Source organism: Andrographis paniculata, unplaced genomic scaffold (assembly GCF_009805555.1).
Source record: "Andrographis paniculata isolate CXL003 unplaced genomic scaffold, ASM980555v1 Contig69END, whole genome shotgun sequence".
In the NCBI taxonomy this organism is placed as follows: domain Eukaryota; kingdom Viridiplantae; phylum Streptophyta; class Magnoliopsida; order Lamiales; family Acanthaceae; genus Andrographis; species Andrographis paniculata.
The window spans coordinates 7,274,101-7,338,373 of record NW_026137605.1 but is presented as its reverse complement, the minus strand read 5'-3'; the positions used below and the strand labels follow the sequence as shown (position 1 = coordinate 7,338,373).

At 29.8% G+C, this 64,273-nt stretch overlaps 8 protein-coding genes across 11 annotated transcripts; 5 read left to right on the top strand and 3 right to left on the bottom strand.

Moving 5' to 3' along the window:
* The first annotated feature begins 4,178 nt into the window (after positions 1 to 4,178).
* On the top strand, positions 4,179 to 7,161 carry LOC127263821 (ankyrin repeat-containing protein ITN1-like). Its single transcript, XM_051293056.1, has 2 exons — positions 4,179 to 4,680; positions 6,257 to 7,161. The coding sequence occupies exons 1-2, from the start codon at positions 4,219 to 4,221 to the stop codon at positions 6,980 to 6,982; spliced, it is 1,188 nt and encodes a 395-aa protein (XP_051149013.1). The 5' UTR covers positions 4,179 to 4,218; the 3' UTR covers positions 6,983 to 7,161.
* Positions 7,162 to 13,302: 6,141 nt separating this feature from the next.
* On the bottom strand, positions 13,303 to 17,522 carry LOC127264168 (protein RETARDED ROOT GROWTH, mitochondrial). Of its 2 annotated transcripts, none has more exons than XM_051293593.1 (7): positions 16,978 to 17,521; positions 16,010 to 16,118; positions 15,714 to 15,873; positions 15,332 to 15,480; positions 14,204 to 14,355; positions 13,972 to 14,086; positions 13,303 to 13,863 (listed from the first exon to the last, which is right to left on the bottom strand). In XM_051293593.1, the coding sequence occupies exons 1-7, from the start codon at positions 17,280 to 17,282 to the stop codon at positions 13,723 to 13,725; spliced, it is 1,131 nt and encodes a 376-aa protein (XP_051149550.1). In that variant the 5' UTR covers positions 17,283 to 17,521; the 3' UTR covers positions 13,303 to 13,722. The 2 variants fall into 2 exon arrangements, 1 of the variants encoding a protein (XP_051149550.1); XR_007841635.1 differs by having other exon boundaries at positions 13,717 to 13,863; positions 13,972 to 14,099; positions 16,978 to 17,522.
* A 293-nt stretch (positions 17,523 to 17,815) lies between these two features.
* On the top strand, positions 17,816 to 20,075 carry LOC127263427 (cell division topological specificity factor homolog, chloroplastic-like). The gene is made up of 2 exons (XM_051292439.1): positions 17,816 to 18,111; positions 19,305 to 20,075. The coding sequence occupies exons 1-2, from the start codon at positions 18,019 to 18,021 to the stop codon at positions 19,860 to 19,862; spliced, it is 651 nt and encodes a 216-aa protein (XP_051148396.1). The 5' UTR covers positions 17,816 to 18,018; the 3' UTR covers positions 19,863 to 20,075.
* A 1,901-nt stretch (positions 20,076 to 21,976) lies between these two features.
* On the top strand, positions 21,977 to 25,170 carry LOC127264029 (probable protein S-acyltransferase 22). Of its 2 annotated transcripts, XM_051293364.1 has the most exons (8): positions 21,977 to 22,558; positions 22,630 to 22,743; positions 22,887 to 23,255; positions 23,343 to 23,414; positions 23,529 to 23,657; positions 23,727 to 23,807; positions 23,902 to 24,084; positions 24,182 to 25,170. In XM_051293364.1, the coding sequence occupies exons 1-8, from the start codon at positions 22,517 to 22,519 to the stop codon at positions 24,848 to 24,850; spliced, it is 1,659 nt and encodes a 552-aa protein (XP_051149321.1). In that variant the 5' UTR covers positions 21,977 to 22,516; the 3' UTR covers positions 24,851 to 25,170. The 2 variants fall into 2 exon arrangements, with proteins under 2 accessions (XP_051149321.1, XP_051149320.1); XM_051293363.1 differs by having other exon boundaries at positions 21,978 to 22,743; positions 24,182 to 25,169.
* A 160-nt stretch (positions 25,171 to 25,330) lies between these two features.
* Positions 25,331 to 28,017, bottom strand: LOC127264030 (uncharacterized). 2 transcript variants are annotated; one of them, XM_051293366.1, is made up of 7 exons: positions 27,845 to 28,017; positions 27,335 to 27,436; positions 27,200 to 27,229; positions 26,888 to 26,989; positions 26,356 to 26,463; positions 25,750 to 25,804; positions 25,331 to 25,548 (listed from the first exon to the last, which is right to left on the bottom strand). In XM_051293366.1, the coding sequence occupies exons 2-7, from the start codon at positions 27,424 to 27,426 to the stop codon at positions 25,498 to 25,500; spliced, it is 438 nt and encodes a 145-aa protein (XP_051149323.1). In that variant the 5' UTR covers positions 27,427 to 27,436; positions 27,845 to 28,017; the 3' UTR covers positions 25,331 to 25,497. The 2 variants fall into 2 exon arrangements, with proteins under 2 accessions (XP_051149323.1, XP_051149324.1); XM_051293367.1 differs by lacking the exon at positions 27,200 to 27,229.
* A 3,762-nt stretch (positions 28,018 to 31,779) lies between these two features.
* On the top strand, positions 31,780 to 34,088 carry LOC127263666 (uncharacterized). Its single transcript, XM_051292804.1, has 5 exons — positions 31,780 to 32,281; positions 33,008 to 33,107; positions 33,196 to 33,319; positions 33,396 to 33,491; positions 33,791 to 34,088. Exons 1-5 carry the CDS (start codon positions 31,924 to 31,926, stop codon positions 33,926 to 33,928), a joined length of 816 nt encoding a protein of 271 aa, XP_051148761.1. The 5' UTR covers positions 31,780 to 31,923; the 3' UTR covers positions 33,929 to 34,088.
* Positions 34,089 to 36,027: 1,939 nt separating this feature from the next.
* LOC127263664 (integrin-linked protein kinase 1-like) lies at positions 36,028 to 40,523 on the top strand. The gene is made up of 11 exons (XM_051292802.1): positions 36,028 to 36,414; positions 37,286 to 37,360; positions 37,921 to 38,037; positions 38,136 to 38,230; positions 38,346 to 38,466; positions 38,560 to 38,639; positions 38,728 to 38,787; positions 38,926 to 39,047; positions 39,133 to 39,218; positions 39,299 to 39,414; positions 40,000 to 40,523. Exons 1-11 carry the CDS (start codon positions 36,112 to 36,114, stop codon positions 40,106 to 40,108), a joined length of 1,284 nt encoding a protein of 427 aa, XP_051148759.1. The 5' UTR covers positions 36,028 to 36,111; the 3' UTR covers positions 40,109 to 40,523.
* A 7,189-nt stretch (positions 40,524 to 47,712) lies between these two features.
* LOC127263665 (transcription factor MYB106-like) lies at positions 47,713 to 49,060 on the bottom strand. Its single transcript, XM_051292803.1, has 3 exons — positions 48,910 to 49,060; positions 48,690 to 48,819; positions 47,713 to 48,618 (listed from the first exon to the last, which is right to left on the bottom strand). The coding sequence occupies exons 1-3, from the start codon at positions 49,043 to 49,045 to the stop codon at positions 47,880 to 47,882; spliced, it is 1,005 nt and encodes a 334-aa protein (XP_051148760.1). The 5' UTR covers positions 49,046 to 49,060; the 3' UTR covers positions 47,713 to 47,879.
* Positions 49,061 to 64,273: the final 15,213 nt, after the last annotated feature.

The window sequence follows — 64,273 nt, the reverse complement described above, 5'->3', positions numbered from 1 at the left end:
TCCAATGAGATTCTCTTGGAATTTTGTCTGATTGAAGATGTTTTTCCTCTATCGCTGAGGCTACTTAAATATGTATCAAACCAAACCTTCCATAACCACTTCTATGGCGGTTACTCTTGAACCGCCCAAAAAACTGATTTCACGTCGGTAATCGTAAAAAACTGCTTCTACGTCAATTAAAAATCGTCCAAAACCGGTTCCTCATCGGTTACCGATTTGAACCGTCCGAAACCACTTCTAGCCGGTAACATTTGTGACTAACCAACAAGCTGTCCATAGGGGCAACCGTCCGACCGACCTGGCCCAACAATCATCCGACTGAATGGCTCTGGCCCTCCATGGATCGCCACTGGTCCATCCATTCATCCTTCCTGCTCAAACCCTAACTTTATTTTTTTGTGCTTAACAATTATATTAAACAATTATTCAAATTCAAAATTTTACTAATAAAAAATGTCACTCAAAATCCAAGAATTCCAAAACAAACACACCCTTCTTAAACTTCATCCAAACACATCCCTAGTTAATTATTTTATTAATGATACATTACTTACACACAACTAGAAAATAACAACAACCAATAAAATAAGGGTTAATTCTTCTAAAATCCTCGATTCCTAAATCATTTTCCTTATTAGTCCATATTCATATAATTTTTTTATTTAGCTTTCTATTTATTTCGCATCACTCCCTTTTTGTAATTATTTCACATTTTTACCCATTTTACCCTCTAAATAACTTTTTATTCATATTTTTATCCACCAAATATAATCCAAAACCCTTAACTAAATAATATTTAATTATATTATTTGTTTATCTATGGAACAAATCTATCTATTTTATATAAATAAATTTTTGTATATAGAATCTATTTACTTATGGCTCAATAATTTTTGCAGAATTTGTTACAATACTTTAGTTTTTATAATAGAAAAATATTTTTTCAAATAAAAATTTATTATTTTCAGCTTGTTTATTATATTACTCATACTTATATTTAATTGAAATCAATATTTTTCTTATAAATATTTTATATAATTATAATGTAAGAGTTATGAGTACTTTTGTATTATATATTATTATTTCTTGTCAATTATTATTTTTGTTGTTGTAATCTTTTATTTTATATTTAAATTAATAAAAAATATAAATAAATTATAAAAATTACAGTGTAGTTGAAAAAAGAAGAAAAATGATAAAGAAATTAAATGAGGGTATTATAGAATTTTTACATGAATAGGAAGTAAAAAAGAATAAATTTGTAAAAATAAAAAATAAAGAAAATAAAATTAATGTATAAAAAGTAAATAAGAATATGAATATAAAATTAAAAAAATATGTGAAAGTTGCCCATAAAATAATTAAATTTATTATTTGAACTACAACTTGCAGATATATATATATATATATATTAACAACAAACATAATCCTCTAATTAACGAAATGGCCCTCCACTAAACATTATTTACTATATGTCTTATGGTCTTATCTACTATAATAATTTGTATAGTGTAATTTTTATTGTTGGATGTGCACAGATGTTTGTTGGACATTTTGAAAAAAAAATAAATATTTTTTTATAATAATTTAAGATAAATATATATATATATATATATTTTTAGTTTATCTGTTTGATCGGAGAATTCAAATTTAAAAAAGGAATGATTTTTTATTTTTATTTTTATTTTTACATGCACAAATAAATAAAGAGAAATGAAATTGATAAATGTGTAGAGTTAATTGTTTAATTTTTGTACTATTTATTTTTTACAATTTTCTTTAAAAATATATTATTCTGATTTTATGAAATATTGCATCCAAATTGACGGTGAAAAAATCATTGACTAAATACAATCGATATATTTTTATTTTTATTTTTTTATGAATTTTCACTTTATTGAAATTCTCTTTCATTTTATTCATCATTTCTTTTTTCACTTGTCATATATCATTTTTTTACAATTTTTAACTAAATTGTTTATTTTTATCAAATAGAATAAATCAATTCTCATTTTTAACAAAGCTTTTTCTTTTTTACAATTCTACTCTTTATTGCCTGCAATTTTATTCTCGATACAAATGTACTCTTGACTTAATATTGTAGGAGATGCAATAAATGTAGTATGATCTACTTGCTGAAATTGTACTCCCTCCGTTCCAAATGCAATGTAATATTTGTGTTTGGCACGGGAATTTAGGTGGAGAGTATTAATTATATTAATTTGCGATAATTTGGATATTAAGTAATGTGATTGGAGAGAGAAATGATTATTTGTTTTTTTTTATTTGAGTGATGTGATGGGATAAAATGAAATGTATATTAATATATGTATAAAAATATTATTAATTATTGTTAAATTTGGAAGTATTGCAGTGAATTTGGGAAAAAAAAAATGTTACAAGGTATTTAGGACGGAGGGAGTATTACTTTTCAATTGTTACATGGAAACAAGGGTGCATTTTTTATTAAAAGTTTGAAAAGAATTGATTGATTTTAATATTAAAATAATATTTGATGAAATATTTTATTAAAATAAATAAATATATTTTTAAAAAATATAAAATTTAAAAGATTTTTCAAATATATATATATATATATACTGTCCCAAAAGTCAAAATAAACATAAGTAGAATTATTATTGTTGTTATTGTTATTAAGAAATAGGCACTCGAAAGTCATCCACCAATCAGGTGTCGAATCGAACGTTCCAAAAGTCTAGTTCCAAGTCAACGACTTATACTTCACCTTATAATGATAACACAGTCAAAACAAGGGTTTGTTATTTTGGTCTGAATTTAAATTTTACTATAAATACTAAATATTTAAATGTAATAACTTATAAAATAATATTTAATTTATGAAAAAAAATACTATTTAAATTAAACTTCAAATTGAAATTCAAATATAATACAAAACCAAAACCAAACTGAGCCATTAGAAATTAACTGTATTTAATTACCATGCATTATTTTTTAACATTATTATACGTGTTACTTTACCAAGACTTCAGACATTGAAAAACATATTTTGCTCTCTACAAGTGTGAACATATATATAACATACATATACACTTATATTAACTATTATTATATATTTTTTTTATATTCTATCCCATTGAAATGTTACTATTTTTCATTTTCGTTCGTACTAAAATAAGGTTCCGTCCCATTGAAAGGTTACCATTTTTCATTTTTGTCTGTCCCAAAGTTACCATTTCCTAATTTAGTAATTGTACTACCTACTTCACATAATAAATACCCTTTCGACTTACAATATATTACACAAATACTATTACTTTTATATTACACCATACTAATAGGGATATTTTTGTCTTTTTTACTACAATTTAATATAATACTAATATTCAAAAATCTACGTGCAAAAAGCAAACGTCACCCTTGTTGCGGGACGGATGGAGTATTCTTTTTATAAAAATATATAGTTATAAATTACTATTCATATTAAAGATAAAATAAATGTGCTGATTTGATAGGTAATGAATATAATAATATAAAATATGTATTAAATTTAATTGATAAAATTAATAATGATATGATTTGATTATGAATTTATATTATATTCAATATATATTTTTAAAATTTAATTTATTTGTATTTAAAAAATTTATTTTCTACAAAATAATATATATATTTTATTAAACTATGGTGAAAATTTTGCCAAAATCGAGAAACACATCCTAAATAATACTTTCTTCGTCCAAATAAGAAAGTATATAGTTACTTTTGGTGCGAAGTTTAAGAAATAACATTATTTTAATTATAATAAGTAAGTAAAAATAATATAATGATATTTTTGCTCTTAATTTTGGATATAAAAGTAATAATGTGATGTAAAGTAAGGGTATAAAGTATTTAATATAATAGTTACTTTATAATTAAATATCTAAAAGTAAAAATATATATTTTGTAGTTGGACGGAGGGAGTATATATATACTCCACTTTCATTCATTAAAGATCTATCTATTATTTAAAATTTTTTATTTGGAATTAATTTATTAACTAATAAACTCGAACGAACTCAGTAATGTTGTTACATAAGATAATAAGAGTGTAATTCCCAGCAGCTTCCACGGTCAACTCCGTTGACAAAGTCAACACACAGACACACCCATTATTTAACCCCCAAGTTGAACGGCATTCCGTCCACCCACCCAACCGCCCACCCTCAACCAAGAACAGCTCCGGCGCCGGCGCCGATGTCGGAAAACCAGCTGTACGACGCCGCCCTGGCCGGGAATACGACGCTCCTAGGTGCATTACTCCAGCAGGACCCGTTTCTTCTAGAAAGGGTTTCCTACAACTGTCCCGACAAAACTCCGCTCCACGTGGCAACCATCAAGGCTCACTCCACTTTCGTCGCGGAGGTCCTGGACCGCGCTCCTCACCTCGCGCGCCAACTCGACGCCGGAAAATCGTCGCCGCTGCACATAGCGGCGGCCGATGGCCACGTCGAGATCGTGCGGAGGCTGCTGCTGGCGGCGCCCGGCATGTGCTTGTCACGTGACGGCCAATTCCGAAACCCCGCCCATCTCGCCGCCATGAACGGCCATGTCGCCGTCCTGTCGGAGCTTGCCGAGAAATTTCCCGCGGCCGTCCGGGAAAAGGACGGCAATGGCAACACTGTCTTGCACATTGGAGTTGACGCCAGACAAGTCGAGGTAATATTAGGTTTGTTTGTTTTAATTTTTTTGTTTGAAGTATTTTTTTATTCAAATTAATCTTAATCTAAAAATAATATTTTGTATCTAGTACTCCTCCTTCTGTCCACTTGTGTCACATTTATGTTTTGCGTATTTAATATTAAAAATATCTTTATATTTGTATTTTTAGTATTATAAGACATCTAGTACTACTCCTTCTGTCTACTTGTGTCACATTTATGTCTTACGTTTAATATTAAAAATATTTTTATATTTGTATTTTTAGTATTATAAGATACTAATAAAAGTATTTTTCTATTTTTTTTTCTAGATATAATAATTAATATTCAAAGATAAAAAAAAAATATTAAATATTGACTTTTTGTGATATATTGGAATATATTCTCTCCGTTTCACTCCAAACAGACCCTTTGGAGTTTTATAGTATTAGATTAAAAAATAATAGTATTTTATTTGTTAATTGAAGTATGTAAGAAGTTTTGATATTTTTGTGATTTGATTTTATTTATAAAGCAAATTGTATGTATAATGATATATTTATAATTTAAGTAAAATGTAAATGTATTTTGGTATTAGTATATTACTACTTTTACTAAATATAAAAGAGATATTTTGTAGTGACACGGACAAAAATAATAAAAATATTAATTTGAATTGAGATGGAGATAGTATATTATAAACTTAAAAATTATGTGGAAAATTTTTTTGTTGAGCATATAAAACCAATAATTTTTAAAATTATTTTATAAATTGTAATATATTACTCCCTCCGTCCTAGAATTATAATCTTAATTGGGTTAGACACAAAATTTAAGGAATATTGATATTATATTGGTAGTTGGTAAAAAGTATGGATAAAAATTTTTTTTGCCCTTGTGAGTGTATTAGTGTAAAAAGTAGTGGAAATTGTGTAATAAAATTAAAAAGTAAGGGTAGTTTTATGGTGATATTGTTATTTATGGAAATAAGATTATTATTTTGAGACGGACAAAAAAATTAACAAAACTATTGTATTAAGATAGAGATATTATATTCTTTTGAAATTTTTTGTATTTGTATAAATTGATTTGATCATATGATTTCAAAAAGTTTGTTAATTTATTTTTTAGAAATAATTTTATTAATAGTTGTTTATTTGTATTTTTTATTCCCTCCATAAAAAAACATATGTTTGTATGAAATACACACAAATTTTAATGAATATGTTAGTATTACATCTTTTGATTCCAACATAAAATACTAAATGAAGATTGCAATATTTTCCATAGATTTTTACTTTACTAAAATTTTCTTTTAATTTAATTCATCGTTTTCTCCTCGTCGATTCATTTTCCCGTTTTCAATCGCAATACATCGTTTTACCAAACAGAACAATCAAATCAATTTTTCTACTGAATTTATTTTCTCTACCATTATTTTTTTACAATTCATTCTCTACGTCAAAGGCACCCTTAATTTATTCCTATCTACCATAAAAGTCAGGAACGGGCCTAGATGCATCATATTTATCTATTTGTTAAACTTTCTTTTTGGGATTAACTTATTGTCACCATAGTTACACAATTACGTGTAGGTAGTCGAGTACTTGGCAAGAATATCCGACGTAAACCTCCACGCGAAAAACACCGAGGGGCTAACGCCGGTAGCCATGCTAGACCAATGTATTCCGCGGGACGCAACTTCTTCGAGGATAAAGAACATTCTTACATCGAAATTGCACGACTCGGGCTACGCCAAAAATCAACCGGTTAAATGGCTAACAAAAAAGCGCGACGCCATAATGGTGGTAGCGATTCTTATAGCAACAATGGCTTTCCAAGTCGGGGTTAACCCTCCCGGCGGCGTCTGGCAGGATGACTCTGGCCCAGATTCAAATGGATTGTACCCGCACCGGGCAGGGGAAGCTATAATAGCTCATAACCATCCCAAATCGTTTAAGGCCTTTATGCGCGTCAACACCATCGCATTCATCGCGTCCCTAAGCACGATCTTGCTTTTAATTAGCGGGTTGCCGTTCCGGCGGAGGCTTTTCATGTGGGTTTTGATGGTGATTATGTGGCTGACGATCACGTCGACTGCGGCGACGTATGCGATTGCAATCGCCGTCGTGACTCCCGGGAAGGACCGGAAGTCGTTCAACCATGTCACCGAGATTGCGCTCGTCGTGTGGTGCAGTGTTATGCTGATTCTCTTCGTCGGGAATACGGTCCGGTTGGTGGACCGGTGGCTGCAGAAGAGAGGGGTTGTGTTGTGGCGGCCCAAAATGCCAAAAAACTTGTCTGAAGTGAGTCATGTATGACAGTGTTCGTGTTAGAAGAAAAGACTGATGACCGCAAGATTATTAGTTCAAATTTTATTGGCAACAAAAAGTAAAATACATCTCTTTGATTGCAATGTAAGAAACGGCGTAAGTTTTTTTTATATTTATTCGTCGGTTTACCTAATACTTTTTTAATCATACAATTTTCAATAAATATTACTCCGTTCTGTTTGGGATCTTTATTGTTTGATTGGATATAAATACTAAAAGATAATACTACAATTTTAATTTAAAAGTGAAGTAGATGAAAAATAAAATGAAGATATTATAAAAAAATAATTATTGAAAAATTAATAGAATTCAAAAAAAAAAAAAAAAAAGGAATAACGTTCAAATTGATTATTATTAGCTAAAATAGGATTAATGAAATTATTAGGAAATAAAATTATTTAATATATATAAATTTAATGAATAAACCAAAAAGTAATAATGACGACAATTATTCAAGACGAAGAAAGTATTAAATACAAAATATACATTCTATTCACTCACAAATAATCGATAATTCAACAAAAAATATTATATTTATATTAAAACACATTTCTCGGCACCTAATACAAAAATTACAAAGTGAACATGTTATTTAACATCATATTATGTATCAACAAAGATCATATTCCATAGTACAAAATTTTGATATTAAACAAATTAACTATATTAGTACTATTTGATGAAAACCAAAGAACTATAAGAATAATCTCTCCTTTCTCATAAGATGATTGAACAATTATTATTATTATTATTTTATTTATTTATTTTTTATGACGTGAGAATCCCACAGGCAAACCACGTGTGGCAGGTAACCTGAGACGTCAAGAGTTTAAACCCATGACCTCACGGTTATAAGTCCAACCCAGCTAAAAAATAGGCGTAAGGAGAGAATGAAAAAATAAATACAACAAATAAGATAAATGACCCAATTCCAAGCCTAGCTAAATACAAGTAAGCTTGCCTGTTTTTCTTCTCAAGCCAAGCGGGAGAAGGTTGAGCTTGGCGCGGAGAGATTTGAATGTAGAGTTGGATAAAGCTTTGGTGAAGATATCCGCAATCTGAGCACTCGTCCTAACATGCGTTGACATGATGAAATCTAATTCGTAGTGCTTTATAACCAAATGGCATATCATTCCAATGTGCTTCGTTTATCTCGTGATACATTAGATTCCTAGTGATGTAAAGGGCCGATTGGTTATCAAAGTGTAATGGTCTTGGTGTTAAGACATGAAGCTTTAGAGCTTCAAGTAAATAAGAAATCCGCACCAATTCACACGATGTTGTGCTCATGCTCTGATATTCTACTTCCGTGGAAGATATAATCATCCTAGTTTGTTTCTTTGCCTTCCAAGAAATTAAATTATAGCTAAGGAAAACACAATATCCTGTGATAGATTTTCGTGAATTAGGACATGTTCCCCAATTAAAGTCGCAAAATCCTGATAATTGTAATGAAAAGTTAGGGTGTGTTTTTTTAGGGAGGTTTGAGAAAATTTTGGTTTGAGTTTGGTGTTTATTTGATTTTTAGGTAGGTTTGAATTTATGTGTTTCTTTAGTGTGTAGATTTGGTTTGGATTTCGGGAGTATTGATATGTATTTATTTGATAGGTAGTAAATACAATAATATATGTGTGTATTACATTTAAATTTTAAAAATTAATAATGGTATGATTTAAATATGAATTTATATTATATCTACATATGTATTTTTAATTTTTTTTTATTATAAAAAATTTTATACTCTACAAAATGACATATATATTGTATATATTTTATTAAATTATATTATTATAAATATCAAATAAATGAAATATTTGGACTGTATTTATGTTTTATTTTTTTTTAAAAAAAAAAAACAAAAGTGCAATTTTTGCTGTCAACAAACCGGGCTTGCAGAGAAACACACCCTTAGATCTTAGAACAAAATTGTAACTCATAGATCCTTTTAGATATTTAAGAAGATGCTTTGCAACCTTCCAAGGAGGCAGCAAAGGTCTGTCCATGAATTGGTTGAACTGTTGGCAGGCAAATGTAATGTCAGGTCCTGAGAAATTCAAATACAACACTCTATAAATAAATCTTCTGTGCGTTGATGGATCCTCAAGAGGATCACCATTGTTGCCTAAAAGTTGCAGCGAAGTCAAGCCTGGCTTAGCCTCAAGCATTCTCATATCTTCGAGTATGTCATGTATATATTGTGATTGAGATAAAAGTGATCCCATAATCATGTTATTGAATTTGAATGCCAAGAAAGAAGTTTTCCATCACCTAGATCCTTGATGGTAAAAGCCTTACGTGGATAATTTTTGCCGCTTTGAACAAGCTTATGAGAGGATCCGGTTCAGGGCCGTCCCTGGGCCCGAGCGAAAGGGGCGATCGCCCAGGGCCCAATCTAAATTGGGATCCATTATTTATTTATGTTATATATAAATTATTTATATATAAATATTATTTGACATTAATGTATTGGTACAATTGCATGGCTTGGTAGTTAAAAATACTTTAAAAAATAGCATGAATTCCTTTTTACTTTAAAAAATATTTAATTAAACTCATTTTTATATTTTTTTGGTGTTGAGAAGATGACTTTTCATCTATATTTTTTGTATGGCAGGGCAATTTTTAAAATTTATACTATAAAAATACATATTTTTTTAATTTATATTTTATTATAGGTAAAAAATATTATATATATATATATATATTTAAGGGCTCCTAACTTTTATTTTGCACCGAGCCCTTCGAAAGTCAGGAACGGCCCTGATCCGGTTAAGAGAATGTCATCCACATATTATGAGAACTATAACATCAGATCCTTGAGTCTTGATAAACAGATAGTGATCGTGAGGATACTGTCAAAACCCAAACTGTTGCACTTTATCATTGAGAGTTTTATACCAAATTCTTAGAGCCTGTTTAAGGCCATAAAAGACTTTCTCAATCTGCAAAATTGATTCAATGGCACATAGTATCTATGATGGGGTTTAAGATAAAGTTCCTCCTCCAAACTTCCATGCAAAAAGATATTATTTACAATTTGTTGAATAGTCTTACTATGACACTCTTTGCAATATGAGCAAATGATTCACCAAAATCCTCACCATACTTCTGTAGATAGTTTTTCGCTACAAGTCTAGCTTTATATTTGTAAAGTGTCCCATCCGTAATCCTTTTAATCCTATATATCCACGTACTTCATATATTTGATGTGTTAAAAGGGTATCCAACTTCCTCGAGGAAAAAAATTGTCGTGAGGCAATGTTCTAGAAGGTGATGTGCTTAGGCCAAGACACATATCTTCATAGAATGTGACATTCCTTGTAACTCTTATCTTCCTTGTTTCAATATCAAGAACTTTGTATCCCTTTGTTTCATGTTCATACCTTACAAATATTCATTTGGTGGCCCTCTTATCTAGTTTGAACCTTGAAGGATTGCATTATCAGCGAAGCATAGACATCCAAACACCCTTAGATGATTTGGGGGTTGTATTCAATTAAGATTAAGATTTTGTTGGATTTTTTAAATCTATGTGTCTTTTAAAATCTGAACGTATTCAATTCAAATTTTTTTAAAAGTTCAACAATCCATACACTTAAAAATCTGTAAATTTTATTGGATTTTAATAAAAAAATTATGTATAAAATGTACAGTATAAAATCTCTCCTAGAGATTTTGACGAATTCTTAAAATATGTTATTATTATTATTATTCTTATAAGTGATAAATATTATGATAATAATTATTAATATTATTATAATATCTTAATAAAATAATAATAATTTCAAATTTTAAAATATAATAGCATCTATATTTTTAACTGAAATTTTAAATTAATTATTATTTTTTATTGCATAAAAAAATATCTAAATAAATTTAATTGAAAATAATATAGCGAGGATGTGAACCGAGTCGATTGCCAATGTGATATTATTCCTCTCCATATCCATTTTATCACATTACCATTTCACATTAAATTTGCTAAAATAATAATACATATACACATAATAAAATTATGCTACAATTCTAATAAATTAAAACAAATTAATATATTGAATAATAATATCAATAAAAAATTAATTTTCAATCCTATGAAATCTATATAGATTTATAAACAATCTAATCAAATCTATAGGAATTCATTTAAATCAATACATAAATCCATCAAACTCTGTATATATTTTGTAAATTTTCTAAATCCACAAAGATCCATAAACTTTTTAAAATCCAATAGAATCTTAGAAAATCCCAGATGAACACACCCCCTAAAGTTGTTCCCTATAGCATAAAGTGAGGTGATCTCCACTTCTTGGGAGCAAGTTTATAAGATGGGTGGCTGTAAGGCTTCACCCCATAAGAATGTTGGTAGGCCTGAGGTATCTTACCACAGTGAACAAGTGCTGATGTTCTCTTTCTATTCTGTCATTCAGTTCAGGGTTGTAAGGGCAAGTCCTTTGGTGAGAAACATACCATTGTTTTGAAGCAGTTGTTGAAACATATGACCTATAAGCTCTCCTCCATTGTCCGCTGGCACCATTTTAACATGGGTTTTGAACTAATTCTACACAAGTTTCACAAAAATATACCAAATATAACAGGAGTTTGAGATTTCAGCCTTATAAGGTAAATTCAAGTAGCACGGCTATGATCATCCACAATGGTGAAAAAGTATCTACTTCCATTAGTAGATGCTACATTATAAAGGCCCCATACATCGAGATGTAAAAGCTCAAAACAAGAAGTAGCATGAGATATGACAATTTCTTTTGCTTAGCCTAATGACAAGTGTCACAAAGAACGTGAAGTTTAGAATTCGAGGATAAATCAGACATATGTGTTAACACTTTATTGAAGGGTGGTCAAGTCTGCATTGTCAAGGAGAATTTTCAATAGGTGTTAAGTAATAGAGATGCCCTTTTAGTCTTCCTTTTTTCCCAACTCAATCTTGTTTTGTCAGTCATGTATTGAACAGAACTCAACCAAGAAGTTTACACAGACATTAGAATCTTGACACAATTTGTGGATAAAGATCATAGTGTGTAAATTTGGGAATGAAGTAGTGTTGTTCCATTGGGCAAGTAAATCTTGGCTGGTGTTTTTAGAGGTGTTAGACCTTGAAAGTGTTTCACATTGTTACTTATACGGCAGGTGACACCGGAATCAAGAACCCACAAACCTGCACACAGACTTCTCACAATGTACATTCACAAATTCATTATTCGCTTGTTCTGCTTCAAACATATTGAACTGTTCAACGGGGTTGTTCATGTTACATCTAAACATCTTTTGCATTTCCCTTTTGATCATTTCAGCAATCGAGTCGGGTGTCGTATTAAGCTTCTCATTAGAGTCATTCACCTTTGATTGTATGTTGTGAACAAAGTGACTTCCCTTGTTCTCATTTTTTCCTTTTTCTTAGATAGACTTAAACCAATCTAGTGTCCCATTCAGCTTGAAGCAAGTGTTCTTTGTATGACCTCTTTTCTTGCAATGAGTGCAGAACAGAATTTTCTTTCTAAAACTTTCTTCTTAAACTGTTGGGTGAGTTTTTGAGCACTCATTAGTATAGTGGAGTTAAGAGTCATGTAAAGTGGCTTGAATCTTCTGTGTTGTTCAACACTAGCAAGCATGGTATAGATTTTGTTCATTGAAGGAACTCATTATATTTTCAAAAGATTCATTCAATCCAATTAGAAACTCCATTGTTTCCTGCCTTTCAACATATTCCTCAACATCTTTCTTACTATCTGAAATTGGAGAGACAGTGGAGTTCATCACATAGCTTCTATTTCTTGGTGAAGTAAGCAGCAATGGTCATATTCCCTTGAACTGTACTAGCACGTTCCCTTCGTAAACGATAGATTAAAGGTCCATTACATTGACCATACCTTTCCTTAAAGCATAATCCACAGTTCATAGCTAGTGTTCACATACCCGAATACATCAGTATAAGAGTTTTGTTGGCTTAGGAATACTTCCGGTGATGAAACCTTTTTCCCCTTTTGCAGCCAAAGCCCTCAAAATTCCTCTGCTCCACAGCAGTTAATTTCTATCGGTGAGTATGTGGTGATTAAGATCATTCCAGGATGATCGGTAGACAAGCTGCTAGAGCTGTCAGTCTTTTTTTTTTATTATTCAAATAGATTGCAAATTGCAATCGACGGAAAGGAAAGAAGAAAAAAAAGCAGGAAACAAGAAGAAAAATCACAGCGGATTGCGTTAAACCCGCTCTGATACCATGATAGAAACAAAAAAACTATTGAAATGATCTCTCATTTCTGAAAACGAAAAAATAAATACAACAAACAAGAAAAATGACCCAATTCCAGGCCTGGTTAAATACAAGCAATCTTGTCAAAATCTTCACATTATTCAACATCTTATGTAATTTGCGACAATATCTCCTATATAAATATTCAACATACTGTGTAACTTAATACATGCATAATCATTTTCAACACAACGTTATTTATTTTTATCAGCGCTGGATTTGCTTCCAGGGATCAAATGAAGCAAAAATGAGATGCATTTATATGGAAAAATCTACGAAGAACAAATTATTTCTGCGGCTACCAACCGAATGGTTTAGATATAAATAATGACTGTTCTAGCCATGCAAAATTCATTGCTATAGTTGTATAATTTCAAGGAAGACTAAAAGAATGCTTTCAACCTAGCACAGCTGCAGCAACTTTGTCGCAGCAAAAGAATTACCTGACACACTGAGCTCATATTGATTTTCCAAAGGACTCGTGAACAATCTCGTACACTGAGATTACATTTTCTATGCTCAACAAGACAATGATGCACCACTCCAGCAGATCCGACTTACGGTTTTGGAGCACTTCTTGGAGGAAATGAATGTTATGCTGCAGATCATTTGTAAGAGGCAATATTACCGACAGTTCTTGCATATTTTTTACACTAAAACAAATGAAAGTTGTGCTAAATTTTAGTGGCCTCAAATTTAAGGATACCTCGACAAATTTTAGCTTATAATCAAGGTTTCCAAATCGCTGAGTGACCTCGTATTCCTCGCGAAGGTAGTCAAGTATTTGTGCATATTTTGCATCTCTCCATGCAATTTCTGATCTGAAGATTGGAACTTAAATTAAGACAAAACAAGCCAATTTCTGCTTAAATTATTTAGACGAGAGGATAATGTGAGTGGAAAGTTGCATTTCAAAGTTTGTCACACATCACGGTTACCTTTCGAACAGCCCGACTTTTAGAATTACATCAGCTATATTTGAATTAGCCTTTCCAACCAGTTGAAACAGCTTCTTCCGGTCCATGGTGAAAGTGCCAGTTTTCTCCATTCCCCGGTTGATTTCTGCAAACTCTTCAACCATACCATCAACCTAAAAGGAAGGAGAGATTATTAGCTTGTGAGCTTAGCTAACATTAGCTGTAATTTTACGACAGCAATGCTGTGTTCTCCAGGAATAATACTTTTAAGGAAAACCATGGATCTGTTTGGCTGTGTTTTTTTATACCAAGTTTCACTATTCAATGGTAATTTATTTTTTCTCTCTCTAAAAAATATCACATTACATTTATTTTTTATTTAATATATTACATTTAGGAATTATTTTTTATTTAAAAAATTACATTAAAGATCTATTTATATTATATCAAACAATCGTTTCAATTAAAATTTTTACTATTCCTAAAACACACAAAAGCATCAATACACACCAAACCAAACAAACTCTATGTTTTTGGTCCCGCCAGTGGATCTCTTATCATATTAGTTATTTAGTTGGACCCTATATGTAAATAGTCTAATATATTTTTCATCGTCAATATTCTAGTTTTTCGATGATGGAAAATTTGGACCTATTTGTAAATAATCTCATATATAGTTTATCATCGATATTTTTGTTTTTTGGTGATGGAAATTTACACATGACATGTGTGCTGATATGACCTATTGACGCTAATGCAGCTAATTTCCAGCACTGAAGATCAAGGTTTTGTTTATAATTTTCAAATCACATTTGGCAATATTAATCAACAATACATTTTTAAAAGAATTCACATCAAATACTTATTTTTCATTTAAAATATTATATAAAACATATATTTTTTGTACTAAATATCACATCCAATACATATTAACATCATATCAAACATCTATTTTTTATTCAACTTTTTATTATTCCCAAAACTCAACAACTAAACAAATTCCAAACATATCTAAACACAACCCAAAATATTTACAAAGCATGAGATAATGTGAAACCACAGCAATGGCGGCAATCACACCTACGAGACCAAGTGCAATTTTCCCATTTTTTAATTAATAGAGCAGAACAATTATGCATCTTTCATTACCTGGGACACAAAATAATCCAGAGCAATGCTTTGTCCGAGCACGCTACTAATCACACGTATGCTATCAATGTCCAGATTTTTCAACACAATGTAATCTACGCCTCCCTGCATATCCTCGGCCAACAAAGGCTTCTCTTTTATTGCATAATCTGACAAAACACAAATAATTTGATCATATGCATGACAAAAACACAAGAACTGTATGGCTGCAATATTCATTGTGTGAAAGTTCTGAGCAGATGAAGAAGCTATCTTAATATGGGCGAGCAAAGCAATAGTATCATACCAAGACACATCATTGGACAATTAAAGAGAGCATATGAAGCACAATTAATACAAATATATTTACAAAAATTGAGAAGGCAAACAAGAAATCCCTCACCATCTCGTCTCATCTCAGAAAGCAATCCAGAGCCATGTCTTCGAACAGCTTGCAGGTAGAAATCAATTTCATGATCCCCCACATTGAACAGAACTGCCGAACCATATTGGAAGACAATCATATAACTATGGGAACTCACATTCCCATTAACTACACCGTGCTGAAAAAAAAAAAAAAAGGCTTCTTCATGAGGACAAGACCACAAAAAAAAGATCCCTAAATTTTGATAATGCAACTACTGACTAATGTTTTGAGAGTGTCACAAAATGCGTTCTGAGTCAAATGAATCTCCTTACATTTTGCGATGGGAAATCACAATATCTAAGGGCAATGAAATTCGAAGAACGCGAGCTTGGAGGGATGACATTTCTAGAATTCTCGGCTTGCATTCGCTTCAAATCAACACTGCGAAAACCATATATCTGAGAGACAGGCAATCACAAATGCAACACCAAGGGGAACAGTGAGTGCAGGTGATTACATCCCACATGAAGCAAACAAACATGATCAAGCATGAAGTTACACCAGAAAAACTTAGGGTGGGTTTGGTACAGGAAAATGGACACAAAGAAATGGAGAGAAATGCATATTTAGAAATACATGGTGTGTTCATTTGGTAATATTTTTACTATTCAACTTTCACAATCCTTTATAAAAATATAATATTTTATCTAACAAAACATCACATCCAAATTACTATGCAAAGCAAAAATGAAAAACCAACACCAAAATAAAAAATTACCAACTAAACAAACCATATTGCTCCGAGGATTCCCGCCCCACTAAAACTTATCCGATTCGTCATCTCCTCCTAACCAATTTATTCTCTTGTTTGCTTTTTTTTTTTTTTTTTTTTTTTTCATCCATAGTTTTGTTAAACAATGGAATAATTCTCATTCGAAATTATATTATCTACTATCATTTCTAGACAATCCCATGCTCTGTAACAAACACACTCTTGGGGCAATCTTTACTCACAAATGCCATAGTAAAATCAGTTTGTTGTAATCCTATTCGCTCAGTAATTGTCTATGGTAATCCAACAAAACAACATCACATTTTGAATTTCACAATAATAACATGAAAGCAGTATATGGAACCTCGATAGCAGACAGAAATCACAGATCCACAACAACAAAAGAAAAGAACTTTAACCTTTACTCAATCATAAGATTTAATACCAATTGAAACCGGAAAACTGAACAAAAATAGAACCACAAATATCGAAACCAATCCTTTGCAAACAATTGAAAAATAGTTGAACCTCGTGCACAAGAAGAAAGCTTTCACTGGAATCTTCCCCGCCTCGTCCTTTTCCAGTGACTCCTCTTCCAAGAAGTAATTCGGATTGTAATCACGAACATTGGCATCATATTCGTCCGCGTAATTTGGGGACGGAGATGGAAGCGCCGAAAATGCCCTAAAATTGGCGAAATGGCTTCTAGGTTTCGGAAATTTGGGTAAGTTTGAGGATTCCAGAAATGTGCCCCTGCGGATATTGGAATTATTGAGGGCTTTGGATGCAGATTTGATGCTATGAATTATAAGGGAAGCCCTCCATCTCCCCATTCACTGGATTCTTTTGCAGCGAGTTCCTTCCTATGTCGATCAAAATCCGAAATCGTCCTTCTCTTCTCCTCCTCCTCCACCGCGCGTTTGATCAAGAAGACCGTTTGGTTTCCGGTTGAGATCGATCCATGTGCTGACGAATCAAAGCTGCGAAAACAGAAACGCCGAGGCTCGAGCTCGACTCCGAGTGGGGCTATAGTTGCCAACCTTGATTAGGGTTCTTACTAAATTGCTAATAACAGAACTGCCCAAACAATTATTATAAAAATAAAAATAAATATAAATATAAAAATAAAATACCGGCCAAACCAAAAAAAATGTGAGCTTATTTTGATATTTGAATTTTGACTCGAGATTTTGGATGTTAAAAATTTTGAATTAAAATAAAATGTAATAAAATTATATTTTTTAATATAAAATTAATTTTTAATATAATATAAAAATAAAAAATAAATATTTAATTTAATAAAATTTTATAAAAAAAAAATTGATAAATAATAATTTTGTTATAGAATCCCACAACCGAACACACCTAAAAGAACCGAGAGCGAAATGGGCGAGCGATTCGAACTGCTGTTTGTATATATTAACTTGAAAACGACGTCGTTCGGAGGTACCAGTCAACCTCAGTTGCTGAGCTGATACTATACTGCTCGCAAAACCCTAGCAAATTGAAGGTCAATTGAACAGATAGATCCAAGTACAGGGATTTCAAGCATAATTTTGGTTTGTACAAATGGCTACATCTGGGGATTTTATGCTTTCAGCGGTTCTGAATCCATACAAAGTTGCTCCGATTCGCGCTGCAACACAAGTTCCTCCATCTAAGGTTTGTTTTCGCCTTCGTTTTCGTTTTTCCTTTCCCCATTTACTTGCATGAATATTTGGTTCTTGTGGATTACGCTGTGATCGAATGTTGAGATTTGTCGATGTTTGATTGAATGTGATGCTGCGGAGTGTGATATATGGTATCCATTTTTATGTTCTTCAAAGTGCAGAAATATTTATTCCGTAGGGTGAAGGGGAAGTATGTCTTTATGTGGAATCGAATTGGTTAAATAATTGGGCAAAAAAAACGAAAGTGAACTGGCTACTGATGACGTCTTTATCTGATATTCACTCATTTCGTGTCGACACCACTTGGATTTAGCAATTTGCTTCTCGGATATTTGATGTTTGGATTCAAACTGATCAAGCAAGTTGCTACATTGATAATTTGACAAAAGAAAAACTGATGCAGTGTGCATCCTACCTTTAGTGTTTTCAGAGGTAGCTATTGGGTTGTTTCTGCATCAATTAGCAGATTGATCCTCTGTCCTGTGATCCTGTGATTGCTGGCAGAGCATGTATTGCTTGTCGCACTAAGTTGATTCCTCTCTATATTCTGTGGCTTCATTTAGTTTGTAATTTATGAACAACAATTGCAGGGGTAAGGACAGGGACAGGGACAGGGACAGGGAAGATAACTTTGATCTTGCTTCACATTCATATGTGATTTTTAATGTACATTATGATTTATTACTCATTCCTTTGTGAATTTTCCGAATCAGAAAGTAGGATTTCTAGATTTTACATCTTCAACTTACCGACGATCACATTGCACAGTGCCTTCCCCCTTCAATTTACCTGAACCAAAGGGTATTTAGTTTAAATGGTAGTCGGCCATCTCACATAAATCTGTATTAGCGAGAGGGGTCTCATGTTTGAATTTCCAGCGCCTTCCATTAATTAAAAAGTTTCTTGTGCAAGCCTCTGTAGAAAGAATCTTGTGTTTCTTTTGATGGGTTTAGAAAATTTTGGTTTGAGTTTGATATTAAAATAATACAAGATGAGATGTTTTGTAAGAGGAAAAAATGTATTTTTTTAGGAAACGCAGAGTCCAAATAGTATAAATATGGAGTTTGGAGGCAAAAGAAATAAACCCGTGGTTTTTCTTTTCGAGATATATATATGTATGTGCATTTTTATTTTTTTTTTTCTTTTTTATATTTGAAAGAAGCCTGATTATGTATTGTATTACAGGTAGATTTCAGTGTGTTTGCTAACGGGACTTCGAGTATTTCCAAATCAGTACGCTATTGTCATATCAGTCGGTGTCACTCAGACAGGGCTCTCGGAAATCTCGAAGGGTATAAGCTGTCGCAAGACACGGAGACCTTCCTCCACAATACGATCAATATGAGCTTCTTCGAGCGCCTAAACTTGGCATGGAAGATCATATTTCCCTCACCATCGGAGAGAAGAAACTCCAATGCGAGTGTCGCGAAGCAGCGCCTGAGAATGATTCTGTTCTCCGATCGATGCGCAGTCAGCGAGGAGGCGAAGCAGAAGATAGTGACGAACGTGGTGAAGGTGCTCTCCGATTTTGTCGAGATCGAGTCTCGTGACAAAGTTCAGCTCAGCGTCTCGACTGATCCCGGCCTCGGCACAATTTATTCTGTGACTGTGCCGGTGCGACGCGTGAGATCTGAATACCAAGCTGAGAATGACGGGGCGACTATAGTGAATGTCGAGTACAAGGACACGGGGAAAACGAGCGGCTGCGTCGACGTGAAATTCGATTTCTATATCCCACAGTGAGTAATCGAGAGAGAAAGAAACAGTTTTGTGGCTGCCATGGGAATATTTGGTTTGCTTGAGGAGTTCTATGATGAAACTTGAGAGGCTGAAATTTGTACATATTTTTCATATTTCTTTTGGGTTGTCTAAGAAAAAAGATTGTCTGAAGTAGACTTAAATGAACGTTCGAACTGTCTGGGTTTTGAAATGGAATCGAAATATCGAATTATTTTAGGGTGAGTTTCTTTGAGATTTGGAGTTTTAAAAAATAAATATATTTTCTGAGAATTGAATCCAAATTTCAATGAATGTGAAAATATTTTATGAAAATTAAAAAATTATATTATGTTTATTATTAAGGGTTTAGCGTCATAAAATAGATTTGATATAAACATATTCAAATCTAAGCAACACAAAAATAACATAATATATGAATAAGTTCAAATTTTAATTTAATACTCCTTCCGGTCCACTTCTCAAGTTCACATTTTTTTTTTGTTACTTATTTTGTCACTTTCTTTTTTTGGAAAATAATTATACACTTTAATCTTATTTTTAAAAATTTAATTTATAATTTTAATTATACTAATCAATTATCTTAATTTTAATCTATAATTATTTTTATTATACAATAATTATTTTCACTAATATATTTTTAATTATTTATTAATTATACTCTCCTAATTTTTGTGTATACGATAATGCGGACAAAATATCTGGACGAGAGAATACATTCAAAAGGATTGTTGGGTATGGGATTCTCAACTTTCTAGTTGCCCAGCCCCTTTTGTGCATGTTTTAGTTTTAATACGAAAGAAATTTTAAGATATTTCTCTGTCTCAATTCAATATAAAAAAAAAATAATTATACATTAATATTAAAATATTTTTTATTTTTTATTTAAATTATAAATATATTATAACACATACAAGATCAAAATGTCTAACTTACCAATAAAACATTATTATATCTAATACAAAACCTATAATTTCTTTATAAAGGAACTGAGAAAGTATAAAATATATTTTGTATTTATAATGAAATACAATGAAATATTATGTAATTTACTATTTAAAAAAATAAAATAATACTATTATTATCTAATAATATAGCGGCCGCCATATCGTGTGTTAATGGACAGCATACGATATAATTACAGGCAACACACAACATGTACATACACTAATATAATACAAATACAACACGTAATATTTTTTACAACACACGTTGTAATTAGGAACAAGCAACCTATATCTTTATTAGAAACAACATATGATGTATGTAATATAGACATGTGTTATCTCTCTGTATTTTACATGTGCCAATTTAAAACCTTCACCTATATATAATTTGAAAAAATGATTAATTAATTATTTTTGAAAAGCAGGCAGCTAGCTTTGATTTTTCTTCAAGTTTAAGTAAGCATCGGTGGGTCCTCTCATATCCTATTGGCTATGAGTGAGACTAATCAGTAATTAAACATCATTCATTCCTAAACAACACTCTTTTGTTTTTGTTGTTTCTTCGTAGAATACAATTACGACTTTATTCATTTTTATCAATCAGCCAAGCCATGCCATGGAATGCAATTAAGAATTTCTTCAGAATCACTCTATCTATATATCATCAATTAGTTAATCAGTTGGGATGGGATGGTGTGTTTCTATATTAATTAATTAACTAATTAATTTATTGAATAAATATAAATACTATCAGAAGTGCAGATCTTGACCTATATCATCCATCTTGCTCGTGCAGATGATCCCACCCCACATGATTGGTAGTTTTTTTTTAAAAAACGAAAATTATTAATTTGAAAAATAAATAATAATAATAAATGGGCGTATATGTTTTGGTTGTTTTAAATTAAATTAAATTGTGGCGTTGTCATATAATTTCATTGTTGTAATGTGGAAGTGGAAGTGAAATTGCAGATGAGATATGCATATAGGAAGGAACAAGAATAGGATGAAATAAAATCTTCTTCGGGTGCCATTAATGTGGTTGTTGGAACATATGTATACATACATATATATATATAGAGAGAGAGAGAGAGAGAGAGAGATGATGCTGATTTATGAGTGAGTCCATTGGAAAAGGACACTGCAAGAAACACACAGCAAAATATCCCAAATTTAGGAGGTTGCCAACGGTATTGTAGTAAGCTGTAACCCAAAAATGCCATTTCTCTCTCTAAAAGCTGTCCCTCTCTCTCACTCTATTCATATATAGATAGATAGATAGGCAAAAGCAAAAGAGATTGAATTTCAAAGAAGAGAAAGAAATCAAAGCCAAATCCTTAATTTGTCTGTTCCCCTGTCTCTCTTCTCCTGTTGTTTTTTTCAGCTTCACCTTCAATTTGCCATGTTATGTTTTGTTTTGTTTGGAAGATTAAATGTAGATTCCCCTCCCATCCATTCTCTTTCTTATTCTTTTAGAGATGGATGTTCTTGAGAAATTCTACTTGGTTTCTCTCTTTATTTATGAAATTTCTTGTGCCAAAATGCAGTACAGATCAGATCAGATGAGGGAGGGAGGGAACTAAAGCTTGAAATATGAAAGATACCTACTTACTACTTCATCTTTTACATAGTTAGCACCAAATCAAATCAAATCAAATATAATCTAATCTTCTTCTCCAAATCAATTCATTATTCATATTTTTTCTATGTACAATGAGAAAGCAGGGATGGCAACTTCCTTACCATCCACTCCAGGTATCCTCTCTCTCTCTCTCTCTCTCTCTCTACACATTCTATTTATGTATGTCTTGTGTGTGTGTGGGCAGGTAGTGGCAATAGCAGTGTTTTTGGCACTGGGATTTGCTTTCTATGTATTCTTTGCTCCTTTCATGGGAACCCCATTCTTCCAATTCATACTTACTGGGATTTACACCCCTCTTGTAAGTCCATACTTAATTATCTACTCTCCTTTTTTACCCTTTTTTTTTTTTTTTTCCTAACTTCTTTATTTAAAAAAAAAAAAAAAAACAAGCTGAGTGAGATCTATGTATACATACCTATCTCACCATTTGGCAATTCTCAGATGGCATCTGTCTTCGGGCTATACATTTGGTGTGCTGCAGCTGATCCTGCAGACCCCGGCGTCTTTCGATCCAAAAAATACCTTCATTTTCCTGATAATAAAAACAATGCTACTGAATCGACACATGATCATAATACTGGAAATGAAAAACACAACCCCTCACTCTGTCAGAGCTCCTGGTTTCCTACCATCCCGGGTTTCTTGCTGTGTTCTTCGTATCTTTGTTATTCATGTAAAAATTCGGCAGATCAACAGGGAAGTGAAGAGGGGATGTTCTACTGTAGTCTCTGCGAAGTAGAGGTTTTCACATACAGCAAGCATTGTAGAGTTTGCGACAAGTGTGTCGACTGCTTCGATCATCACTGCAGGGTACATCATGATTTTACCATTAGTTAAATTTCTGCTGCCACACTAGAACAAGATCAGCTAATCAAATGATAAGCTCTTTATTTGCAGTGGATAAATAATTGCATAGGGAAAAGGAATTACCGGACGTTCTTCGCGCTTATGGTATTCGCCCTTCTCATGGTAAGTTGAAGCATCGAATTTCAATAGAATGTATTGCATTCGGATCTTTTTTTTATTAAGCCGGACACTGACAGGACTAGACCTGGTCTGTGCTTTTTGGACTTGAGATTACAGCTTGTACTCCAATGGTCGACCGGAATCTTTGTCCTGATCCAGTGCTTTGTCAAGAAGAAGCAATTTGAAGAGGACATCGCCTCCAAGTTAGGGAGCAGCTTCTCTGTGGTTCCTTTTGCCATTGTCGTTGTAAGTCTTCTGCATCTTCCACGCCATATCTGTAAATGGAAAGAATTATTTATGCTTCGTTTCTTGCAGGCAGTGTGTACCTTCCTAGCCATGGTTGCTACGCTGCCACTGGCTCAACTCTTCTTCTTTCATGTTATTCTGATCAGAAAGGTTTGCACAAATTATGCATAAAAACAGTTCGTTATATGCCAAGAGGAAAACCGATATCTTCTAGCTAACAATAGCCACAATTGAACGATAACAGGGAATCAGCACGTACGATTATATTGTAGCTCTGAGGGAGCAAGAGCAAGAAGCTGCTGAAGGTCAGAATAGCCCCCAGATGTCTACACTCAGCTCTATCACGGGCCTAAGCAGTGCGAGCTCCTTCAACAATTTTCAACGAGCAGCATGGTGCACGCCCCCTCGCCTGTTTCTTGATGATCAGGTGATTATATATACACATATATATATACACACACACACACGCAGACACGAACAAACACAGAATTACTTATTGTTATTTCTATCTGGTTATCCTGCAGTTTGACGCAATTCCTCCAGACAATGCATCTGTTAGTTCATTAGGGAAAAGAACAGCAATGGAGGAGCCATCAAAGAAAAAGAATGCCGCACCTATCAAGATCAGTCCATGGGCATTGGCTCGTCTGAATGCAGAGGATGTCTCAAAGGCTGCTGCCGAGGCAAGAAAGAACTCCAAGATTCTACGCCCAACAGAAAAAAAGCATGAAACAGCATCTTCCCTTGAAACAAAAAGCACCAGTTTAGACAGCAGCAGTCGCAGGATCTCCCTGAGGCCCAACGATGACAGCCTTCCCATATCCGAGCCTGTACATAGGATTGCAACAGTAGAAGGCAACACAGGCCATGCCATCACTGAACCTGCACATACATTCAGGAAAAGCCACACTATGCGATGCTCTGTTAGGAGCAGTAACTATTCGTCTCCTGAGAGTAGTTTAAGTTCTCCTGAGATTTGCCCTTTGAATGATGCTTCAACATCGGGAGCCAAATCAAAAAGGAGAAATTCATTGTCAAGATCAAATAGCAATGACTATGGTGAATCCAGTGGAGAAGACAGTGATCACGGCACTAGAAGAATCCTGCACAGATCAGCTAACTGGAGAAGCCTCATACATGGTTCCGACACTGTTCAACAGTATGAACCTACATCCAAGCGTATGGAAGAATGAACACAGGTGGTTATCTACAGCAGCATTCTACGATCAATTTTGTGCCCACTAGGAGGGAATAGGCACGAGACAGATTCAGTTCTCAGACAACTGTCTTCTCAGCTGCCAAACATGTTTTCGAGACACTTTTTTGCTTCTGAAAAGATTAGGATTGCATAGTCTTATGGCATCTCGCCAACAGATGATTTTTTTTTCGTTGTAGAGAAATGCAAAACAACATTTTTTTGAAGTGTAACGCAAAGAAAGTGTCCCTTGCTCTTATTCCTACGTGTCTAGTAAATAACTTAAGGACTAAAAAGCACATATTTTCTTCTGGTTGATGGACATTAGGACCACAAATTACAAAAGAAAATGTTTCAATGTTTCCAAAACTGTATAATTTTAATGGCCATCTACTCTTTTCGTTGAATTCTTAAACTCTACATGGTATGACCATTTAGGGCAAAATATCAGAATAAATGCACAAGGACAAAACCATAATTGCATAAATCACATAATTTTCCATGATGCTTTAAATATTCACATAATCCGAATAACATAATTACTTCCATTTCAGCTGAAGGACCAAAATTTATAGCTCCATGAAATCTTGTTCGATGCTAAAATAAGAAATTGCCAAAAATACAAACAGCGTTCAATGATATTGGTTAAACGTCAGTCACTGGTAACTGGAGAATCTCTCTTATTCCCTCACACACCTGCATTAACACCAACAAAAGAATCATTATCACATAGTATTTTCTACATTCTCAAGAATACTGAAAAAGTGCATACTGATCATTTGCTGTTATGCTTATTGCTATATATTTCTCCTGAATGCTGTTTATAAATTATTTTGGATGTGCACACATAAACTGGAGGACAGATCAATAGGTAGCATAGCTTAGAATCTACATTACCATCTTAATCTGAGCTTTAATAGAAGCAATTAAGCGAGTGTAATCTTCTATTTGCCTGCAAAAATAAATATAACAATTAGATAAGAGCACACTTTAGACAGTGTGTGGATATAATAACATGATATTATTGTTATGCAAAAGAAAATTTCAGATGCAATTGGAAATTCAAGATTAAACAGCATATATAAATCAATGATGTACATGTCAGAAGCAATAGATTCAAAACATAATGCATTTCTTTGTTAATCTTCCCACATCACTATTGCAGGAATAGGGTTCCCCCATATGCATACAGGCAGCATTGTGGAATGATTATAAGAATTACGAAAAGACATGATGATAAAGTCTATGTAGCTATCCAAGCTCAACAAGGGAAACGTAAAAAGGTTAGAATTATGTAGAAATTGTAGGCAAAACATTGATATCCACCATTCAAGCACATGATCATAGGCATTCAAGCTGTCCAGTTTGAGACTTTAAAGTTAAAACCCAAGGACACTGTTGATAACAAGTTCAGTCAAGCAACATAAAGACTTGGCAACACACTTTAGTTTGAATAGCATATTTATTTTTTCACATCAGCCCCCAAGTCTAGAAGGATCATACCTGGATAACTTTTCTTCCCTGGTAGCTATGAACTTTAAAGCCTCAGACCAGGTAAACTCCACGTGGAAACCAAGTCCAACATCAACAAATATATGCCGGGTGTCCGGTCTGAAAAAGCAAACGGGAACAATCATGCCAAGGGGAACAATTAATGTACAATTATGGTGTTTCAATCAAATTAAATTGTGTTCAAAATAAGACCAAATTCAAAAGGCTCTACCAAGTTTAGAAAAATGATATTTGATCAAATTAACATAATTCAATTATGTCATACACTTCCTTTCACCCAAAATTGCATCAAGTATTCATGCTGAGGTAATACATTTATACTTGATCAAATGTAGAGTATCATGAAAGGTACCTAAGGATACATATGTTTTTGTTTATGTTTTTTCAATAGTTACGAGGATTGCCGCATATAATCTGTTTCATATTAACATTTACAACAAAACATCAACCAGGATGTAATTCAGCAAATACAGCATACACATGGCAGGTAGCTTGGACCCAAAAAAATGAGATATTAACATACACATCTGCTTGCATGTAAACTTCAGAACCAAGGTTCACCAATGTTCTCAAACTGGTGACACTGTTCTTCTCCAAGTTCTCAATGTTCCTTCTCAGATCAGAGCTACATGAAACGAGGTTAAGAAAAAAAAAAAAAGAAAAAAAGCAATCAACAATGCCAAAAGCTTCATTAATCCTTAAACATACAAATCAGGGATCATTCCTTGGCAATATCATTCCCTACTATCCAACCAAATGTCTGAAGCATTAATTGAAGCTACGCACACCAAAATAGATGTAATGAACTCATGAACAGAAGAAAACTAAAGGATACAATATCTTCTGTTGTTCAAAGACCTTGTCACTGAAAAATGTACAAACTATAAGGATTCTATAAGCACTAAAACAAGAAATTAAAATTAGAAGAAAAAAAAAAATGAAATACAATAGATAGACCAGGAAGAAGCACCGTTGAGCAATAGCATGTACAAGATCAGGTTTTAAGCGACGATCAACAAACTCCTCAAACTTCCTTACTTTCTCCTGGCGCACAATGTCCATATCAGCCCCTCTACACCATGAAATCAGGTAATCAATCAAAGTGCCACTTAACGTTTATAGGCCATTGAGCTTAATCATGCCGTGATCTGCCTGGCCTGAACAGAGTTCTAACATACAGATATCATGAGCAAAAGCATCATACACTTTCGGGACAACAAAATCACCAAACTCCAATGTTCGAAAAATAGTATCAAACTTAGGCTCTAGTTTCTCCTCACAAAGTTGTTGGCCACTTCAGAATAGAATCTACCCACAATAACACGATTGCCAGAAATTGCTCGGGGAAATCTAAAACCTTTAAATCCAATCAGTCATAGATGTCTAATTCAAGGCAGAACAACATGTAGATATCTAATTCAAGGCCGAACAACAAGCAGCAATCGAACAGCAATACAGCAAAAACGAGGGAAACACAAACCAGATTATGGAGGAACGGAATGGAGGCTCTGCTGTAGTGTACGATAGGCAGAAAGAGGGCTGAGATTGGGTGGCGGGCAACCGTAGGGAAGACGGCGACGACCTGCGAGAGGAGAGCGGCAATTGAGGCGGAAGAAAACGAAAAGACGGGCAGGCTGAAATTGATTCATTTAAAATTGCAATGAAAGGTTTTTTTCTAATACTCCTTTCCTTCAGTTTCTTTTTCTTTTATTTTAATTTTTTTTTTTTTTTTTAAGCGAAAAGGAAGGTGAAAAAAATGTAATTTCAAATTAAAATTTTAATACAAATTCTTATTTAAGCCCTCTATATATATCTATCTACCTTTTTTTTACTCTATTTTTTGAAAAAATATTATTGCGACTCTCCGTCCACAGCGGCTACGAATTTCTAAATTATTAAAAAATATATATATTACAAAATACTTTTATTTATTATTATTGTTTTTAATTTTTATTTTGATTTTATACGTAAACCACTATTTTATTTTATTTTTTACTTAAACAAAATGAAAACAACATATAGTAATATCAACCTTCAAAATGTAAAAAGCCATTGAAGATGAAAAAAATTAAAAAGACTATACGTAGGTATTAAGTTCGGTAGGAAGTTTATCCAGTGTACATTTTTAATAACAGATACAGATTTCTGTATCATAAAAATAAAATAAAATAAAATAAAAAATTAAGACAACCATAGGTGACGAAAATTTCTTTCAATTATAAAAATATGTTTTAGATTTAAAAATTTTCATAGCATTTGATTTCTTAACTAAAATGTTAGTATTATTCTTTGTTTGTGTAGTAGACAATTAAATATTGAAAAATATTGTATTTTGTAATTTGTTAATATATTAAGAGAGTTATATTTTTTTAACAATAAGAATAAGACTTATTATTATACAATATTCAATATATTTATCTCACATCAAAATAAAAATAAAAAGAAATAAGAAATAAGTGTATTTAAAAGTGAATATATGTTTCATATATTCAAATTTTTTTGTGATAAGTCCTGCAAGAGATGACCGATGGTGTAGAAGTTGGATTTGTGACCGTCAGATATCAGGTCACCTGAAGTGCGCACTTTCGGGTAGCATTATAGTGCTGGAATTATATGTTATATTTTCTAAGTTATCTTCATAATTGTTTTTCTAAATTGTTAGTTGTACTTAACTAATTATTTATTTGCTGTGTTTTTATTATTATGGCAATAGCATAAGATCAAAAAAGATGGAGAATGTTGGGTTAAAAGAAAGTAATTTAGTGTTTGATGTGATAAATTATGTAATGCTCAATTATAAAATCATGGTTCAACAATAAATCGTTTTAAATCAATACAATAATAATAATAATAATAATAATAATAATAATTTTTTTAGAAAATAAAAGCTAGCAACCCTAAAGAGGAAATGCAAAATATTTATAAAAAGTATTAATCTCGGCCGAATAAAATTTGTTTAAGACAAACAATAACTATTTCAAATACGTTGTAGTTTGAAATATTGATTGCTCTGTACAAAAGTATTAAAAATAAATTGAAAAAAAATATAAATCTTTGTCTTAAGAAACACTTTATATTTTTCCTTTAGAAAGTATAAACCACAGTAAAACTTTATTTGGATTGTTGTTGTATTAGTATATATATATTTTTTTTAATTTGATTCGACCCATGTAATTTATTTGCATTTATTGCCGATTTAAGCTTACAAAGTTTAATTAATCCATTGGTGTTTAGGTTACAATAGGAGAATATAGTAATTTAGTGGACATGAATATATTTAAAATGAAAATTTGTGTAATGTCCAATCTTAAAATTATTGCTTGACAATAAATTGTTTGATTGGATATAATAATAATAATAATAATATATTTATAAAAAAAATAATAACTTTAAAACAAAATGCATAATATTTATAAAGAGTATTTGTCTCAACCCAATAAAGTTTAATTAAGATAAGAAAATAAGTATTTAAAACATATTATAGAAATATTGATTGCTTTGAAAAAAAATATTAAAAATAAATTTAAAAAATGTAAATATTTATCTTAGAAAGCATATTTTTCTCCCTTAAAAATTATAAATTACACCAAAACACTTTCCTACGAATTTTTCAAAATTGATTTTATTAAACTATTTAAATAAAAATCAAATAAAAAATTCAATTCCAAACTCAAGCAAACAAACTCATAGTACTCCATTGTTTCTCAAGAATTGTTCATACATTATTAAAACAAAACTTAAAAAAAATAAAAATTGTAATATATATTTTTATTTGTCCAATCATTTTTTATTCAATATAATTTGGAATATATATCATATATAGTATATATATTATATCTATCTCTCACGAAAAATTAATACTACCTGCATCCATCACCAATCTATCCATTTGTATTTGACGTCATTATTTTTAATACTTTTTTCGTCTCATAACAAAATATTTATTTTTCTATTTTAGTACGTCCCATAACAAAGTATTCATTTCTTTTTTTAGTAATTGTACTATCTACCTAACATTACAAATACCCTTGCCACTTACAATATATTACACAAATGTCATTACATTTATATCACACATATTAATAAGGTTATTTTAATTATTTCTACTTTATTCCTACTATATCCCAATATAATACTAATATTTCTAAAACTACGTGCAAAAAGCAAATTGACACTTCTTCATGGGACGAAAGGAGTATTAAAAATATCTTTATATTTGTATAATTTTTTTTATATAAATGTTATTACATTAGTATTACAAGACACCAATAAAAATATTTTTGTAATTTTCCCTTAATTTATACTACGTTTTGATATAATAATTAATATTCAAATATTAATATGCAAAAAGTAAACGGATAAACTGATAGATTTGTGGTGGACGGAGGTAATATTTATATTTTATATTAATATTATAATTTTTTTTATATTTTATATATATAAAAAAAACTCAAATGTATTTGTTATTTCTTTAGAAAAATTAATTTTTACTTTAATTAAAAATATTCATACATTTTATACAATATTACAATTAATGACATTAGAAGTCCAGACAGTCCCTTGGTGTAAGGAGTGAACTTGTCACCGTGATGTCCTAAAATTTTCGCTTAATGTGATTTGTCTTGCTGTATTTAGGAGTTTTCCTAACGCGCACTTTTGATAATATTTAAATATTAAATTCTTTATCTTTATACAAATTAAACAGATAAAAAAATATGAATGGACAAAGACAGACAAAGAAAAAAAAACTCCATAAAGAAACACTTCTGGTTTGTTAGTTTGAAGGATTTTACCAAAATTTTACTAATTTATTCAAAATTTTTCCCCAAAAATATCAAATCAAACACCTATTTTTTATTTTTTATATTATACTAAAAATTAATTTTACATTCAAAACATCACATCAATACCTATTTATATCACATCGTACAACTATTCAAATTCAAAATTTTTACTATTCAAATCTCAACTCAAAATTCAAATCCCCAAACAAACACACCCTTCAACGCTCGGTGCTAAAACACACACTAAGGGTGTGTTTGTTTGGGGGATTTTGTGGGATTTCTACTATTCCCACAAAATTTTCCCTCCAAAAATATCAAATCAAACATTTATTTTTCATTTTTTATATTATACTAAAAATCAATTTTACATTCAAAACATCACATCAATTCTTATTTATATCACATCATACAACTATTCAAATTCAAAATTTTTACTATTCAAATCCCAACCCAAAATCCAAACTCTCAAACAAACACACCCTAATAATAAAGGACACGTGGAAAATGTGGGTCAGGGTCGAGGTTCGGGTATCAGTTTTTGACTAAGGAGTCGTGCGCAATAGTCCTACGCATCTAACCCGACCCGAATGCAGCCCAAAGAAAAAAATCTCTCGAAGCATTCGTCATTTATACATTCGTTTCTTTTGATTGCCCCAAAACCAACACGCGAATTCACTTTAGCTCTCTATTCTTCCTGCAAATTTCGAAAATTGCAGATTTAGGCATTGCGCAGCTACGGTAAGAAGGAGTTGAGAATTCGATCTCTCCCTGAATTATGGATTCTGTATCGTCGGTGTCGCCACCTATTGTGCTCCCCCTCCGCCATCACAACCACCGCCACGACCGGCGCCTGGTGGGTGTGCCTTTTACATGCAGCAGAGCATCTATCAATCAGTTGCGTATTTCGGCTGAATTTCGCAGAGGGAAACGGAACGCGAGAGTTTATTGTAAACTGAGCGGAGATGATGAGCGCGACGCGGAAAATGATCGGAGAGATGAGGAATTGGATAGAGCGATGCGGATGGATGGTACGATTCCAGGAACTCCCGATGCGTTGGTGAGACAGGTTTCCTCGCGCGCTTATGATATGCGCAGGCATCTGCAGCAGAGCTTTGATAGCAGTAGCTACGACGGTGAGGATTGATTTCATTAAACTGTTCGTTCGGTACTAGTGTTTCTAATGCTGTGCTAGATCATGATACTAATTTGTATGTGCTTAATTGGTGCCGTAATTATTGTTTAAATTACGTTCGGCTCCCAATCTTATTCTTATTAGCCACTATATGACCGTTCTGTTGGGTGAATCTTATTCTTATCAGCATCTTGGTAGAACTATGATTGAAGATTGTGTTTGATGGAAATTAGCGTTGTATTTAGAAAAATTAGCTCGGTTGGAACGTTTAATCCTATCAAATCTGTTTACCTTTTTTATGGTGTTCAGTAGTAGTATAACCAATTTGCTGCACGTTAGCTTCATCTATGAACAAAGCACTGTTGTATATATTCTGCCTGTTGTGGAAAAAGCTTCTCCATCTTCAAAGTACCGAAAAGCAACTTTAATCCAAAAGTTTAAGCTGGTTTTGAATATGTAGAATTGTTGACAGGGTGTGTTTGGGATTTGGGTTTGAGCTTGAGAATAGTGAATAGTTAGAATTGAAATGCTATTTGTTTGATATGATATAACTATGTGTTAAAAATAAAAAATTGGTATTTAATTTGATATTGTTGGAAGAAAAAAGCGAAGAACAGTAAAAAACCTATAGAAACTTAAGTCCCCTCGTATTTATGTTTGTTTGCTTGCTGTAATATCATCGCATCACATAGCACAACACATTACCCTTTCAATGTTATGGATGCAGTATTGGATGCCAACCCTTGGCGAGAGTCTTCAAAATCTGTGTATGTCCTGACTCACCAAGAGAACCAGCTATGTACTATGAAAACTCGTAGAAACCGCAGGTGATTTAAGCTTGCATATGCCTGTGTGCGTGAGTACGTAATTCAAATTCTTGCTGCCATTACCATTTCAAACTTGTTGCCAATGCAGTGAAGTTGAAAGGGAGCTCGGGATTCTGTTTTCCAAAGGAGGGAAGTGGAGAAACCAGTCGAAGCAATCAGGCCCCAGCAACAAATTCCAGATGCTCGTTGAGGATGTCCGAGAGGGTGTCCTAGTAAGTTCAACAGCAGATTTGCTTCCAAGTTTTGTAGAACAATGCACATGTCTCTAAAAATGTCGATTTCTTGAAGGTATTCGAAGACCAAAATGATGCTGCAAAGTACTGCGATCTGCTTCAAGGAGGAGGACAAGATTGCGAAGGTGTTGCAGAGATAGATGCCTCATCAGTAAGCAACAAAGTTTCATGTCAATTTGATCTACATTCTAATTAGCCAAAATTGTTCATAACTCTCCATAGTTTCGAAATTCAGTGTAAATCCCTCTCCTTATACTTCAAAAAATGTTGCATGAAACCTCTCACTATGCACAAAATATAGATGAGAAATCTTTCATCTACCTTTTTTCAAAATACAAGGAGTGCTATGCAATTTTTTTTAAAGTACAGGGGAGTTATTGACAATTTCGCCTTCTAATTAAGCACTTCACTGGTACCAATATTTACAAATATTTATATCCATCTCTTTAGGTCTTCGATTTGTGCCGGAGGAACCGGGCTCTGGCTGTTTTGTTCCGCAGGGGCAGGACACCTCCTTTACCGGAAAGCCTCAAACTTAATCTTGCAGCACGAAAGCGATCCCTCGAAGACCAAGAGGACTTGGCTTGAAGATTTGGGAGTGCCTGAAAACCTGTCAAGATTGAATGCTATATAGCAAAATCTGGTAAACATTTATATTCTTTACAAGAACATTACAACACAAATTGGATATAAATGACAATATGTATAGGTGGTTCTATTATTACACATACATATTCTCCCTTGGTTACATAGAACAAATAGTCACACATACACACACAACCACCAGCCTTCATCTTGATTGATATCTGGATTCTACAAAACACAATTCACCCATTATAGCTACCTTTTCATTGGCAGGACAAAAAATAAAAAAGGATCCATCATCAAGGGTTAAAATGTCCACCTTATTCTAAATATAAAAATTCTGGTAAAAGTATAATTAGTAAATAATTAAAAAAATATATTAGTAAAAATAATTATTCTATAATATAAATTATAAATTATACTCCCTGTCCAAGTTAATTTGTCCACCTTAGCTGTAACATGGAGTTTTAGGTATATTAAGATTATAAGATTGACTAAATACATATTAAAATAAAAGAATTATAAATTATGAATTTTAAAATGTGATTAAAGTGTATAATTATATTTTAAAAAAAGAAAAGATAAATTATGTGGGACGGAGGAAGTAAAACTTAAAATACGAGTAAAATGTATAATTATATTTTTAAAAAATAACAAATTATGTGAAACGGACAAAAATAAAAAGAAACGAACAATTTATGCGAGAGGAAGGGAATATTATTATTATTATTTTATTATTATATCCAACAAGGTGAATTTTTTGCCGTGAAAGGTAGTGGAAAAATAAAGAAAAAACTCAAAATAAGACTAAAGAAGCTTAAGAGATAATGGCTAAAGGAGGAATTAGACGGCTTCATTGTTTAACCTAATGTTTTGAGGATTAAGTAGATTTTATTGATGAGGTTTGATGTAAACTCGTTAGAAGTTCTTTGGCTAAACTAAATCAGCCAAATACGAATATAAATTTTGACTTGTTATGTTTACAGAACAAATTTGAACGTGTTTGTGAATATTGGTCAGTATTTTTAAAAAATATTAAATTAATATTTTTATATTTAATAAGTATATATATTTATAAATATTATATTTAATTCTATTTTTTAATATAGAGTTATTAATAAAGTTATAATTATTATTAATTGTGTTTAAATTTAAATAAAACAAAAGACTCTTTTCAAGAGCTGAGTCGAGCAGAATATGAACAAAAAAATTGCTAAACGAATCGAACTCAATAAAAAATTTCAACTTGTATCTCTTAATGAACGAGCATGAGCCGAGTTCGATCTATAACAAGTCGAGCTCAAACATGTAAAATTCAACTCGGTCCGGCTCCTTTACCATTCTACTGGAGATGGACATTGAAGGAGCAAGATGAATTGACTTTCTCATAGAGGGAGATACAAGAAAGATTCATTTTGATTAGGGTCCTGATGGGAAATTATCTGAATAATGTTGATTATCCCCGTCAACACATGAAAATATTATATGTGTTATATTGTTTTGACAGATTAGAGTTAATAATCGAATAACAAATAAAATACGTAAAAAGACACATATTTACATGATTCACAAAAAAACACGTGTTGGCTATCTCACAGACATAAACAAATAACAGATTTCATTGAGGGCATTGAAGGCATATCAACATATATATTTATATCCAATGTATTGTTTGGTATATATTATTGTGCTATCAACGCAATATATAATCAATATGATAAAAGGTCACAAGGTGATTTAATAGAAGAACTGAGGTCGAAAGTGGTGGAGTCGCTTGAATTTTAATCCAATGTATGATCTAAACAGATATATTTAGAAAAATTATATATGAGTTAATAAATTCAAATAAAATGTTTTATAGATTAAATATATAAATAGTTATAACATTTTCAAAAATAAATATAAATATTAATAAATCTCATTTCCTATAAATTAAAAAAGTGCATATATATATATATATATATTTTTTATGGATAAATAAAAAGGAAAGCACATTGAAAAAGACACATACGAATGCAATCATATTTCTCATGGAATATTATCATTTTGAATTAATTAATTAGTCAAATGATGCTTAAGATGCGATTAAAGGTAAGTCTTGAAGTCATTAGCAGATAAAGCTGCGTCGCAAATTTCGGCGGTGAGTTCACTCTCAGTCTCTCTCATACTGCTCCAAATCACATCCAATGAGTGGAGGCGAGGGCGGCGATTCCACCGCCGGAGAGCCGCAGCCGCCGCCGGTTGACAAAGAGAAGAAAAGAGACAAGGCGCGGGTGAGCAAGTCGTCTCTAATTCTGTGGCACGCGCACCAGAACGACGTCGCGTCGGTGAGGAAGCTCCTCGAGGAAGATCCGTCGCTGGTGAATGCTAGAGACTATGATAATCGGACCCCACTCCACGTCGCGGCAATCCACGGCTGGATCGACGTTGCTAAGTGTCTTCTAGAATACCAAGTGGATGTCAATGCCCAAGATCGCTGGAAAAATACGGTAAGTTTCAATCGGAATAGACTCAATTTAAATGTATGATCGCGCATATATAATCATTTCTGGTTTTTAATCATTATTTGTTTGAGTAGTTTTTGAGATAAGATTACTGTGCTAGTTGATTCTGTGAGTCCTGATCTTCTGCTAGGATTTGGCAAATCATGCGATTAGGATTGCAGAATTTGTTTCAAGATTTAACTGAGTATTATGGATGATTCTCGATCTGAAATTTGCTCTTTTTTGAGAAAAATACAACTCGGATATTCTTTTTGGACAGTGCACCTTTACTGATACACGAATCAAGAGCATCCATGATTGACGAGGAAGGAACTTCTTCTTTATTATTCATATCATTCACAAGAAGTTTTTCAATAAAATGTTTCTTTCACGTTGATTTTACCCTTCTAAAAATATTCCTGTGACAGTTCCCCTAATTCATACAATATTTAAGCAAATCAAATTTTTAATTTTAATTTTTTGTTTGTATTTGGAGGAGCAGATACCTAATTCATTAAATATCATATGAGATATCTGACATCATCATTTCATGGATGTCAGCTAGATTCTGGATTTGAAGATGCCCTTATTAAGGCTTAGTTCATTGGGAGCCATGATTGATTTCACCGGTTTTTTAATGTCTTGCTGAAAATCTTAATAACTGACCAAGTTAAATTAGATGACGGGCACTGGTTTAACTGGAAGATCAAACAGGACTACTACAGTATTTAATGTTTGTGTTTTTTGTCTTAACTTTATGGGATCTCAGCTACATGTATGCAGGCTGCCTACCTGGAATAGTTGTTGATATGTAATGGACAATAATTTATCATCTAGTAGTCCCATTTGAGACATTATGTTCCAATGTGTAAAACAGCCTTTAGCAGATGCAGAAGGAGCAGAGAGACCTAGCCTGGTTGAATTGATAAAATCCTATGGCGGATTATCTTATGTAAGTTCCATACTCCTAGTTGTATTGTATTCTTTTTCATATGAACATGGACTACTACGCACTGAAGAGCGTTATCATATTTCTCTCATTTTCAGACAGTACCTTTTGTTTCTTTGTAATTACTAAGCATGTGTCTATTATGCTTGAGATAGGCTAGGATTATTGATAGTAAACATAGCCTAAATGGATTGTTGGTGTTGATATTAATAACCCTTATTGTGGTAATTATTTCTAATTATGTGTCATTACACATTTCTATTGACTTTGAGATCTTAGCCCTTTGATGTAACATCTGCACTTATCAAAACATTGATTAAATCCTCAAGAAAGGTTTTCTGGTAAAACAATCAGTGGTATGCTATTCTTCTCTTTAGGAGTTTGTCCAATAAAAATAAAATAATAGTATATATATATATATATAGTAAATAAATAAATATGTAAAGAGATTAATGAAATGGTCAAGTTTGTGAAATCTTAGTTAAGTGTCAGCATTGCTTATCTTTCCGGAGTATTTTACATCTATATTTTCCTTCTGGATAAACAACTATTGCATTTTGCAGGGTCAGAATGGGAATCATTTTGAACCCAGATCTCTACCACCACCTCTTCCAAGTAAATGTGACTGGGAGATAGACCCTGCTGAGCTGGACTTCTCAAGCTCAACTCTTGTAGGAAAGGTGAGACCCTTTCTAAGAAGATCACGAACTTCATCTGCTCTTAACATGTATGCTACATTTAAAGTTTGTAAATTTTCTGATAAGTTTGATATTGTCAGGGGTCATTTGGTGAGATAGTGAAAGCTTCATGGAGGGGAACGCCTGTAGCTGTGAAACGGATTCTAAAAAGCCTTTCAGATGATAAATTAGTGGTGTATGTTTCTTTACTGTGTACACAATTTCTAACTTCCATTTGGTCCTTAGTATCTATTTATTAATTTTTATTTTTGGTGTTAGGTAAATTGATATAATTTGTTGCTTGTATTCAGTCAGGACTTCAGGCACGAGGTTAATTTGCTAGTGAAGCTTCGGCATCCAAACATTGTTCAATTTCTAGGAGCTGTTACCGAAAAAAAACCCTTGATGTTGATCACGGAGTACTTGAGAGGGGTGAGGGATTTTCTACACAGTGTGTGCATGTATGTCGGCATTTTAGCTTAAAAATGATCTTATGTGCAGTCTCTGAATTGTCTTCTCCTGTAGGGTGATTTACATCAACATTTAAAGGGCAAAGGAGCACTGAATCCATTAACTGCAATAAAGTTTGCAATGGATATTGCCAGGTAAATCAAAGTAATATTTTCCTCGAAAAAGTAGTGGACCTTGATATTACTCTCCATCGTTCTGATTGTTGTATTCTTGTTTGAACAGAGGCATGGCGTATCTTCACACGGAGCCAAATGTCATAATACACAGGGATCTGAAACCGAGGTAGTTTTCTGGAATGTTCGGTAAAGTAGATCTTAAATTGGTTTCCAGTCTGTTGCAATTTTGCTATCTGTCCTTGTAGGAACTAATTGTTCCCTCTCAGTGTGACGAAACCATTTTCTATATTCTTTATTCGTGCAGGAATGTTCTTCTTGTCAATGCAAATGCCGACCATTTAAAAGTAGGAGACTTCGGATTAAGCAAGCTAATCAGAGTACAGCATTCTCATGATGTGTATAAAATGACCGGCGAAACCGGAAGCTGTGAGTAGCTATTCTAAGAAACCTCTCTGCAGATTACATTTAAATTAATCATTAATGATGCCATCTTTTTATCTTGCTTCAATAGATCGTTACATGGCACCTGAAGTCTTTAGGCACCGGAAATACGATAAGAAGGTTGATGTATTTTCTTTCGCTATGATACTATATGAGGTAAATTTGAATTTCCCAGTGACTACAAATCACAAAACCAATTTTCAAAGCATTAGTTAAATATACTATTAGCATTGCAGATGCTTGAAGGTGACCCTCCATTGCAGCATTATGATGCATACGAAGCAGCCACTTATGCAGCAGAGGGACACAGGCCAAGATTCCGCGCAAAAAGCTGTATCCCTGAGTTGAAAGAGTGAGTATTTTTGGACTGTTTGATGTTTTTCGTATCATATCAACCGATCGAAACAACATTTACCTCACTACAAATAAGTTGAAATTTAGCTACAAAAAAATTTCGTAGCAAAAGGTAATAAATTCATAGAAAAAATATTTTTGCGACAAAACTCATTTTTGTTGCCTATGCCGCGTTAGTAAAGGTCTCTGGCGACAAATATGACTTTCATAACAAAAAAATAAGTTTTTTGCTATGAAAGTTATAGAAAAGAAATATAGCTATGAAAATATAATTTCGTAACTAAAGCTCTTTTGCTATAAAATTAAAATTTATAACAAAAGAGTTTTAGTAAGAGAATGAGTATGACTTTTTTAGTCAAATGATTTTAGCTATGAAAATAGAATTTTCTAGCAAAAAATCTTAGTGACGAAATTAATTTGTAGTACATAATTTATTTTTAGCAATAGAAATTAACTTTTGTTGCTAAATGACACGTTTTAACTAAATATTTTGTAGTTTAAAAAATTGTAGCTAATTAGATAGTTTTTGTAGTGCCGGTTATTGTGACATATCCTTAAAAACAAGGCATTTGTCGAAGTGTAGGTTAATCGAGCAATGCTGGTCGGCCCAGCCAGAGAAAAGGCCGTCGTTTTTGGAAATCTTGAAGAGGCTTGAAAAAATCAAGGAAATGGTACCATCTGAGCATCAGTAGCACATTTTTTTCGCAAGACGATGAGACAGAAACAGGTCCCTTCTTTTACCCTGTAACTTGTATGGTGAGATTAATTGGTTATAGGCTACTTTTGTGTTTGTTATACAAGACTAGCTACATCTTTGATTAGTTGGATTTGGATCTTATGATAGTTGGAAGTGGATAAATGTGCTATGAACCTAGAAAGTGGGTATGCTATAATATTCATTTTGCTGCTGTTTATCTAGTTTGGTAAGAAACTCTTTCATAGTTCTGTCTGTAACCTGCTCTTAGGGCCATATTTTCGAAATGTTCCGTGTTGCCCGGGGACACAGGCTATAGTATTATGGCGCCCGAGCAAAAATAAGTACAGTCCGAAAATTCAATTTGAGAACAATATGGAAAATAAGTATTTGGGCCGGAATGGTTGAAAATATAGATCGTACTTGGCCTGGCATGATTTGTCTAATACTCCCTCTGTCCTAAACACTTTGCAATATATTTTTTTTTGGTATGTCCCAAACACCCTGCAACATTTATAAATTAGAAAATAATTAATGGTGTGTTTGTTTGGGGGATTTTGTGGGATTTCTACTATTCCCACAAAATTTTCCCTCCAAAAATATCAAATCAAACATTTATTTTTCATTTTTTATATTATACTAAAAATCAATTTTACATTCAAAACATCACATCAATTCTTATTTATATCACATCATACAACTATTCAAATTCAAAATTTTTACTATTCAAATCCCAACCCAAAATCCAAACCCTCAAACAAACACACCCTTAATATATATTCCCACACTTTATTCCATCACATCACTCTAATAAAAAAATAAAATATATACTTTTCTTTCCGATACATCAGCTAATTACTCAATTATCCTACTTAATACTTCTCACCCAAAATTTTGTGTCCAATTTAAATGTAACACCTTGTTTGGGATCGGAGAGAGTACATTTTTAATTTAAACTATTTTAGAATATATTATTATAAACTATTTTTTTATTTTTTATTTGATTTGATTTTTCATTACAAAATGTTAATTTACTGTTTGAAAGAATTCATCTGATGTGTACTATTCACTAAAAAAAATCCCCCAAAAACAATAAATTAAATATATATATATTTATATTATATTCAAAATTAATTTTTTTAATAAAATATCACATCAATTCTTATTTATATCATACTAAAAAAATTATTTAAATTCAAAATTTTACTATTCAAATTTTAAAACACACGCCCTTAATTTGTTGGTAAATTTGTTCTTTTTGTTCCAATTTATTTAACCTTTTGTAACTTTTGTTTTTTTTAGTATTTAAAAATAATTTATTTTTGTAAAGTTATATTTATAATTATATTTTATATAATTGTTCAAGACTCTGTATTTTACTGTGTTTATTTTTAATTTCAAAGAAATTATTTTACTATTCATATGGTGTAGTTATAATAACAATATATTATTCTTTTTTTTTACAAAATACAAATTACTACTTCAATTTCAAATCAAAACTAAATAAACCTTTAATATTGTAAAAAATAATTATAATTACAAAATTAATGATAAAAATGTTTATCATTATTTGCAAAATTAGGGTAAATCGCCTTTTGATTTTAAACAAAGAATTAACAGCATTGTTTTATACAACAATTAAAGCACCCACTTAATCCTTTGTGAAAAAACAGTGTTGAATGTTTCCTATAAGTGTGAAATTGTGATGAAATTTTTTATGTTGATTTTCTTTTAATCAGATCTGCAATTTTATGTGACACCGCAGTTTATTTTGTCATTAAAAAAATGTCAAATATACATACTATTTGTAGTTGGTCAGACCAATTCCGCCGCCGGCCAGACCAACCTTGTTGCAACAATATTGTTAGTGTTTGATTTTTTTGTCCAAATTAAGTCCACCCCATTTAACACAATACATCCAAACTAGCAGCCCACACATCACTTTGGCCCAAGTCTACACCAGCCCTTGACCCGCGGCCTTGACCCGTGCACGCGAATTTTCAACCCGGCCCGTTTGTTTTGGATCCGCGTCTATTTGAGAGGAGCTCTAGCCGTCCGATCTAGGGTTGTGATCTGAGTTGTTCATCCATATTTGACCTACCTATATATATATGTAGAGAGAGAAAGCAAGACATAATATCATAATCTCTCTATACAACGCTTTCCCTCTCTAGCCTGTCTTTCCTCTCCCTCTCTAACCTACTCTTCCGACGATTACTCCTCCGGCGGTCCTCGGCGGTGCTTTCCTCCATTCTGTGGAGTTCCTTAGCACGTTTTTCATCATCTGTATTATTATTCAGAGCTGCAAAGGGCTCTTTACAATGTTGAAGGCACTTCTTTGTGTTATTTGTGCCTTGTTTTTCTTGGGGGGAGGGGTGATAGTTGGTTTGTGTCGTAGTTTAGGGTTGGTTTTGTGTGTTTGTCGCGAGTTTGGTTGTATTTTGTGTGGATTTAGTGTTTACGGGTTGGTTTAGAGCTGAGCCTTTCAAAACCAAAATTAATTCAATATTTTTCTCGATTTCGTTAACAAAATTTTAGATCCTTTCATATATTTTTCATAACAGCTAGCATCTATTTTATTTATTTTTTCTAAGTACACAATTGTTATTTCTTTTTTTTTTTTGGAAAAAATTTCAGTTTGACTCAAATTTTGTTGATTTGGAGTTTAAATATTAATTTTGTTGCTCATTGTGGTAATTTTAACTCTATTAATTGTTATAGTATTGTTATATATATATATCCATTTACTTTAGTAGGTTTTGCTTAATTATGATTTATATTTCAAAAGTTTTGATGTTTAAATATGGTAGATGACTAGTGATTTAGATAGTGAAATTTACCGTATATGCTGCATTAATTGTCTTTTAATCTATCTAAAAATGCAGAATGTTTACATAATAATATACATATTCTTCTACTTGTTTTACCTAGAGATTTATGATTTTATTTGGGATTATTATTAGTTATTTCATCTGTAGTCAATTCTTATTTCATTTTGATTCACTCTCATATTTTATCAATATGTCTATTAATGTAATATACATATTACAATATATGAAATTTAAGAGATGAATAAATCTTTTCCATCTCGTAAATTAGACTTCGAAAATATAAAAAATGAGTTTGAAATTCTTGGTGTAAATAGAATAGAAACAGAAGAAATTTCATGAACTAGAATGGAGTTTGATACAATCGTATCAGTATTATTTAGCTTATGCTAAAAAAGTGAGGTATAAAATAAAAAGGCATAAGCTACATAAAGATAAAGAGTGTAAGATAAATTACAGTAGTATTGAAGGGAAACGCTGCGCTGCCGATAACAAGATTTGAATGCAAGACTCGAATGAATTTTTTTTTTAGAGAACGCAAAATATCAAGTAGTTGAGTTCATTTCTAAACATACGTATTATCTTACCAGTCCATAGAAAATACATTTTTATAGATCGCATAGAAGGATAAATAATGCTCATGTTGTACAAATTGAGATGCCAGAATGTACGAGACTCACACAAAAAGTCTAGCGTAATTTAATGGTTAAAGAAATCGGCGGCCAAGACAACTTAAGATTTATAATGCAAGATTATAAGAATCATTTGCGTTCAAATCGAACAAAAGATATTGAAATTGGAGATACGGGTGGATTGCTCGAGTATTTATAGAGGATGCAAAGTAAAAATCCAAATCTTCATATTTCATTCAAGTGGATCAAGAAGACATGATAACTAATATATCTTGAGTAGACGGTAAAATGAAAGCAAACTATGCGGATTTGGAGATATTGTGAATTTTGATACAACATATAGAAAGAATAAAGAAAATCGTCATTTTTCCTTATTTGTTGGTGTTAATAATCATAGGCAAATGATTATTTTTCGTGCTTCACTTTTATATGATGAGACAATCCATTCATTTGAATAGTTGTTTGACACATTCGTAGGTACCATGGAAGAAAACCTATTACTATTCTTACAGATCATAATCATGCTATAACGAATGCTTTGGCTTCAAGGTGGCGCAAAATTTGTCACATATTGTTGGATTTTTAATCCATTAGATCCACCATATTAATAAGGCATAAACATACTCATTATTGCGGTCCATGAAAACCCGTGCTCTTGACCCGCGCTTGCGACCTGCGACTTGCTGAGGATCTGCGTATTTCTTAGACGTGAATATAAAGATCCATATTTATATGGGATTCAAACCTTTAACGAAAAATTATGTTGTTTATCGAAGATTGATTTTTTGTTTGGAACATAAAAATACAATATTGTACATAGATATCAAATATACTAAATTAAAGATAACAAATCTAAATTTTATCTATGTGATTATGTGAAGATACTTGAATAATTCAAAACGTACAAATTAGCAAGATTTCTAGTAGACTTAATTGAATATGTTTATAATAACTTTATTACGGAAAAAAAAAAAGAAGAAACAATAACACATATATCATCTTTTAAACTTTGCTTTAGTTAAAAAGTAAAATTAGGAGAAAATTGCAATAAATATTTCGTATCTATGAAAATTATCACTATTGTCTTTTAATTGTCATTCTGACAAAATATATCATACATGTATCACTTTTTGCGATTTTTGTCCTCTGTAGTACAATTTCACTCGCACCGACATTTTCATGAGTTTGATGCACGACTAGAGGACAATTTTTACAAAAAAGTAATACATGTATGATATATTCTGTCAGGGTGACAATTAAAGACAAAAATGATAATTATCCAATTACAAGTCTAGAAATTAGTTTATGTTTTTAGCATTTTGACTTTTTTAGGCCTTAAATAATCTTGGATTAACAAAAAATTTCACTGGTTGGTTCGTATACTCGTTTCGAATTAACCTTGCAAATTTTGTTCAATTCCTTGTCTAAGAAATTAATTTTTATATTTTTAAGCATGTAAGGTTTTTAGGACCAAAATGACTTCAAATTAAAAATAAAAATTGATGGTTGGTTCGTTTGATCGTTTTGGATGAACCATGCAAATTTCGTCTAATTTGGTCAAATTTTGCAATTTTCATCCTTCACAGTACAATTTCTCTTTGCGCGTGTGAGATTATGTCTATCGTGAACTTGACGTATGGCCAGAGAACGAAATTCGTGAAAAAATGACATTTGAAATATGTTTTACGATAATAACAAATAAAAAATAACAGTGATAATTTGTCATAGATACATAATATTTATTGCAATTTTTCCGTAAAATTATGATGTCCTAAAAGATTTTCTAGTACTTGATTAATAGATGTTTCCAGCAATATTAAATAATAAATTAAAAAACAAATTATATTTTTCATAAAAAAGCAAGATGCTATATAAAATAAAAAGAAATATTGTACAAAGATACTCGTATTTAAGATGCAAAATTATAGATACTACAGAATTATATTTCCTTAGTCTCATATAATTTATCTATATTTTATATTTTTATATTTTTTCAAAATAATTATATATATTAAATAATTAGATCAATATATTTATAAATAATACTCTATGCGTAAGCCGCTAAAGGTCATATTTACATTTTACGTCATTATAATTAACATTAAAAATATCCTTATATTTGTATAATTTTTTTTTACAAATCTCATTATATTAGTATTATAAGACACTAATTGAAGTATTTTTACAATTTTTTCTTAATTTGTACTACGTTTTGATATAATAATTAATATTCAAATATCAATACGTAAAAGTAAATAAGATCTTTAAAACTGAACGGAGATAGTACTGTATATATATATAAACATCCGGACCCGGGTCAATTTCAGATCAAAATTAGAAATACCAAATCTTATATATAAGGCTGATCTGAAATTGATTATTAAAGAGAATTTTTGTTAGTATTTGATTATAAAATATTAAATTATGCTGAATTGTATAAAATTCACACGTATTTTATTATACATACATAAAAATATTTCGTATTCTATTTATTATGCGAAATTCTTTTATTCATAATAAAGTATGTATTAAATATCATTTTTATTAATTGACATTTTTTATAAATACATGTGTTAGGCAAATAATGATGTAAAATGTCTAAAATAGTATTTTTAATTAAATAAGTAACTGAGTCCATAATTCGTTCTATATTTTGTAAAATGAAGACGAATCATGACTTAATATTCACAGACTTTGAAATAAAATATTGGTCAACCTTTTCATTTACTTATTTTATTAAATTAAGGCATTTCAACCCGTTATTTATATAATTAAGTGTAAGATTTGAATAAAAAATTTATTTTGTGTATATTTTAATATAATAAATAAAAATTCCATTCAATAAATAAAATATAAAAATATTTTGTTTATTTATAATTTAAAATAAATATGTTATACAATTTACCCCTTCAATTAAGAAATTGTGTTGACTTAATTGATTTATACAAAAATTACTATTGAGATCATTGCCTAATATCATCCTTAAATTGTTTTTTTTACATCATACTATCTTAATTTTTCTAACTTTTGTAGTAAGCCCATATCATAGTTTGGTTTGGGCCAAGACCATTTTAATTTTTATAAATAAAAAAAAGCCCATTTCAAAATGGCATTGATATTCATTGAATAAATTAGAGTATTTGTCTACTTTCTTTATTATTTTATTACCTTTTTTTAATTTTTACTATAAAAACTAATCATCTTTAATAATATATATTGTAATTACGTTATTTATTATCTTTATCAAGAATGAATTATTTTTAAAAAATAAATAAATAATTAAAAATTATTAATTTTTTTTGAAATTTTAAAAATTTTAAATTTAACAAAGTTATCTATATAAATGTTGATTTATTTTAATAATTTTTTTTTATTTTTAAAATGATAATTATATGTTCTAATATACTAAAATTTATATAGATTAATATTTAAAAATTAAAATATAAAAATATTATTAGACAATAAAAATATATAAAAATACCTATCCTCTCGGCCTCAGAACTATAGTTTTAATTGGGATGAGCACGAGACTTAAAGAATATTAGTAGTCAATAAAAATTACAAGTAAAAGACTTTTTTTGCTCATATGAGTATATTAGTGTAAAAAGTAGTGACGATTGTGTAATAAAAATAAAAAAGTATGATAATTTTACGATGATATAATAATTTATTAAAATAAAACTATTGTTTTGAAACGAACATAATAATAAACAAAACTATTATATTAAAAATTAGGGAGATGAGTAAAATTATACTCATATGGTAAAATTTGGAGTAAAGAAATATACCCATATGTGTTTGGAGATGAGTACTATTATACTCCCTCCGTATGTTATTTTTCATTTTCGTCTGTTCCGAAATAAAATTATCTTTTCCTAATTTAATAATTGTCATTACATAAATAAATACTCTTACAATTTACACTATATTACACAAATGTCATTATTTTTATATTATACAATATTAGAGGTATTTTTGTCTTTTTCACTATAATTCATTATAATAGTAATATTAAAAAATTTACGAACAAAAAGTAAACGACAACGATGGAGGGAGTAACTTATTGTAATAGTGACAAATAAAGTAATTTGAATATTAAAATATATATAATATAAATAAAAAAATTAAAAGAGATAACGAAATAAAAACAGTAATTGCGAAGGATGATAATAAATAAACGTCCACTACTATTATTACTACTTTGATTGATAATAATAATAATAATAATAAGATAAATCATTATAATCACATTATGATAATAAGTTAACCACAGCGATTAACTCCAATCCGACGTCGTATAATAGCACTTCTAAAACCCCGGCGCTTCCGCCGGCGAACTCACCAAATTCAGCAGTTCGTTCCAATAATTCTTGTTCTCCTCAAAATCCACCGCCGTGCCGTTGCTGTACTCATCGCCGCCGTTCATGCCGCCGCCGCCGCCGCCGCCATGATCCGACGAATCCACGACGGCGAAGCGGCGGTCGTCGTGATGAATCAACTGAAACTGATAATGAACGGAATTACTCTCCACTCTTGGCTGCTCCGCCCATTCCTCAACCCCCTCACACTTCGACGCCGCCATGCGCGAGCTCCCCGGCGCCGCCGAGCAGCCGCCGGAGAAATTCAGCGTCGAGGTCGGGGAATCGAGGCATCCGCCGCCGCCGCCGGACGGTGATTGGCAGAAGAAGGTGCTGCGAGCGCCGCTGGACTGCCAGACCTTGAGCACGTCGAGGAACGGGGCCGCCGGCGCCGGCGCCGGCGACGGCGGGACGGCGAGGTTCTGAATAGGGTGAAGTTTGTTGTACGGAAGTGGACGTTTGGAGTCACGGGCGAGGCGTGCTTCCGCCTCGAGGCGGGCGGTTTCCCACTGGGCCATGTGGGTGACGAGGGCGGAGGAGGAGGCGGAGTGGGATCCGGATCCGGATCTGGGCTTGTGGGTAATCGGGTCGATACCCATCCGGGTCAGGCGCTTCTTGAGTCGGGTATTCCAGTAGTTCTTGATCTCGTTGTCCGTCCTCTTCGGCAAGTGTGTGGCTATGGCCGACCACCTGAATCATTACAATTACAATTACAATTACAATCTTAATTAATAATATTAATTTTGATTTATTTGTCTGACCTGTTTCCCAGAAGGGCGTGGAGTCGTATAATGGCCTTCTCCTCGTTGGAGGTGAACTTGCCTCTTTTAATATCTGGCCTCAGGTAATTGGTCCACCTCAGCCTGCAGCTCTTCCCACACCTCTGAAGACCTGCAATGGATTTTATTTATTTATTTATTTTAATTTTGATATATGATGATATATATATATATATATATGTGTGTATGTATATGTTGAGACCGGCTTTGGCAGGGAGGGCGCGCCAGCTGCCGTGGCCGTGCTGGTCAATGTAAGAGAGGAGTTTCTGGTCCTCGTCTCTGGTCCAGGGTCCTTTCTTCACTTCTCCCTTTTCCTCCTCTAATTTTGTCTTTCCCATTTTCCTACGGCACTCTACTACTACAAGTACGACACTACAGATTAAGCTATTTCTGTATCTATTTATAACCTACACGGAAAAATAATATATATATATATATATATTGTATAATTAATTAAATTTGGAGGAGAGGATGGAGGAGCTGAATAAAGGCAGCGGGAGGGACAGATGGAATCTATAATGTATTAATCCCCGAGAAGATATTTTTTTTTGTTTGCTAAATTTATTTATTTATTTTTTAAAGTCTATTTTTTATTAAATTTATTTTTATTATTAATTTTGGTAAAATCAAAAAATCAACATTTAATTATTATTCTAAATTCAACGATTATTTGCAACAAATGTTATTATATTTATTACTCCCTCCCTCCCAAATAACACCGTGCAACATTTGTGTTTGGCACGAGAATTTAGGTGGGAAGTATTAAGTATGGTAATTTGAGATAATTTGTATATTAAGTGATGTGATTAGAGAGAGAAATGATTATTTATTTTTTTATTTGAGTGATGTAATAAAATAAAGTGAAGTATACATTAATATATGTATATAAATATTATTAATTATTTCTAAATTTAGAAATGTTGAGTTTGAGACAAACAAAAAAAAATATTGTAGAGTGTTTGGGACGGATGGAGTATTATTTTTCTCTCATTTTCTTTTATTCTAACTAAATTTTTAAAAATACTTCCAACTACTTTTTTTAATTTTATTATTTTTTAATAAAATATTCATTTTTTTTTAAACTATGTGTCAAACACAAGTGCTCTAAGTTTATGGGACAGAAATGAGTATATATATGCACATGTTTAAGTTATTTTACTGATTTGATATTTTTTTTTCCTTTCATATAAATTATTTATTTTTTAAATTTCAATCCGTCACACATACTTTGTCTTGTTTCTTCTTCTTCTTTTTTTTTTTAGAATTATGAATATACACTTTAATTATATCTAAAATTTCATTATTTATAGTTTTTTAATCTTAATTAACTTATTTAATTATCTTAATATTAATTTATAAATTTTTTACACTATAATTATTTTTAGTAATATACTTTTTAATTAATTATTAATTATATTTTACCTAAAATCTTGTATCTGTAATAATGCAGACAATTTATCTTAGATGGAGGGAGCATATGAAATAAATATTTTTGTAAAAATTAGAGGTATTTTGATATTCAAATATAATCATTTTTACTATAATTAGAAATTACAAAAATAAATACTAAAGGTGACACGGAATGGGTAATATATAACACATATTTTGATAGCATATTATATAATTATATGTAACATAATATATTATGATTTCAACATTATAAGAAATTTATACGACATAATATATAATTTATACAATATATTATTATATATATACTATATCCGTCCGGCTTTAAGGATCTCATTTATTTTTTGCGTATTGATATTTGAATATTAATTATTATATCAAAACGTAGTATAAATTAAGAAAAAATTTCAAAAATATTTTCATTAGTGTCTTATAATACTAATAGAAGAATATTTGTACAAAAATTATATAAATATAAGAACATTTTTAATGTTAAGTACAATTATGCAAAATATAAACGCAACCCTTAGAGGCGAACGAATGAGATATAACTTATACAATATATTTTTATATATAACACAATATATAACTAAGTCAACACTTTAATTGTCGTCATACATATATATTTCTTCTGTCCACAATATTTAATCCATTTGGACTCGGTACGATAATTAAGAAAAATAAATAATTTATTAAAAAAATTGAAAAAGTTAAAAAGTAGTTAAAAGTATTTTTAAAATTTTAATTAGTAAATAAAGAGTACGAGAGAGATAATATAATAAAATTAATGATATTTATTGTAAATAAGGGTTGAATGAAAGATAATAATTAAATATTAATTTTTAACTTTTTTAAATATAATAATAAAATAAATTTAACAAAGAGATAAAAATAAATAAATTTGACAGATGGAAAGCATTACAGCGTGGGCATTAATAATTTAGTAGAGTGTAATACTCCCTCCGTCCCATATACTATGTCCACGTTGCCGTTTCTGTCCGTCTCACATACCATGTCACTTTTATTTTTTGGAAAATATTACACACTTTAATCTCATTTTAAATTTTTAATTTTTTTTAATTTTAATTAAATTAATTAGTTATCTTAATCTTAATTTATAATTATCCTATATTATATAATAATTATTTTCACTAATACATTTTTAATTATCTACTAATTACATCCCTTTTAAAATACCGTATCTACAGTGTAGCAAACACGGTATCTGAGATGGAGAGAATAGGACGCAGTGCGTGCGAAAAACAACATTAATAAGGTAGATTTGATTTGGGTCGGGTAGGGTAGGGTTGGGTCTGGGCCTTTAATGGGGAACGAACCAAGGAAGGTACGTTACGTAGTAGTGACATCACTCTGACGCCCCTCCCCCTCTCTCTTACCCTACCCTACCCTACTTAATTAATTAGGTATATATCTGTATGCATCTATAACATATCTTCCCTCGCCCCTGCATGCTAATGCTATGCCTTTAAATATTATTTCCTCGTATTATATAATTTGTCTCTATTTTCTATTTTTGTCCGTTCTATATAACTTGTCCTTTCTATTTTTGAAAATATAATTATGAACTTTAATCACATTTTAAATTTTAAATTTTATAATTTTTTTAATTTTAATTAAAATATTTATTTATCTTAATCTTAATCTAAAATTATTTTTACTAAATAATAATTATTTTTACTAATATAATTTTTAATACTTACTAATTATACTTTACCTAAATTCTCGTGTCTACAGTAATACACCCATATTACATGGGACGGAGGGAGTAATATGTATACTCCATCCCTCCCATCATAATTGATACTATTTTCATTTTTGTCTGTTCCATAATAATTAACATCTTCTTATTTTTGGTAAAAATTATTAAATCAAAATATATTTAACAAATATAAACAACTTAATTAATTACATCAGACAACATCATAAATGACGTAGGACTCACTCAAAAACCCCTTTGTTTCTACCTCTCTCCTTTAAAAAAATAAATATTTTTATCTATATTTAAAGCTACATGTCCTTTATAAAATTAATTTATATTAATATAAATAAACAATTTTTTTTTATTTACTTGTATTATAAAAAATATTATTATGTACAAAATGATATCAATATTGCATATATTTTTTAATTGTTATATAATTTTTAAATATTTAAACATATATTTTAATTTTTTTAATCATATATATTAAATTTACTTTAAAACTATAAATATTATTAATTATAAAAAAAAATAATATAATAATATCAGAATTAATTATTATTAATTAATTAAATATCATCACCTTAAATACTGTGTTCCTAATCAAATGATTCAATTCCGATGGAAGAGAGGGAATATATATATATTATATATATATACACGTGTGAAGGAGTGACCGTGTGTAGTAATTAATAGCAGGTATTTTTAATTATACACATACATACAATAATTACTTGTTACAGCGATCGGGTTGCGAATTAATTCACGGACCGCCTTCCTCAAAAAGTATATATATATAAAATTATTTCAATTATATATATATATATATTGCAATTCTCTTAACTTTGATTTTTTTTTTTATTTGTTTATTCAACTTTAATAATTTTCTTAAATTATATACTCTCGTTCTTTCGGCTCTAAAGACTGTATTTAGTTTTTGTGTGTTGATTTTTAAATATTAATTATTATATCAAAATATAATGCTGTACAAATTAAAGAAAAATAACAAAAAAAATTACTATTATTGTCATATAATACCAATATAATAATATTTGTAAAAAATTTTTTTTATACAAATATAACATTATTTTTAATATTAAATCCAATAACATAAAATGATATTGTAACCTTCAGACACATACGGGATAAATTATCCTAAATACTATATATGCGAAAGGATTATTTTTTCGTTAATAACTAAGCTAACATTGATTATATCATATAAATCAAAATTATTTTAGGTAAAAATAATATGGCTATCTAATAATAAATTATAGTAAATATTAAATTATTTTATTCTGTGATTATATAATCCATTAATTAATATAAACAATAATGGTATGTATTATAATCTTATTGATTAAAAATTTTGCATTTTTTATATTATTTTTGTTGAGCATTTCATGAATTTCGGATAACATTTTCAGTAATTATGACTATTTTTGTTTAGTGTTTTAGTTTGATATATATATATATATATATATTGCAATCGCTAAATATAATCTATTGGTTGACTTTATTTTTATCAATTTAATACTCATTTCGTCTCATAATAAAATATCTATTTTTTCATTTTAGTCCGTCCCATAATAAAATATTCATTTTTTTTTAGTAACTGTACTGTCTACCTAACATTACAAATACCCTTACAACTTACAACATATTACACAAATGTCATTACGTTTATATCACACATACTAATAAGATTATTTTAGTTATTTCTACTGCATCTTAATATAATATTAATATTTTTAAAATTAGTACAAAAAGCAAACGGATACATAGTCATGAGACGGATGGAGTATTATCTTTTTTTCCATTTCTTCCGGCGCTAAAGGAGAAGAAGTGAAAAAACAAAAATTAAAAATTAATATTTAAGAAAAAGTTCAACAAAACCATATAAATTTAATATTTTTATTAAGAAAGTAAAAAATGAAAAGTACAAATAAACAAAATTACAAAGATTTTAATAAAATAAAAAAATGTGAGGAAGTAGTCAAATTAATAAAAAAACATATAATTTTATTATTTTTATACTAAAAATATACTACCTCAATTCCATTTAAATTGTATCGTTTTGCTTAGACACGGAGTTTTAGATATTATGTAAATATTAAGTAATTAAAAATTATTTTAGTAAAAATAATTATAAATTAAGATTACGATAACTAAATAGTTTAATTAAAATAAAAAAATTATAAATTAAAAATATTAAAATATGATTAAAATTTATAATTATATTTTTTTGTTTTAAAAAAAATGTGAAACGAATATAAATAGAAAAAATAGACAAATTAATGAAATATATATATATTGGGGCGATGTCTGCTACCCCTTAGCTAGCCCCAACTAGGTTTATATATATATATATATATATTTGTTTAGTCATATAAACTTCATCATCTGTTCCAATATAATAGTCTTGTTTATAATTTTTGTTCATCTCAAAACAATAGTCTTATTTTCATAAATAATCATATCACCATAAAACTACCCTTATTTTTTCATTTTTATTACACAATTGTCACTACTTTTTACTCTAATATACTGAACTTTTGTTCATACTTTTTACCAACTGCCAATATAATATCAATATTCCTTAAATCTCATGCCCAACACAATTAAGACTATATTTATGAGACGGAGGGAGTATTTGATGAGTATAAATTAATATATATATAGTGATCTGCATATGTAAAATTTGTTGGACCATGTCACTGGGGTTGATTACGAGAGTATGGACAAACAAACAATCAGACACTGTACGACTATAATTCAATATATGCATATCAAACCCATAGTAAGTAATTAATTAATTTGTTTATTTGGATATTTGAATTTTAAATTTGAAATTTAAATAGTATTCCCTCCGTCCTAAATAAGATCGACATGTTGCCATAGATACAATAATTTAGGTAAAATATAATTAATAAGTAATTAAGAAGTGTATTAGTAATAATTATTATTTAGTAAAAATAATAATAGATTAATATTAATATAACTAAATAATTTAATTAAAATAAAATAAAAAATAATTTAAATTTTAAAATATAATTAAAGTGTATAATCAATTTTTGAAAAAAGAAATGACAAATTATGTGGGACGAACGAAAATAGAAAATAGGAAATATGAACAAATTATTTGGGACTGAGAGAGTAACAAATTAAATTTGTAATAATTATGATATAAATAAATATTGATAGTAATAATATAATCTTATTTACCTCAAATGATTATCAAAATGCATACATAATCTAATAGGGTTTGTTTGTGTTTTTATTTTTAACACACTTCAATACTACCATTGTTCGCAGTTTTTTTTTTTTTTTTTAAAATATAAAAATACATTAATTTTTTTAAATATAATATAATATCAAAATACTATTTAAACTAAAATTTCAAATCAAACCAAACACAATCTATTTTTCAATAAAAATATCATATGCAATATCTATTTTTTATTCAACATATTAAATTCAATATTTTATTTTATACTCCCTCCGTCCAATTTCTATTGTCCTAAAGTATATTTACACGGTTTTTTAGGTGATTGTCTTTTTGTTATGAATTGACCTTAATTGTATGGTAGAGATGAAAAGTAACACATAATTAAAGGGTAAAAATGTAAAATTTATGTTTAAAAAATGAAATAGGGCAATAGTTGTTGGACCTTGCAAATAGGAAAGTAGAACATTAGTTTGTGGATGGAGGGAGTATTAGAATTTCATTGCAATTATTTATTTTTTAATTAAAAAGTACATGTCATTTTTTTTTTTCTTTATTATTATTTTCAAAATATGGAAAACATCCCCCTATATATATACAAATAAGGAGTGGCTATAGAGTGCAATAAAAACATAAGTTTCGCCGTAAAATCCCAAAATAGATAGGGAACACTGTAAATTTTTATATGGAAAAAAAATGTTGGAGGAATGAATGAAAGAGGGCAATCAATGTCGTTGAGGTTGCAGGGATGGTTTTTCTTTTCTTTTTTTTTTTTTTTTTTAATAAATCAAAATAAAAATAAATTTTAAAAAAAAATAAAATAAAAAATCAAAAGAGGTTGAATGTGTTGCACCAAATCTACCTTGAGTATTGGCAATGCCAATTATGCATGGACATGCACGCGCGCACAATACAACCGTAAATGTAATGCACACAAGTAGAAAATCTTTGATGATAATAATAATAATAATAATAATAATAATAATAATAATAATAAAGTAAGCAAATAAGTACACGGTGGTACGAAGGGTCGATTATGACTTTCGAAGGATCCGGGGCGAAAAAAATAAAAAATATGGACTTTTAAATATATATAAATAATAGTCTATTTTTATTTATAATAAAATGTAAATAATTAAATAAAATAATTTTCTAATATTTTTAGATAAAAAATACTATAAAAAAATATTTTAAAATATTTGAGATATATATAATTTGAATTTAAAATCTCAATATTAAAAATTGATCTCTATACCACGGTACTACACTCTTTTATATTTACATATACCAAATAAATTATATATAGATAAGTTATAAATATATAACATAAATATATAATGGCAGTTTATGCCATTTTAGATTAGAATTTTAATATTGCATTGCATCTTCATCGTTTTGTTACATCGATTAGATTAAATTATTATAATTTGAATCTGTTTGTCTCAAGCTAAGTATATATGTCTCTTATTAGTGCGCACTGGGTAAATTTTCGGCCGAACTTAATACCCTACAAACTAAGTCCGACAGGCAACTCATACTAGACGAACCATGTGTGGCAGGTGACCTGAGGCGTCGTGAGTTTAAACCCATGTCCTCACGGTCACATGTCCAACCCCGTTACGGTACTATATTAGACCTCTCTTATAAGATTGACATTGTTTTATACTCCCTCCGTCCCACGTACCGTGTCTGCTACATTGTAGACATGGTATTTTAGGAGGGGTGTAGTTAGTAGATAATTAAGAATGTATTAGCGAAAATAATTATCCTATAATATAAATAATTATAAATTAATATTAAGATAACTAATTAGTTTAATTAAAATTTTTAAAAAAATAAAATTAAAAAGTTTAAAATGATATTAAAGTGTATAATCATTTTCAAAAAAAAAAAGTGACATGGTACGTGGGACGGACAGAAACGGCAATATGGACATAGTATGTGGAACGAGGTAGTATCTATTAGATTAATAATTTTTTTTTGACATTCCTACATTATATGGAAGTATGATCTATTTGACTATTGTTCGACATAATATAGTTCATGCAATTTATGATTTTTACACATTAATTTTTACGTGGGGCATCCATGCGTGCAACCCAACCAAATTAACTGCCCTCTCCTTTCCTATTATAGAAATTCCTCCCAACATCTTTCCAACTGTGCCTTCCCCTCTCTAGCATCAATCCAGAAAACACCTCTCTCTCTCTCTCTCTCTCATATTATATTTTATTGAGGTTTAATTATATTACTCCTAGTGTATTACTATAAATACGAGAATTTAGGTAAAATATAATTAATAAGTAATTAAAAAATGTATTAGTAAAAATAATTATTATTTAGTAAAAATAATTATAGATTAAGATTAACATAACTAAATAGTTTAATTAAGATTAAAAAAAAATTAAATTTTAAATTTTAAATTTTAAAATATGATTAAAATATATAAATAATTTTCTAAAAAAGACAAGAACAAATTATGTGGGACGGACGAAAATAGAAAATAGGAACAAATTATGTGGGAGGGAGAGAGGGAGGGAGTATTTGTTTTGTATTTATGCATAAATAGTAGTTCTACTGTATCAAAACAATATGGACATTTGAGATAAGTATATAAATTAAAAAATAATAGTATTATATTAACAGTGTGTGAAAAAATGAGAATAGTTTTGTAAAAATGTAGGAAATGAGATTATTATTTTATGACAAATCAAAATAAAAAAATAAAATTATTGTTTTGGGACTGAGAGTATTCTCTTATCCTAAACATTCTGTAATATTTTTTTTAGTCTGTTTAGACACTCTGCACTATTTTTAAAACATAAAATCATTAAATATACTTAATTTCTATTATATATTTTATTTTATCACATCATTCAAATAATAAAAAAATATATATATATTTATTTTTCTTATTACCTCATTCTCAAATTTCATACACCTAAATTTCTATTCCAAAATCAAATATTACACTGTATTTAGGATGGAGAGAAGACACACATATATTAAACAATTATATCATTTTAAAAAATATTATCTTAAGTAATCGATTTTTTAATAGTAGATTTTTTTGATATATTATCTTAAGTAATCGATTCTTTAATAGTAGATTTTTTTTTTTTCAAAAAAAAATTAATAGTAAAAAAATTAACCATTACTTTATTAGAATCCTATACATATATACAAGGATTGAACCCCCATTTATTTTATTTAAGTTTTTGCTTTTTAATTTTTTTAAAAATATAGTTATATATTTATTAAAAAAATGAAATTATATACAAATAATGCTAAAAATAATTAAATATGTTTGTGACTAGTATTTTTTATATGATTGTTTAAAAAAATTATAACATAATATAATACTCCCTCCGTCACGCGAAAGATGAGTCATTTTGTCGGGAAAAAAAAATATATTTATTTATTTATCGTTATTAAAAATTAGTTTTATGAAAAAATGAGGATTTTTAAAGGTATATAAAAATATTTGTTAATTGAGAAAAGAGATAGAAATAAAGTGATTTTGAATTAATACTAGAGGTTAGAAGTTTAATTAAATTAATTTATATTTGTTAAGTATGTTTAAGATTGATAAGCTTACAAAAAATGGAAATAGGTCATATTTTGTAAGACGTACCAAAAAAAATGGAGTTATCTGTGGCGGGATCGAGGGAATATAAATTTTAAAATATAATTAAAATATATAATTATATTTTAAAAATTAAAAAACAAATTATGTGGAAAAAATAAAATAAAAAAATGGACAAACAATATACTCCCTCCGTCCCTAGTCTATCTATCCACTTATTTTTTGCACATAGATTTTAGTATATTAGTATTTTATTGATATATGGTACAATTGATATACATAAACACTATTATACCCTTTAACATTTAAAATATTAATTGGTGTTATTTGATGGCATTTGTGTAATATTACATAAAGGTAAGGGTGGGCACGGTTCGGTTATTTGCAAATATGCAGGTATTTGATAGCCGAACCGAACTGAACAAATACCCGAAACCGCGAACCGTATTCGAACCGAAAATTTCGGTTAACAGAAAATATTTGTAGTATTTGCAAATAACTCAAACCGAACCGAAATTAAGAAAAAATATATAAAAAATAAAAATAAAATTCTAATTAAATAAAAAATATTTGCAAATATTTTAAATATCGAAACCGAAACCGAACCGAAACCGAACCGTATATAATTATTAATATAAATTTTAAAATATAATATTATAAATACATAAATATATCGGTTCGGTTAACCGAACCGAAAAAAATATGAAAAATCGAAACCGAATCGAATCGAACAAATATCAAATATGCAATATTCGAACCGAATTTGCTCGGTTAACCGAAAATTCGGTTCGATTCAGTTCGGTTCAACTGTTCGACGATTCGGTTCGATTTTTTTTGTTCACCCCTACATAAAAGTGTGATAATTTTATATTTTAATAGAATATACATTTACAAAAAAAAATAATATATTTGGAATGAACAGAGTAAAATGACAAAATAAATAAATAAATGATCGGTCGATGATGAATGAAGTATATATATATATATATATGTGAGTGAAAGAGTAATTAATAGGCAGATAAGTACATATGATGATGGAATCATCATTGTACTGTGGGAACAGTACGTAGTGCTTCCCAATTAAATATGCTCCACTACCCAACAATCATTACCTACTGTGTCCGTCACACTCGAAAGGCTTTCGCGGTTATGCAATACATTAAAACATAATACTACTATTTTTGTCCTTAAATAAGAATAATATTTATTTTTTCACTTAAATTTTTAAATATTAATATTATATTAATTTATAATGAAAAGGATAAAAATATTTTTATAAACTTTTGTAATATAAAAAAAATGATATTTGTATAATACATTGAAAATTATAAGAGTATTAATTATATTAAATATGTAGTACAATTACTAAATAAAAAAATGATATCCTTATTATGGGACGAACAAAAATAGAAAATATTATTTTTCTTATTGGACGGAGGGAGTAGTAATATTTTATTAATTAATAAAAGTCTGTAAGAAGTTTTGATACTTTTATCTGTTGATTTTATGTACTCGATCCGTCTTATTTCAATTGTCTTCATTTTTTTTTCATCTCATTTCAATTGGCATGTTTCTATTTTGGTAAAATTTATTAAATTTAAATATATTTAATAAATATAAATCAACTTAATTAACTTTATAATACTCCCACCATCCAAAAACAATATGAACATTTGGCATGAACACGAGGATTAAGGAATAATAATATTATATTGATAATAAGTGTAAAAGTATTTATAAAAAACTAAAATATTCCTACTTTATATAATTATTGTAAAAAAATGAAAATAGTTTTCAAAAATGGTGAAAAGTTAGTTACCAAAAATAGAAATGAGACTGTTGTTTTGAAACTGACGTAAATAGGACTATTATTTGGGACAGAAGGAGTATATAACATCACACATCATGGGACCTACTCAAAATCCCTATATTTTTATCGTGTAAAATAATATTTTATCTATATTTAAAACTCCACTATTTTTATAAAATTAATTTATCTTAATTATAAATAAATAAATAAATATATTCTTTTATTAAATTTTATATTATTAAAATTTTATTATTTACAAAATAATATATATATTTCATATATTTTATTGAAATATAATATTTAAAATATTTAAACACATTTCAAATTTATTTATATATATTAATTTTTATTTTAAAATTACTAACAATAATATTCATATTAAATATATAAAATAATATAATGACTCACTGTTAACTAATTAAATCATATTAGCTTAATTAATGTATCCCAAATAAAATGATTAATTTCAAATACGACGGGGGAGTTAAAGTAACTGTATATATAATTATATGTTTATAATTTATATAAAAATTAATGATATTTTGATATTAATGTATTATTACTTTTACTAAAATAAAATAATATTTTAAAATAGAACGAACAAAAATGATAAAAAAATATATTTTGAAAGTTGAAATGAAAGGAGTATTACATTCGTTTTGTTCCCTCCATTAAAAAAGTTTATATATACAATACAAGTCCCATTATAAAGGATATATTTTTATATTTAATAAAATTTATTAATTTAAAATATATTTAATAAATATAAATCAATTTAATTAATTTTATAATATCCTCTCACATTATATAATATTTAGAACTCACTTAATTTTTTTTTTTATTTTTATCTTTCATCAATAAATAAATATTATTATTTATATTGAAAACTCTTCATTTTTTTATAGAATTAGTTTATATTAATCATAAATATATAAATATTTATTTATGACATATATTATATAAAATTATATTTTCTATAAAATAATATTCATATTGTATATATATTTTTATCACGATATAATTTTTAAAATATTTTAATACATATTATAAATTCCATTTAATCATATATATTAACAAAAAGTGTACTGCATTTTGATATAATAATTAATACTCCCTCCGTCCTAAAATTATATTCTGAGTTGTGTTTGGCACGAAATTTAAGGAATATTGATATTATATTGGTAGAGAGTAAAAATTACGAGTAAAAGACTTTTTTGCCATTGTGAGTGTATTAATGTAAAAAATAGTGACAATTGTGTAATAATGAAACTAGTAATTAGTAAGGTTATTTATTGAAATGAAACTATTGTTTTGGGACGAACAAAAATGGTAAACAAGACTATTACATTGGGACGGAAAGGAAGTATTAAAAAATCAATACACAAAAGATAAATGTGACATTTAGAGCTGAACAGATAAAATATATTAAACTTATTTGAACAATATTATTAATTACATAAAAATAATAAAATAATATTATAATTTACTAATATTAACTAATTAAATATCATTATATTTAATACCGTATCGGTAATGAAAAGTTGACGGAGGGAATATATATAACCCGCCTCCCATGCATGCATGTATGTATGTATAGGCACGTTGATTTGTAATAATAATAATAATAATAATATATTGTGAAGTCAGTTTTAATTATTATGATGTAGCTGCATATACAGCAGACAATTATGTAATCGGGGTGGCTGATGCCTGTCTGCTTGCATGAATTCATCAATCATAATAATAATAATAATAATAATAATAATAATAATAATAAATAAATAATACTCCCTCCGTCCCAGATACTATGTCCACGTTGCTGTTTCTGTCCGTCCCACATATAATGTCACTTTCCTTTTTTGGAAAATAATTACACACTTTAATCTCATTTTAAATTTTTTAATTTTATTTTCTTTAATTTTAATTAAATCAATTAGTTATCTTAATCTTAATTTATAATTATTATATTATAGGATAATTATTTTCACTAATACATTCTTAATTATCTACTAATTACATCCCTCCTAAAATATTGTATCTACGGTGTAGCATACACGGTATTTGGGACGGAGGAGGAGTATATGGGAGCTTGCATTGTAAATGTGAGCAGTGCCTATGGTTGAATCATTTAATACTCCTTTCTGTACCACACCCAATATACCGTCCGCTGCAATTTGTTCACTTACAATTTTATTTTATTTTAAAATCATTCCAAAAAAAAAAAAAAAAAACTAAAAGCTTTTTATAAAAATCATATTTGAGTGTGTTTACTTTGTGAATTTTTTTTATAAAAATTCAACTGCGGACTAAATGTAACTATTTGGGTTATCAGTCAAGTTAAGTCTATATTAAATGATTTATTAAATTTATTGGGCTTAAATGCATTTAGTAAGTGCGGACCTCCTATGTGCAGAAACCCGGTAACTTGTTAATTGGATGATGACACCAATTAATAATAAGTGATATAAATTAGGGTTGCAATTAGGTCTAGACGCAACATCGATCACTTTTCATACCGTAGCGATTTTCTCAAAAGGCGTAGTGTCATAAATCCTAATCAGTTTGCTCAAATAGAATCAATTTAGATTTATTAACTTTTTTTTTTTATCTCAATTATTTCAACATGGTACGTAAATCATGGGTTTGGAGTTTAATTCCTGATAAATTCTAACAATTTTATCCCTTATTTTATTATTTCAATTTCATTTTCTTTCTAAAAATGTCAAATCAAAACTTATTTTTTATTTATTTATTTTACTACACACAAATCTTATTTTACATTCAAAACATCACATCAATACATATTTATATCATATCAAACAACTATTTCAATTGAAAATTTTTACTATTCAAAATAAATAAAAAGAAAATCATAATCTTACAAGTAAACAGACCCATAGTTCATCTAATAAAAATTTTGAAAAATTTAAACTCATAATTTCATGATCACGATGTGTATGTATATAAAGAAATGGACGTTTGGTTGTATGTTACGTTGCAATCGCGTCACTTGTACTCCCCAAATTAATCAATAACGCCTTCAAAACACTGACACCAATTCGGCTCTGCCTCTCTATTTTCAATTTATTGTTACATCCATATCATTTTTTTTTTAATTATTATTATTATAAATATTGGATTGAAAATATATTTTAAATTCTATGACGGTTCTAATCTTTTTTATATTTTTTATTTATCAATTTTCACATAACATATTAAAATGAATAAATATTTTATCTAAGAAATTAAAAAAAAAATAGTATTTTTGCTTTATAAACTTTTTTTTAATTAAAAATTTATTTGGTTATAGTTTGAAATTAATTTGAAATAAAGTATTAATTTGAATTTTTTAATAGTATTATAATATTGTATTTTTTATTGAAAACTGTAAGTATTGAATAATAGTATTTTTTATTTGAAATTAAATTTAAAAAAAAAAAAACAAAAACACTCACCCCTAAGTTTACATCAAAAATATTATCATATTCAGCATTCATTTCTCGAAACAATATATTATATATAGTAACAAAAAATATTTTATTTTACTACACAAAAGGTATAATAAAATATAAGGTAAACTGTTTTTTTTTAGTTCCGTAACTGGACCTCTTATCATTTTAGTCCGTAAATGGAGCATGTCGCAAACTAGTCCCATAAGTGAAAAAATTTCGCTGTTTTAGTTCTTCAGCGCCGGAGATGCCCACGTGGCTTGCCGGAGGTGACATGTCCGCCAGGTGTTGCTGACCTGGCGGACACGTTGATTTTTATTTTTTTTTCATTTTTCTAATTTATTTTTAATTTTATTTGTATTTTTTTA

Excerpts from the sequence above, each read along its gene's own strand:
- LOC127263821 (XM_051293056.1), top strand. The coding sequence starts at position 4,219 with ATGTCGGAAAACCAGCTGTACGACGCCGCCCTGGCCGGGAATACGACG. Across the intron at positions 4,681-6,256 it reads TTGACGCCAGACAAGTCGAG|GTAGTCGAGTACTTGGCAAG; the intron begins GTAATATTAGGT and ends AATTACGTGTAG.
- LOC127264168 (XM_051293593.1), bottom strand. The coding sequence starts at position 17,282 with ATGGGGAGATGGAGGGCTTCCCTTATAATTCATAGCATCAAATCTGCA. Across the intron at positions 16,119-16,977 it reads GCTTTCTTCTTGTGCACGAG|TGTTGATTTGAAGCGAATGC; the intron begins GTTCAACTATTT and ends TGGTTTTCGCAG. Across the intron at positions 15,874-16,009 it reads GTGATTTCCCATCGCAAAAT|CACGGTGTAGTTAATGGGAA; the intron begins GTAAGGAGATTC and ends TTTTTTTTTCAG.
- LOC127263427 (XM_051292439.1), top strand. The coding sequence starts at position 18,019 with ATGGCTACATCTGGGGATTTTATGCTTTCAGCGGTTCTGAATCCATAC. Across the intron at positions 18,112-19,304 it reads CACAAGTTCCTCCATCTAAG|GTAGATTTCAGTGTGTTTGC; the intron begins GTTTGTTTTCGC and ends ATTGTATTACAG.
- LOC127264029 (XM_051293363.1), top strand. The coding sequence starts at position 22,510 with ATGTACAATGAGAAAGCAGGGATGGCAACTTCCTTACCATCCACTCCA. Across the intron at positions 22,744-22,886 it reads CTGGGATTTACACCCCTCTT|ATGGCATCTGTCTTCGGGCT; the intron begins GTAAGTCCATAC and ends GGCAATTCTCAG. Across the intron at positions 23,415-23,528 it reads TGGTATTCGCCCTTCTCATG|CTTGTACTCCAATGGTCGAC; the intron begins GTAAGTTGAAGC and ends TTGAGATTACAG.
- LOC127264030 (XM_051293366.1), bottom strand. The coding sequence starts at position 27,426 with ATGGACATTGTGCGCCAGGAGAAAGTAAGGAAGTTTGAGGAGTTTGTT. Across the intron at positions 25,805-26,355 it reads AGGGAAGAAAAGTTATCCAG|GCAAATAGAAGATTACACTC; the intron begins GTATGATCCTTC and ends TTATTTTTGCAG. Across the intron at positions 25,549-25,749 it reads TTAAAGCTCAGATTAAGATG|GTGTGTGAGGGAATAAGAGA; the intron begins GTAATGTAGATT and ends GTGTTAATGCAG.
- LOC127263666 (XM_051292804.1), top strand. The coding sequence starts at position 31,924 with ATGGATTCTGTATCGTCGGTGTCGCCACCTATTGTGCTCCCCCTCCGC. Across the intron at positions 32,282-33,007 it reads TGATAGCAGTAGCTACGACG|TATTGGATGCCAACCCTTGG; the intron begins GTGAGGATTGAT and ends TTATGGATGCAG. Across the intron at positions 33,492-33,790 it reads CAGAGATAGATGCCTCATCA|GTCTTCGATTTGTGCCGGAG; the intron begins GTAAGCAACAAA and ends CCATCTCTTTAG.
- LOC127263664 (XM_051292802.1), top strand. The coding sequence starts at position 36,112 with ATGAGTGGAGGCGAGGGCGGCGATTCCACCGCCGGAGAGCCGCAGCCG. Across the intron at positions 38,231-38,345 it reads TCAGATGATAAATTAGTGGT|TCAGGACTTCAGGCACGAGG; the intron begins GTATGTTTCTTT and ends GCTTGTATTCAG. Across the intron at positions 39,415-39,999 it reads TGTATCCCTGAGTTGAAAGA|GTTAATCGAGCAATGCTGGT; the intron begins GTGAGTATTTTT and ends GTCGAAGTGTAG.
- LOC127263665 (XM_051292803.1), bottom strand. The coding sequence starts at position 49,045 with ATGGGAAAGACAAAATTAGAGGAGGAAAAGGGAGAAGTGAAGAAAGGA. Across the intron at positions 48,820-48,909 it reads CGCCCTCCCTGCCAAAGCCG|GTCTTCAGAGGTGTGGGAAG; the intron begins GTCTCAACATAT and ends AATCCATTGCAG. Across the intron at positions 48,619-48,689 it reads CACGCCCTTCTGGGAAACAG|GTGGTCGGCCATAGCCACAC; the intron begins GTCAGACAAATA and ends GTAATGATTCAG.